Source organism: Ochotona curzoniae, unplaced genomic scaffold (assembly GCF_017591425.1).
Source record: "Ochotona curzoniae isolate NIBS_2020 unplaced genomic scaffold, NIBS_Ocur_1.0 contig_3037, whole genome shotgun sequence".
In the NCBI taxonomy this organism is placed as follows: domain Eukaryota; kingdom Metazoa; phylum Chordata; class Mammalia; order Lagomorpha; family Ochotonidae; genus Ochotona; species Ochotona curzoniae.
The window spans coordinates 1-71,665 of NW_024465699.1; the positions used below are offsets into that span (position 1 = coordinate 1).

Here is a 71,665-nt window from a genome sequence, read left to right on the forward strand (position 1 = left end):
CTCCAGTTCCTGCGCTGTAGCCGTCGGTGCCGCAGTCACGCGGGTTCTCGAGGCGGCGACGTCAGTGTGAGCTCATGCCCAGGGACCCCGAGCGTGCCCGTGAATTATAGTTACCAACTGATAAGGCCTCCTAAATAGTGAAGCTAACTTTCCAAATAGGAAAAACTGCTACCTTCCCGCCCCAGAAGTTTCTCCGAGAACTCCTGCTCATCTCAGACTTGTATCCAAAGAACAGACACCTTGGGATTCTGTAAAGTTGACTTTTGAAGCAACAGGTGAGTCGTGCGCCGGTCCTCTCCCCTTCTGCCGCGTGCCCGTCATGCCACGTCGCCCTCAGGAGCTCTGTGCTTCAGAGCGCAAGGAGGAAGCTTATTCTGACTTCGTAAAGCAAATGTCTTAGATGATGTTCTTCAGAGCACTTGGGAACAAGCTGACCGCGTGGCCTGGCGGAGGCTCACTTCACTGCCTTCTCTGCTGCCGAGCGCCAGCTGCCCTGGCCGTTGCTCCCCGTCTCCCTGCTCACGCTTGGGCTGTCACTGGCTCGTTTCCTTAGTTCACTAAAGCAGAAGTAAGGCAGTGAAGGCAAAGGAACAGTTACTGATTTTAGATTATCTTTTCTAATATATTCATTCAGCACTAACCAGTTTCACTCTTAAGAATCGCTTACACTCCAGCTCACAAATTTAAGTTGTATCTTCATTTTAAATTTGGTAAGACTGAAAATTTCTCTGTTTTCTGGACCCCTTTCTTAAATTTAGAAATGTTTTCTTGCGACCTGCCTGGTGGCTTGCATATTAATTCTCTGCCCGCATGGCCGGCATCCCAAATGGGTGCTGGTTCCTGTTCTGACAACTCCACTTCCTGTCCAGTTTCCTGCTGATGGCCTGGGAAAGCAGGGGAAGATGTCCACTGATTGATTCCTCAGATGCCCACTTACAGTGGCTGGGGCTAGACTGTGCCAAAGCCAGGAACCTGGGAAATGAGTCCAAGTTGCCATGAGTGACAGGGCTCCCAGCACTTGACCATGCCCGCTGCCTCCAGGGGCTGCGGTGGCCGGGCCCCAGAGCCTGGCGCTGCACCCAGGCGTTCAGGAGGGGGCATGGGCATCGTGATGGTGAGCTAACTACACGCCTAGAGCTTGTTCTGGTCTTTAATATTTCACTGTGACGTGAACCTACGCTCACTGTAAGCTTACCCAGAGTGTGCGTGCTGCTGAGCAGTGCACGTGACTGCGGGTCCTTGTCGCTTTCCTGTCACTGCTGGTGGGCTGTTGGAGCCAACTGTGAGGTGTCCCGGCCTCCTGGGTGCTCTGGCGGGAGGCGTTCACACACAGAGGAAGTGTTACTGTCGTCAGCAGTGTCACCGTATCATCAAACCAATCCGCTCTTTGTCCCTGGTCCTCTCTTTCCCCTGAAGTCTTGCTCGTACAGTTCTCACCTTTTCCTTGGCTGACTTGCCTTTCCCCGTCCACCCGTTTACTCCGTGCAGCACAGTAAGCCTCGTCATGCCTGCAGCCCAGCTGGGCGCCCGCTGCTCGCGGCCACTTCACTCCTGCCCCAGCCCGGCACCACGTGGCGGCTCGCGGAGGCCTCTGCACCCCCAGCGCCGAGACGGACGCTCTGCAGCCTTTGTGGCCGGTGAGGGAGTGAACCAGGAGATGGAAGATCTGTCCCCCGCCCTCTCTGTAACTGTCCTGAAGCCTTTTAAAACCCATAAAAATCTGGGCCCTGTCTTATGTCGCAGCCTGACAGCTGATCTTAAGACAGGGTGGCCTCTCACCTGCTAGGTCATTCCACACCCAGGAGCCTGAGCCCTCCCCGCGGCCCCCCCGCGCACTCCCCAGGCCTGCTAGCAGCCCAGCAGCCGGGCTGCCCTCTGCCCTAGGGACCGGGCACGTGGCCACCCGGGTGGGGTCCCAGCCCGCAGTGCCTGGTCCCACTGTCGGTTGCTGGCTGTTGATGTGCAGGGCGTCCTGACACAGCTCAGCACCTGCCACGTTTGTGGCCGCTTTGTTGGTTGCCTCTGTTCCTCTGTTTTTGTCTTGCATTTGTAGACTCATTTTAAATTTAAAAAATTTATATAAGGTGAAGTTCCATATATTTCATTTATAGGTTTAAGTGCACTATAGCTCTTACCCCAGCCTCCCTCCCAGTTCCCTAGTGTTAGGATGTCTTTGAAAGGCAGAGTTAGATGGTCGGCCCTTCCCGCCTGCCTTCCTCCCAGATGGCCGGGACAGCCGCCCCAGGGCAGTCCGAGCACGGTACGGATCGGAGAAGGAGCAAGCAGGATTCCGGCCACGCTCCGTGTGGGGTGTCGGCACTGCAGACGGAGGCTGTGTCCACTACTCCACAGTGCCGGTCCCTCTTGTTTTTTTTTTTTTTACAGTGGCATACTTGCGGTTTATTTTATAATAACAAGCTTACCCATTCCTCAAAGAATTCAAGTAATAAGTAGAAAACAAACAAAAATCCCCACTGTTCCTCAGGAATATACGCGAAAATAAAGATGTCAGCTGTGCTCATCTGCATTTTTTTATATTCAAGTTACTGCAAACCAGGGAAAACTGTCTTTTGGTGACTGGCTTATTCACTAAGCCTAATGGTTTTCTGTTGCATCCATTTTGTTGCAAAAGATAGCATTTCATTCTTTTTTATGGCTGAGTAGTAATCCAGCGTGCCACAGTTTAAGATTTATTTTATTTTTACTGCAAAGGCAGATATACAGAGAGGGGGAGAGAGGAAGATCTTCCGTCCGATGATTCACTCCCCAAGTGAGTGCAACGGCCGGTACTGCGCCGATCCGAAGCCAGGAGCCAGTAATCTCTTCCATTTCTCCCATGCAGGTGCAGGGTCCCAAGGCTTTGGACTGTCCCCCACTGCCCCCCCACCCCCTCCAGGCCACAAGCAGGGAGCTGGATGGGAAGTGGTGCTGCCGGGATTAGAACCGGCGCCCATATGGGATCCCAGCAAGTTCAAGGCGAGGACTGTAGCTGCTAGGCTACTGCACCGGGCCCAGCATGCCATATTTTCTTTATCTACTTACCCATTGATGGGCATCTGGATTGATGACACATCCCGGCTCTTATGGACGGAGGTGCTATGAACACAGGGATACAGGTAGCTCTCCTATTGCGAATTTCATTTTCTACTCTCATATTTTTAGCTGAGAACTCTCCGTGCTGTCCTCCCCAATGGTTGTACAGATTCACGTTCCCCCCAAACTTCCATGCTGGCCCTTGCTGTGTTTCTGACTTTGATATGACAACATCCTTCTATCTGGACTGAGAGAAAACCTGTTACTTCATCTCCTGGGTGGAATCTTTTCCATGTGTCTGTTGGTCATTTGAATTTCATCCTTTGAAAAATGCCTGTTCATGCCCAGTGTCCATTTCTCATTTATTTATATTGGAAAGGAAGATTTCACAGAGAGACAAGAAGATCTGTTCACCCCACAAGTGGCTGCAAGGGCTGGAGCTGAGCCGATCCAAAGCAGGAGCCTCTTCCGGGTCTCCCACGCGGGTGCAGGGTCCCAAGGCTTTGGCCCGTCCTCCACTGCTTGCCCAGGCCACAGGCAGGGAGCTGGATGGGAAGTGGAGCAGCAGGGACATGAACTGGCTCCCATATGGGATGCTGGCACGTACAGAGGATGAGCCAGTTGAGTCATCGCACCATCTGTTTGCCCATTTCTTAACTGGATTTGTTGCTGCTGTGTTTCTTGACCTCTTTGTAGATGCTGGAGGTTAATCCTGTGTCAGTTGCACAGTAGGCAAATACTGGATGCCATCCTGCTGGCCGCCTGTCTCCTGTGCTTCCTCGCAGTGTGCGAGTTTCCTGGTTTGACTTAATCCCGTTTGTATGCCACTCTGTGCTGCCTGTGTTTCTGGGCCTTTTTGCCAGGAAGGCTTTGCCAGTGTCCTTCAGAGCTTTCCTCTGGTAATTTGGTGGTTTCGGGGTGCCCACTGCAGTCCTCCAAGCATTCTGAGTTGACTTGTGCGTGAGGGGGAGGCGAGGGCTCTGTGGACTTGCGCACCCTGGCGCAGCGCTTCCTGGACCGTTTGTTGAAGACACGGTCCCTTCTCTGGGCACCGATTGTTTGTTAGCTCATTTATTGAAGAGCTGGTTGTAGATGTGTAAACTAATTAATTTTTTGGTTTCTATTTAGTTTTGTCTACATATCTGTTTTGATTCCAGCTGTCCTGTGGCAGGTCTTACAGTCGGCCTGATGCTGCCTCGGGCTTTGTTTTAGTTAAGCTTACTGCAGCTGTCCATGGGCTCCTCTGTGGCCATCTGTCTCTGTCCGTTGTTTTGCGAGTATTCCTTCTTCTAGTCCACAACCACGGATTCGCCTCTCATAATTTTCACCGTAAAGATCTGTAACCTGCTTGGTTATATTGGTGGACTCTGCGCTACACGGGGCCGCTGTTGAGGCACAGTGGGTAAGGCTCAGGAGGCCTGCAGTGTTGGCTGCCAGTTCATGTCCTGGCTGCTCCACTTGTGCTCCAGCTTCCTGTTACTGCACCCGGGAAAGCAGTGGAGGAGGGCACAGGTATCTGGTCCCCTGCCACCCACGTGGGAGACCTGGAAGAAGCTCTGGTTTGCCCTACCCTGTGCCCGGGCGCAGTGACCCGGGGGATGGGCCAGCAGATGGAAGGTTTCTGTCCTCTCTCTCTCTCTGCCTCCCACGTACATTAGCAGGGGCCTTTACTGAAAGCAGCATGATGCTGGCTTTCCAAATGGCAGCTTAGCCCGCTGTACCACACTGCCTGCCCATGTGTGTTTAGCTGGATATTTAAAAATATTTTGTCTTAAACTGCTTTTTGTGGTTGCCTTAGACTTGAGCTTACAACTACTTTAAGCTCATTTTTAGATCCACTTAAAATAACAATGCTAATTCCCTTTCCGCTTCCCTTGTATCCTCAGTCATTGGTTTCACTCGTGTGCGTGCGTGCATGCGTGTGTGTGTGTGTGTGTGCGTGTGTTTGAGTTTGGACACAGCACACACACTTGCTGTAATTCGCGGCTGGCTATGTTTGGGTCACCTAATCAAAAACAAAACCCCCTGAAAGTTACTCTCCACTTGTCTTGCAGAACTGCTTATCCTGTCTTGGCTTACTGGAAGTATCGTGGCTTTTCCTCCCCCCCGGCTTTAGTGTATCACAGCTTATTTTTACAAGGTTAAGTTTCCTGCTTTCCAGATGGAGCTGCTCAGCTCTGTTAGCTTGGTGCAGTGGTTAAGCCGCCGTGTGGGGTGCTGCACCCCACACCGGAGAGCCCGTTCTCACGTCCCGAGCCTCCCGCACCCATGGGAGGCAGTGACGGCCTCAGATTCCAGGCTCCCGCCACTGGGGCCCAGCTCTGTCTGCTGTGGACCGCAGGGGAAGGAAGACCTCTGCTTCTCAGATAAAGTTTCAAATTTCATTTTGAGTTGTTGTTTCTGATATTTACAGTTGCAGGTAACTGTGCTACTTTCTGACCTTGGTAATGTAAGTACTTCATGCTGGGAAGTATGTTCTGTGCTGTGAACACACGGAGTGTGAGGTTCACGTGAGGGCACTTGAGAAAAGTCGTGTAAAGCGGAAGTCAAGGATGCTTAGAATTCTGTAAGCCACGATGCCATTTCCCCAATGCGCATTAGTGTTCTAACCTCATTCCATTCGCCTGCTCGTGTGATTCATTCATCTTGTTCACATCCCCTGTGTCATTGTTGTTGATTTTTTTTACTGAGAGTAGAATACCAGTATGTTTTATTGGGGTGTTGGAATGTCACCCATCTTGTCTAGTTCTGTTTCATAAAACACGTTACATGGTGCAAAGATAGTTTTTAACCGACTAATTTTAAAATGCCCATTTGAATATGTTTTTCTTGAAAAAAAATTTCTTTGGCTTATCAGGCTTTTACCAAAACTATTTCAACGTTGTTGAAACACTTAATACCTTTAATTCAATAAAAAGATTGTCAGATTGGTAAGCTATTTTAAAAACTAAATAAACCTAACTCACTCACTTCTGAGTGGGTTTAGATTTATCTAGTTTTTCATGACTGATACTTGGACTAGTCTTATTTGAAAGACATCTTCCATTGTCTGGTTCGCTACCTGGATGGCCGAGCTGGCCAGCTTCTGCTCCTCTCCCAGGTGTGTTAGCTGGAAACTGGGTCAGGAGGGAAGTGTCTGGGACCTGAACCAGGATTCTGGTGCCACAGGCGGCAGCTTTGTCCACCTGCTATGCCCCCACACCGAATGCTGTGAGCAGCCGAGCACCGGGGCGGTGACCTAATTAGGCTTTCTCATTTGGCGTCCCATCCTTCCCCGTTGCGGCTCTCATCACTTTGGGCGTTGAGCCTGTACCACAGGAATGCAGAAGGTATGGAGAGACTTCAGAAAACTTTGTGGGAAGTATAATTAAAACATTTATTTTTAAACAATTTTCAAGTAAAACAAGAGGGAAAGACAGGAAGTAGTAAGGTTATTTTCATGGAAAACGTGTATGAGAAATTATGCATTTTCTTAAAAAATCTGAATTGTATCGCTTTCCTGCAAGCTTTCTGAAGTGCTCAGGCATAACGTGCTACAACAGTCTGAGCCTTGGGTGGCTTGGTTGCTTTTTCAGATAATTCTTACAAGACTAACTCTTCTTCCTTCCTGCTGTCTTTCAGGACCCAGCCACATGTCATTCTACGTGCGCGCTCACAAGGGGTCCACCCTCTCGCAGTGGTCTCTGGGCAATGGCACCCCGGTCACAAGTAAAGGGGGGGACTACTTTGTCTTCTACTCCCACGGACTCCAGGCTTCCGCGTGGCAGTTCTGGATAGAAGTGCAGGTGGGAATTTTCTTGGCCAGGCTCCCAGGTGGCCCTAACGAGCATCCACGGGTTTTGCTGTTGGCGTGCTAAGAGAGCTGCCCGTTTCTCTCCTGGCAGGGCTCGGCGGACCAGCCTGAAGGCATGGTCACTGTGGCCATCGCCGCCCACTATCTCTCCGGGGAGGACAAGAGATCGCCAGCACTGGACGCCCTGAAGGAGAAGTTTCCAGACTGGGCGTTCCCCTCCGCCTGGGTGTGCACCTACAGTGTCTATGTGTTTTGATCTTGTGACAGCGTGGAGCATGTGGCCAGTGGATAATTCCTGTGACACAGTCTCTCCCTGGGTCACGTGGATGTTTGTAACTCAAGTCACTGAATTTTAATGGAGAAATGTTGGAAGAACTTCGGTTAGCACTTTTCAGGGCCCAACACTGCAATGGTTAAGCTGTGGGACATACATGGCCTGCTGACACTTGACACTGCCAGTCCTCTGGCACTTAAGCACACGCGGGCATTGCCACTGTCATTCTGTGACCTTCAGGACAGAAGCCCATGACCACTGCAGTAGCCACTCCTCCAGGATCAAGGACATAAACTGAGGCCATCCTTAAGGAGACAGAAGTCCTAGCCAGCCCGCGTGCTGCCTCAGGGGAAGCAGCTCTCGAGGTCTAACTGGGGCGCCCTGGGAAGGGACAGTCCTGCAGATGGGACACTGGGCCACGCAGTGGACTTTAGGCCCCAGCCTGTGCTGAGCCACCTGGCCCCGAGGGGAGCAGGCTGGGGTCACCACAAGTTGACAAGGGGTCCCCGAAACGGACTCTTTCCCTCTGAAATGTGCTCCACTTCCCTAGGGATTCTTGCAGACTTTTTAGGTTCCAAATTATTTTCTGTGCAAGTCCTTAACTTCCTCAGCACTGACCTGCCGCTCTGGTTACCATGGAGTAGAGCAGAGTGGAAGGGGAAAGGTGGGGATTTTATAAATATTATTTTTTTTCTCGTGGGAGTCTTCTATTTTACAAGGTTAATCCTTTAGGACGTGATGCCCTGGCTGAATTGGGGCCTTTTGTTCTCAACCGTGCCCAGTGCTTGCGTCGTCACTGACGGGGAAGATGGGCATGCGACACACGCTGATCTGGGCTCTAGCTCTGACGTCAGTGGTAAACTGCTGAGCTTTCTGGATAAATTCTATGAAACGACAGGCCAGGAGATAGGTGAGAAAAAAGGCACAGCCAAAAGGGGGAAAACAAAGTTGGCATCTCCTGGGAGTCCAGGCGTTGCAGCGCGCCCTCAGGGCGCCAGGGGCAAGGGCGCAGGGCCGGGATGTGCCCGCTGGAGCCTGGGCTGCGGCAGTCACTGTCTGGTAGACGGGCTGTGCTGTTTCAGGTGTTTCAGGTGTCTGGCTTGTGCTCCTCTCCTGCCGGGTCTTGTTTGTAACCGTTAGCACAGTTGAGGGCTTAGACTCACACTTGTAAGGGAAAGGAAAGAGACCAATGAATTTGCAGACAGGCACACTGCCCCGTGGCTAACATAATCACTAGAAATTAGTACGTAGGAAAGCCACCCCCATCTCACCTTGAGGACCTTCTGTGAGAGCTGCTGCCTGCGTGGCCTCCTTGGGAAAGGATGCTGGGACTCCTCAGCAGGGGTCACGGCTGTCCTGGGGGGGGGGGTACTTTCCTCCTCAGCATTATGGTAGTTTTGATGCTGTATAGTCAGTAACAAGCTGCTAAGCAGTCTCAGGGCTTGTTAATACACTGGCCAGTTGTCTTTAGCGCCCGAAACAGTCAGGTCGTCATAATCAGCATAGCGTTACTGCACCGTTAGGAAGCACTCCATCGGAACATCGGAACACCTTCCCCGAGGGTCTTGCCCAGCTCTAACTAATGCATTATTTTCTACAGAGTTAAATACAAGTAGCACAGTACACTTTCAGGGAAAATATGAAGAATTATGATTTAAGTGCCTTTTCCTTCTGTTGAGCTAAGAATGACTGTCGCATGGAGTGCTTCCACAGTTAGCCAGGGTGCCTCCAGCCGTCCCCGCCTCGGGAAGGTGGAGGGAAGCAGACTGTCTGATCCTGGTTTGCTGCCTTGTTGAAGATTTATTGTTGCCTTACAATGTTACTGAAATAAACTTTTTACCATAAATGATTGCTCTCTCTAATGAATTAAGCAGTTAACTTGTAATGCAGAAACATGCCATACCATTTCCTGTCCACAGGGTGGCTAGCATCCCAAACCAGCCAGAGTGACACATGTTCTCTGCCTCCATCACTTTCACTACAAACTGAAGTGGTGGTACCCTTCCAGAGAAGTTTACCATATTTATACATCTTAAAGAACTTCCTTTTCAACAGTGACCACCCCCCACAGAGCGTGCCTTGGAGGTGAAGCAGCTCTTCGTGGCGGACTGTAACCACAAGTATTCAAAGTATTCTCTTTGAAACTACCGCCTTCACATTTGATTTTCAAAAATGTAACCTGTAATTTCTGCTCAGTTGCACTCTGCAGTGACGCAGTGGGGCTTACCCCAGAGGTCGTTGATTTAATGCAAAACAGTAAGGTAGTACACTCAGTAATACAGAGTAGAAGCAGGGGAGCGTCTTAACAGACGAGTAAACGCTCTCCAAAAATCCTATGAGAAACCTCAAGCTAATACGGTACTCAGCAAGCCGGCAGCTCCCCTAAAGAGCAAGAAGACACGAGGCGCGGCTGCGTCTCAACTAGTGGCTCCATCTAGCTGGGGAATTTGCCAAGTTCAAAGGGACAGGATGGATCTTGGTTGAAATAAAACGCAGCCTCAAATGTATGGCATTTTCCACCAACTCCTGCAAAGCTACAGCCATTAAGCCCGCCTGGTACTGATCTAAGGACAGCCTATGGAACGTTACACAACAAAGTACAATTAAGCAAATCCAGCGCCCGGCGCCATGGCGCAGTGGTTAAGGTCCTCGCCTTGCACGCCCGGGATCCCAGATGGGCACTGGTTCTAATCCCGGCAGCTCCTGCTTCCCATCCAGCTTCCTGCCTGTGGCCCAGGAAAGCAGTCAAGGACGGCCCAAAGCTTTGGGACCCTGCACCCTGTGGGAGACCCGGAAGAGGCTCCTGGCTTCCGTGCTCACTTCGGGAGTGAGAAGATCTTCCTCGCTGTCTCTCCACCTTTCCAAAAAAAATAAAGCTTAAAAAAAAAGAAGTCAAGCCAGCGCCTGGCGTGATGGCGCAGTGGTTAAGGCCCTTGCCCGGGATCCCAGATGGGCGCCGGTTCTAATCCCGGCAGCTCCTGCTTCCCATCCAGTTCCCTGCCTGTGTCCGGGAAAGCAGTTGAGCACGGCCCAGGGCTTTGGGACCCTGCACCCGCGTGGGAGACCTGGAAGAGGCTTCTGGCTTTGACCCTTGTGCTCACTTGGGGGGGTGGGGGGTGGGGGAACATACATCTTAAACCTGAGACACCGGCCCCACCAACCTTGGGTGGCCATAGACCCTGGAGGGATTTTGTCCTGGGTCAGTGTCTCTGGAAGAGGAAGAGGCTCCTAGGTTTCGGTGCCCACTTGGGGGAGTCTCTCCTTCTTTCTGTCTTTCTCTGTCTCTCCACATTTTCCAATCAAAATAAAGCTTGGCATGATGGCGCAGTGGTTAAGGTCCTCGCCTTGCACGCCCGGGATGGCCGGTTCTAATCCCGGCAGCTCCAGCTCCCTGCTTGTGGCCCGGGAAAGCAGTTCACATTTAACATTGCCAACTCTGATTCTCCCATTACATATCTACATAGAATAAGAATTTTAAATCTCTGAATTTCGAGTTGCAACATAAGGAAAATTTAAAAAGGTAAAATTACAAAAAGTGGCTTTCAATACATATTTTTGCTGTTGCCTGATAACAAATAAACAGAAGTTTGTGCAATAATTTTTATTGCCCTTATTAAAAAAAATACAAATTACAGAAGTAGCAACAAATTTAATTACAAGCAAATGTTGACTCTCCCCTTAGATGATTTCTTTGGGTATCAACAAATAATTTACATGAATGCACTAAAATTCAAATAGTTATATTTAAGTTCCTTGGTTAAAATGATGGCTTAAAACAATTGATGTCAACCAAACAACATGGTAAAAATGAGTTCTTCAAAGAATTAAAAGTATCTAATAAATAGAACATGTAAACGTACCAATTTTCTTCCCTTGTGGCCTATTTATTAGTTGAAAGCCAACATTTCACAGAGGAAGGGACTCGCTCACGGCCTCCACCGCAGGAGTCACCCTGTGGGTGCTGCTCGCAGGGTGACCTCGGCGGCAGCATGGTGTGAGCTAGCCAGCTGTGTGCAGCTGTTACTAAATGAATATCTGCAGCAAACGACAGTGATGCTGGTTCCCTCTGACGGACCGGGGCAGGAGAAGAGAGGTCAGTTTATTTTCTGGCTGGGCTGCCTGGACTCATTCAGGAAACACTGACCTTCCAGCCATTCAGGGAAAGGTGGTTTGAAGCTGACTTAAGTAACAGTAGCACCAGAAGGACCAGGTACCAATAAGACCATATTTGATCCATTAGGAGTTTTATTGTGTGAAATGATTGCACTTCTAATGTAAAAAGTAAATGACAGTCAATTCCCCCAAATCAGTAATTTTGAAGAGTTTGATGAATTATGAACCAAACAATTCAAGATAGTTTCAATTCCCTTCAAAGGAAACGGGCTAAGAACTGAATCCGGGTATTTCCTTTCCAGGGCAGCGAGAGGACCAGGCCTTGTTTCTGAACTGGAATTGCACTGTGAGAAGAGGCTTTTTTTTTTTAAACATAGTGGTACGAATGTGGTCCATATCAAATATGTTGTTACAAAAATAAGTTTTTGTAAAAAATAACATTGCATTCCTTGTTCAAATTGCACAGTACAGACAAGCTATCTAAATTAATACTGTTATAAGGTAATTAGATACAGTGGAGGATATGTGACTAGTATGAACCAATGATGAAATATGCAGTTTTCACAACATGAAAACAAATTTGTCATCTACAAATACATAAAATACTTTAAAGTTTACAATGAAGGATGCATTCTTTACAGACTAATTTTTAGTAGCCGTGATAAGGTTCAGCAGTCTATTTACATAAAAGTCCATTTTATTCAATTGACAAAATCAATAAATAGTAAACTATGTTAATTTGCACAAAAATCTGTTCCATTTCATGATCAGTGTGAGCATTTTGTTATGACCAGCTGAGCCAATAAGGAGTCTGTCTTTATGAAGACCGCTCTTTTTGGGAAAGAAAAACAAGCCCTGTTGCTATAATTCTCTAAGTATTTATAGGGAGGCGGAATCCAGCATAAAACCTTACAAATTATAATACAAGTGCTAAAAATATGAGTAGTGTCTTTGGATTTATTTACACCGAGAGTATTCACAAAAAGGTACAATTTTTTGATACAAAACAGTTTAGTGGTATCTACCAGCAGAATTGGTGAGAATTCCTCAGCCTGTGCCCACACTGATCTAGGAGGAACAAAGCTCGCTCCAGCGGGCACCCTCGCTCCGTGTGGACAGCCTGCACGGATAGGACTGGGGTCTGACGGGCTGCCAACGGCAAAGGAGAACGGCTCACGCTGACACGGGCAGGGGAGCTGCCAAGCCGGGCATGGAGAACAGAACCGGAGAAGGTTTGTTTTGGTGCAGACACCCTTGGCGTTCACGTGTTATGACACTCAGTTTCCACGGCTTTTGGAGGCCCCCGCGGCACCAAAACCAACATCCCGGAACTCCGCTTTCCACGGCCCTCGTGCGCGTCCCCGTGCTGTGCCAAGGCAGGCATCTGTTCGGGAGGGCCAAGCAGGGAGTGTAGTGAGCTCGGACCCGGTCAAGCACCTTAGCACACACAGTCAACCAGGGAAAAGCGCGAGAAGCTCTAAGCAGTCAAAAGCTCACCGGGGCCAAGCACTCCCTTAAGAGCTACCAGCCTGTGAATAAAGCCCAAATCTGCTAATGTACGTATGTACAGCATGTTGTATTTCTCCTGCAGCTTAAGAAATTTTTTATGAAAGATGCTTTATTTGATATCACATTTTTATGGAGTCGGAGATTTCTTACTTAAAATCGAATAATACTTTACGAAAGAGACTCTGAGCCCCTGCGTTCTCTTCCCCTTTAAGTCATCCGTCAGCAACTAGGACACAGTGGACTCAGCTGCTGCTAATACTGCTTGTCACACGTCGCCTCACGGTCAGGACACAGAGCAGTCGTAAGTCCCATCCTGAAAGGGCTCCTCCTGCTCTGCCCGAGCCGTGTCGTCCTCCTGGCGGCTGGCTGCACTGGTCCCCGCCGCCTCGCCCTGCGGGACGGCTCCGTGGCTGCAGGATCCCCTGCGCTCCTCGGCCCGGGGACTGGCCTGCTCCGCGGTCTTGCCTGTGGTTACTGGCTGGAAGGCGTCAGGCTCAACTTGCTCTTCCGTCATCTCACTGAGCTTCTGCAGTTGAGGCTTAATCATGTTTAAAAATGGCTTATATCCAGGGCTAAGCAGAGGGGGAGAGAAAAGCAGCTCTCATCTTCCAAATTCACAAGCCTTGGTACAGTGTTAGATCAACATCTAAGCGCGGACAGTAAAGGCGGCAGTAGGCTGTGGGAGAAGGCAGGCTGCCGAGTGGCCTGCTCAGTGCCCTGGGACTGCCACACATGGGGCCACGACTCCAGGATCTGAGCATTAGAAGCAAACACTGACATTTTAACATCAAACACATGTGGCAACTGAAGAGAATGAGGTCCATGTAAGGGAAATCCTGACGCAGAAACCCACAGCCCGCTGACAGCAGCGGGGCTGGGCTGGACCACGAGGCTTCTCCAGTCCCGTCAAGCACTCAAAATGTGAGCTTGCTAGCAGCCACCATGAAATGCTAACTTCAGACAGATTTTTCATCTTTTCAAGCCGACCTTTTCTTCAATTCCATAGAACTATAAGCCTTAAGTTCGAGACTAATTCTAAGATGATCTGCTGTGCGGCAGCCCCACCCTAGTGATGTCTTTTCATATTGCAACGTATAAACTCAACTTCACTAAAGAGACATTAATCATTCAAGTAGCTGGGTCAGGAATGACTAAAGTCAAAATTAATATATGGAAGTATTTTTATTTCTAGTTAACTTAAAACTATCAAACTTGAACAACAGAACTAAACCAGCTGAACCACAACTAAGCTGTGAGGAGAAGGGACAGATCCACCGAGGGCTAAGGGGCCCGGGGAGACCACACTTACCAATCCGTAGAGGCCCACTGGTCCACAGCACGGAGCCCCGTCTTAATGTTCTGTAACATCTCTCCATCCACCTCTGAAGACTGTATAATAGCCAGAATCTGGTTGATTACTGAGGATTCTCTCAGAATCAGGCCAATGACAATGCACCAGTCCAAACATCCGGCCTCCATGAAAATAGGCAGTAAGTACCTAGAGCGGAAACACCAGGGTTGGGACTGGGAAGAGGCGAAGCTTGCATGGGGCGGCAGTGATCAGAAGGCAGCGGTCCCTCTAAGCCATCTCTACGAACTCCCCGAGTCGAGACTGAGCTTGAAGATCTGAGGGACTCACCGAAGCTGGACCTGGGATTTATGAGGGCCTTTGCTTGCCAGCTCCATGGAGATGTGCTCCAGCTCGGACGGAGTCAGACTGAGCGTGGAGAAATTCTCCTCGACCACCGTCCAGTCCCCATCCACCATGGAGCTGCTCTCAGTCAAATCCGTGGCTGAACCAATACTGCATTCGTCACCTGATGAAGAATCAGCAAATCACAAACCAGGTTCATGTGGAACACACTATGTATGAATTTTGCCTAAATATTTACTTATTTATTTCAAAGAGTTACAGAGGACAGACAGATCTTCCATCGGCTGGTTCGCTCTCTAAGATGGCCACAATGACAAGCGCTGGGCTAGCACAAAGTCAGGAACTTGAGCCAAGTCTTCCTGGTGGGTGGCAGGTGCACAAACGCCTCGCCATGTCCCGCTGCTTTCCCAGCCACTGGCAGGGAGTTCAACACAGGTGGAACAGCCAGCACCAACTGGGGCCCACAGGTGATATACAGAGTAGCTTTATCTTCTATGCCACAATGCTTACCCCTCCTTTAATTTTAACTTTGAGCTGTTTTTGCAGATGTTAGCTTTACAATTTTGAACCAAAAAACACCGGATTCACTGCTGAGCTTGTGCCATTCACAGCAGTAGATGCTTGAGAAGAAGGTCGCTGGAGTCGACCAGACAGTACGTGCCTTCAGTGTCACAGTGACCATGAGCGGGCAGTGTTCTGTCTCCCACAAACGAGCTTTGATCAAGTCCTTAGATTCAGCTAAATTACAGCAAATACAGAGGAAACTGCTTTAAAACTAAGCACTTAGAAGCAATCAATAAAACTACCATGAGAAAAGATCCCCAGACACAAGTTTCTTCAATGAATGTGCTATTAAGGGGGGGGGGGAGGAAGAGAAGGGTACACTCAAGAACAGATTTAAAAATGTGAATGCAATGTGTGAGCCTGATTCGGGTCTTGACTCATACTATTACAAAACCGTGACATTTGGGTGTTGGTTCAGTTGGCTAATCTCCCCTTTCAAGTGCCAGGATCCCATGTGGGCACTGGTTCACGGTCCCGATGCTCCAGGGCCCGAGATGTACATCAGCGTGGGAGGCTAGAAGACTCCTGCCTGGGGATCAGCTCAGCTCCAGTGACACGGCCGTCTGGGGAGTGAACGCTGGATGGAAGACCTTTCTCTCCTCTCTGGAAATCTACCTCCCCAACAAAAAGAAATCTTTTTTTTTTTTAAGATTTATTTATTTATTGGAAAGTCAGATATATAGAGAGGAGGAGAGACAGAGAGGAAGATCTTCTGTCCCATGATCCACTCCCCAAGTGAGCGCAATGGCTGATGCTATGCCGATCCGAAGCCAGGATCCAGAGACTTCTTCCGGGTCTCCCACACGTGTGCAGGGTCCCAAGGCTCTCGGCCGTCCTCGACTGCTTTCCCAGGCCACAAGCAGGGAGCTGGATGGGAAGTGGAGCTGCCAGGATTAGAACCAGTGCCCGAATGGGATCCCAAAGTGTTCGAAGCAAGGACTTTAGCCACTAGGCCACGCCGCCAGGCCCCAACAAAAAGAAATCTTAAGAGAAAATCAGGACCTTTGAGAAACAAGTGGATGGAAGACTGACCTGTCTCCTCTCTGTAAGTGTCAAATAAAAATAAAATAAATCTTAATAAAAAAGTGTTCTTGTAGGCTAGCTATTTACAGATAAATTATGTGTACTGAATCAGGACAAATTTGTCACAAGTTGTAACAACAGAAGCTGGGCAACGGGGGAATGGCTCGCTGTTTTTCTAAATGTCTGACTCTTTCACAAAGTGTCCTAAAAGTAGCTGGCCACTTCACACCCCTTAGCAGGGCTAGTCCAAAAAACAACAAACCCATACACTGGCAGGAATGTAAAAGTGGTAACGCTGCAGGGAAGGGTACGGGGATTCCTCACAAAATGACAAGAACTGCCGCTGGACTCTGACGCCTGCTCCGCAGTTACTGAAAGCCGACTTCTGAGAGAGCGTCGTGCCTCAGTGTTTGTACCGGCATCCCCCAGAGACAGCCCAGATGCCCCTTGCCAGCCGCGTGGGCAAACGGGCGCAGTGTCCACGCAGTGGCTGGAGTGGCATTCCGCCTCAGAGGAAGCAAATGACGACATCATCCGAAGAAGAACAAGCCGTCCCAAAGACAACTTCTAGAAGGTTCCTAGTCAGGTACTTCATCAAACCAGGGAGGTCGGGCAAGAACGTGGATGTAAATAAAGCTAATAAACTGTTTAAAATGGTTAAGACAATGTTTTTATTCTAATGAGAAAAAAAATTTCTACAAATTTTTAATGGGTAACTGATAATGGAGTCGAACTATTTTCATCCTGGTCTGCGGTAAGAATTCTCCATGTATGAATAGCATTTTATCTACTTGGGCTCAAATTGATGGCAGAGTCATCTATTGGTGTTGACCTATAATGACATTTAAACTATTTCATTTCTCTAAGATAAACAGATCCAGTGTAGGCAGAGCCAACATGCCCGTCCTCTAGTACGCTAACTTGGCCTTGCCTCATCTTTGGACCTGCAGGCAGAGTGGAGTTCTACTCAGCAGAGCTACAGCACATGCCTTACTTTGAAAGGAACTAAAGAGGAGCTTGAAGTGATGGTTACCTTTATTGGATAAGGGTGACAGGAAGGCATCTTGCCTTTGCGGCCCGTGGGATGAGGCCGTGTCCAGCTCAGGATGGCTGGGGCCGACACTGCCCAGCCAGCTCTGACTTCGCTGCATGGCAGAGATGCCAGCCTCCACGTCCAGGTTTGGAAACGGTTCAGCCGACTGAGACTTGAACAGCTGCTCTCCCACTGCAGTGAAGTTGCAAAAACAAGACAAAACACAAATGGAAAAGAAATTCAAGATGTACCTGTGGAAATTTCCAGTTTAGCTGTTGAGTCTCTCCCATTTGGCCAGCCAATGCTAATACTCAGATAATTATCCTCCTTCACCCTGAAGCCAGGAACTTAGGCTTCTACCAAAATGAACCTCACTGTAAAATCTCATCTAACAGTATCCTCATCATCTCTGAACTGGAAAGAAACAAAACTTTTATTCTGTCAGTCTTCTAAGTGGTTAGCCTTGGGCTCTAGGATGCTATCAAGTTTCCAGGTGGCTTATTAAAATTTTTTGTTTAAATTTTTCATAGAAAGTAGAACAGTTTTTTTAAGATTCAAAAGGAAAAAGCAATTTTTTCTTTTGCCTGAATATACAGCTTCATTTCTCTCCTCTCCTACCAGACGCTGAGGTTGTCAGAGATGCATTTTTGTTATTTTTAACGACCAGTAAAAATCACAATTTAGCTCATCGCAAGGTCACAATCGCCTAGCTCCAAAGCTCCTCTCCACAATTACGGCAGATTTTTTAAGTTCAGTCAGTCCCCAACTTGCTTATGATGTAGAATAACAAAGGTTAGGATTATGAATTAGATTTCAAAGAGTTGGGGGCATAAGCTCTTCGCAGAATGTTGCAAATAACGCACAAAGAGTTGGCTTTGAGTTTGACCGAAGTATCGAGTAAGACTTCCCTGACTCTAACAGCAACATGTCAAGATGGGTGGAGTACAACGCAGATTTCCTCATGCTATTACCTGTTCGGAATTTCCCATTTTTGGAAAGAGAACTGATGGAAGAGGCTGGGATGATGGGGAACGGCCACAGGAAGTCTTTGTGCAGTCTCTTCAGGGCCACCACAAAGTTATCGACCTGAGCAGCTCGCGTACGCTCCTTGCACAGCCAAGCGATGAGCTCAAAGCCCAGCTGCGCGGTGAAGCAGCCCAGGTCCTTGAGCCGCACGTCCTCTAAGAGGCGCCGGGCGTGTCTCCAGAGCATCATGTCGATGTACATGTTCTCAGCACAGTCGCTGTCTTTACTCCATCTGTAAGTATGAACACAGAGACGCTCCAGAACGGTTCCAACCGGCGGGCTGCGCCTAGCTTCCTGCAGTAACACTGGTACGTCTGAGAGAGACGGCCTCAAAAAGCTGGCCCTGCACAACTTCATGAGCACGGAACACTGGGGGCTCTACAGAGTGACTACACAGAAGAGGGGGAAATTGCGACAAAAGAAGCTGGGCCAGGAAGACAGAGATGAATAGCTGAAGAAAGAAAGAGTATGAAGGAATGGGTATCTCAAAGGATGAATGAAAGGAGGGAAGGAAATCAGATTCAAGAAACCAAGCATACAGGCCCTGGTGTGAGTGAACCAGCAGGTGCCAGATCTGCTTCTCCTTTCTTCTGTAAATCTGCCTTTGCAACAAATAAGTCCTGAAATAAAAGGAAGGGAGGAAGGAAGCAGAATGGAATCCCTCAACATGGGTTATATACATGTGGGAAAAGAAAACTGATTCTTTCAAATGGCTGGACTGCCTCGAGCCCAGCATCCCTCATGTGCATGGCCCGAGATGGCAGCACTGCCTCACTGGGGCCCGTGAGGCAGAGGAGCTCAGGAGAAGAGCCTTGTCTCTGGATAGATCTGTCTGCACTGGGAAACCGACGGCCGCTCGCCACTTGCATGGATGTTCCCGTTGCCTCTTATTTCTTCACCCGGGAAATGTGCAGCATCGGGGGGCATCTGAATCAGCTCGGCCCCGATGCCTGGGCCCCTAGCCCCAGTCACTGCTCCCAAGTGGTGTGTGAATTCAGGGCTTGCTGGTGGCCACAGCGCCAACCGGTGCCAGGCTTCGCCCGCTGGCTGCCCCGCAGCAAGCTCTGGGCCCTTGAAGGGGCGAAATGACTGCCCAGGGATCTCACTGGATAAGGCCACTGTACTGCAGGTAAGCAAAGGGACTGAGACCTCGTGGTGTGGAGGGGAGAGACCGGAAGGTGTTCATGGGTCAGCCTCAGTGTAAGTTGCTGTTCAGCTAGGGAACCTCCCCTTATCCTCCTGTCAGCTCTGCCTCCTCCTTTCCTGGTTCTCACGTGTGTTGGTTGGGTGCTGCGGCTGCATCCGGCTCAGGCTACCTCACCTTGGCATTCCAACTTGTGTGTTGCTTTTGTCACGACTGGACCTGGTTCAACCCACACTCTGTTCTGGCGATCATATTTACCAGTGGATGACATGAACAGATTCAGCCTGGTCTGCCCCCGACCCATGCCAAATGCATGCCAGTGGGACACTTTCGATGACCTCTTCCATGTTCCTTGCGCTGACCTGCAGGGTCTGTGTCCTGCTAGAGGAGTTGCCTGAGCTCCTCCATCAGAACCCCTCCATGTGCCAGGTTTCGCGCATATCAGTGGGTCCATGTGCCAGTTCGCCTCTTGTCCTAGCAGGAACAGTGGCCTTTCCTAACTGGCCATCATCCCGTTCTGGTTCTTGCTGTAGAGTGTTTCAGCCCAGCCACGGTCGTCCATGCCCCCATATAGCTCGTATATGGCTCAGTTGAGTTTGGGACCTAGCCTAGTCCATCCCACATCCACCCTGGTACTCCAAAGCACCAGAAGGTGTTACTGTCTGGCCCGGCCCGGGACATCTTTTTCCAATCCACATTTGTGCCAAGGGAGACAACAACTGTATCCAGACCCTGCCGCAGCCCCATCCACCTGTCATGACCCCTGCCTTAGACACCGTGGCTCAACTCTGTGCTTAATGTGGACCAGTTGGAGCCAAAACCAAGCTGGGCATGTCCTGTGTTGCACCCTGTGTTCCAGTCATGCTAGTGGACTAAGGTTTGCTTAGTCCGAACATTCAGCTCTCAGTCCCACACTTACATTAAGGTTTCATGTCCCGGTTCCTGGGAATCACCAGAAATTAGTGTCTCACCTACGCTAACGCTGGTCTTACTTTTGGGTGTCCCAAAGCAGCTATTTCATATCATCAAAAACCCCAGAGCTCGCCACTGGGCGGCCAGCAGGCAGAGCCTGACACCACTTGGTGCACTGGCCACCCAAGGCCTGGGCCTCTGCCCCCGTCTTGCGACGGGGGTTGTGGCTGAGACCCCGGCAGGGTTCCGTCCGGCAGAGGCGCCCCCACCAAGTGCCCTTCCTTGTAATTTTAAAATAATACCCCTTTGTACCTTTCTACTTACATTCGAATGACTGAGATCTGCTGCTGTTTTTGCACAAAGCCTACTTTGTTCTTCCCCAGTGAAGACTCAGCACCACACTCAGCTCACTGGACCCCTGGTTTTTCCTGTCCTGGCAATTCTTCACTGGCTTATTAGCTCCCAGAGTATTCAAGAGCTTTGAAAAATGTATTTTCTCCAGGTCTCGTGCTCCTCGGCAGCAGATGTTATCTTAATTACACAGTTTCAGTTAATTCCAAACAGAGGATAGTATTATCTAATATTTTAACACACCTGTTAAATACTTTAGTGCATTTCTGAATCATCAGTTAACATGAGGGAATTAAAATGTTTGTGGAAAATTGAATACAAAATCAGTTTATTTTGCTCTCTCTCTATAAATTTATCTTTTCCATTCATGACTTATTAATATCCACCTGCTTTTCGCTGCTTTAAAAAAACTCTTTATTACTACCTAGTAATAAAAGCTGAGAACACCTCCTGCATGTTAAGATACTTGATGTGTTTGGTATACAAAAATTAATACATGTGTACATTTATGAATGTGTGTACATGAATTACTAATCGTTGTACAGAACAACTCCCAGTGGGAGGAAAAGATTGAGGAAAGGAAAAAGAACTGTAACCTACTATATGATCCAGTTATTGATAACAGGGTTTATGTATTAATAAAGATAACAATCGGCAGTAATCTAAAACCACGAAGTTATGGGAATGTGAGATTTTAAGAAGTGTGGTGTGAACAGGTTAAGGGAGGTAAAGGGTCATTTTCTATAGAAAGAAGTTAAATAGAGTCTAAAAACAAAAAAAGATGGCAGTTAATACAAATAGCAAAATAAAAAAAAAAAAGGAATTGTCTCTAAGAATGGAAACTGAACATGAGGAAAGTAGGAAGGAGGCAGGAACCATGATCTTTCTCAACAGGCCTGATGTAATATTTGACTTGTACTATTTTTAAATATATCTCGAGCAAAACGACTGTAAGAAAACTAAGAAAAGCAAATATTCAAAATGAGCCATACCTCTGCAGTGAATCTACTTGACACTGGTGTAATAAATCCAACTTTGCCATCATTAAACACAACAGCAAACCCATCCAGCGTGGCGCAATATTCCATGTCTCTGATGTATACATCTGCAAAGCCCAGATATGAACCTACTGATGAAAAAATAAGCACATGAAACGGGATTATAGGTGAAGTATTTTCTCACTTAGCAAGTATCTTTACTGAAAGGCAAAAGGACAGAGCCTATGCACTGGTTACTCCCCAGCTGGCTACTATGGCTGGTATTGTACTAAGTTTTAAGTCAGGAAGTCAGCTCGAGTCTCCCAGGTACGTGGCGGGAACCCAATTACTTGAGCCACCCGAGTCTGCATCAACAGGAAGCTGGAAGCAGAAGTGTAAGTGGGAACTGAGCCCACGTCGTCCAAGGTGGGATGTGGACACTTAACCACCGAGGCTGGTGCCTCTCCCACTTCTACTTACAAACACTGTAAAGAGAGATTGAAAGGCAGAAGCAACTATCTGGTAAGCCTAAACAATTAAAACACTCTTTCTTACTAAATCTTTGTATCTGTCTCCATGTAACTGAATCTACAGGAAAAAAAAAAAAAAATCATCCACAGAAAACCTTTTTTAGACCAATAAGCATTTCTACTTATGCATTTAAAAATTACTGGTTAACAAATAATTTATACATTGATGATGCACAGCTTGACCTCAACAAACCCACATAGCATGTACTAATGAAATTGGTGTAGTTCGTAATTATTAGGCCCCCAAACGCTGTCTGTCCATAAACTATAGCAGCTACATGGTGAACCACACTCCTCTCACTGTGCTGTGGGACACTGCATCTTTTTAATTTCACCTATTATTCCATTTTTTATGCCCATTATTCCAGCTCCCTTCACCTCTCTTACTTGTCCCATTTTCTAGTATTTTATATTAAGACAGCTTATTTTTTTCATTGATTTCTACAGGAGAACATGTGGTATCTTCATTTCTCTGACTTACTTTACTCATCAAAATGTCCTCCAGTTCCACTTTACAGCAAATGATATCATATTACCCATGTGGATGGTTGAATAGTATTTCGTTGTGTTATATAACACTCTATCCATAATCTAAAAGGATGATATAAAATATTAAATAACTGGTTCTAACTCGTGTTCAAAGTGTAACTACCTCTAGATGACTGCAGATCTACTGAAAATGGCACTGCGCAAAGATTGATGGCTTTCCTCCCGTTCGTCATTCCTTCCCAATGAATAAGATGAAGAAGTCCATCAGAAGTTGCAACTAGGAGATCTTCTAGTACGGACTGCAAACTGTAGGAAAGAAAGCAACCTACGATCAATGACCTGGCAAGGTTGTAGACTCAAAACGAGTGTGATTTATAACTATTTTAGAGACTACTTACACAAGAAACATTATGAAACCATTTACAAAACAACTGCTTTTATCTGCAACTTAATATGAAACTTTATAGACATATCAACTATATATATATATACACACACCTAATTCTCTTTTGCATAAAAGTATCTAGAAGACTGAGTCACAAACTTGCTGAATTTGATTTAAAAAGTTAGAAATACAGAGGTAGCGAATCAAAAGACAGATATTCAAGTCAGACAATAGGAAAGAAAGAGGCAGTGAGAAGCCACAAGGAAAACAGACGCAGCCAGTGACAGGTCGATGTCTGGAGCCAGAGCGCAGTGCCAATCCTCTGGCAGTGTCCAACGGACCTCCCGCTAACCACACGTGTTACTTACACACTGCAAACAAGACTAGAGTAGTTTAACAACTGAATTTAAGAAGTTTAGTTTTGATTCAAGACCTTCATGTGGCTACTGTGTTGTAAAGTACTGTTCTAGACTAAAGCATAACTCAAGTATCAATGAGTCTTACATTGCTAGTTCATTCAACAATTCTGAGACACAGAAGCAAAGTGCTGCCTTCACAGTCCCCTTCAGTCCTGAAATGGCTGCAGGAGAATGGGCCAAGGAGCCGGGGGCAGACCAGCTCTCCCAAGTCGGTGGTCAGGACGCAATTACCTGACCCAGCACCACTGCCCATCGACAGGAAGCTGGATTACCTAATGGTTTGCTTTGCTCACCTATCTGCTCCGCTCTAAGGGCAGTACTAGTTATATGTCTGTGGAAAGGAGAAAAGAACAGAGAAAGGGCAAAGGAAAACGGAACTCACAAATGAGACTGGAAACAGACTGACAGAAACAAGAAAAAGAATCCGTAGAAACTGACGCAGAAATCCAAAGAAATGAGATAGGCTCAAGAAAGGATGGTTGAGAAAAGCACACACTACACAGAAGTCCAGCACAAGGATGGAAAACGCATACGCGTGTGTCCTATTACATCTTTCATGTGTATGAAAATACGATATTTTACAAATATCTTAATCCACAATGTTGAAAATACTTTGAGTATTTAATTCTTACAGTAAATTACAATTCTTTGAAGAGCTGGCTTCAATGACTCACTCCCTAAAGATGCTGGCTCCGAAGCATTTGACCTGTTTTCTTCCCAACTATGAAGTACCAACCAATATTAAACTCGGGTGTTAAATTACTCAGGTCTCATTCTTGAATTTCACAGAAACCTTACTCAATTAGAATGCCCGTTTCACATAGTTTGCTTTCAAATTATACACTTTCATTCCAAAATCATATTCACATTTCAGTGATAAAATTTATGCGCAGCATATGATGAGTAGAGTGTAAAATCCTTATTTCTATAAAGAACTTCTAGCACATGTCAAGGGAAGCAATTAAGCAGGTAGTCATTGGCTTACTGGTAATTTTTATTCATAGGAGTCAACCTAGATTTTCTCAAATTACATCCTCCCTGACCCCTTTTCCCTAACTATATGAAAATTAGCACAAAGATGACCAAGGTCTCTAGGTAAAACACTGATTTCCTTAAAAATGAATTGATAATATTTACATTACAACCAACAAAGCCATAATAGAAAAATAGCCAATCATGAAAATAAGCAGGAAAATGTGTCCCATAGACAATTATAAAAATTCATCAACATTAATAGACAAACAGGCAATTCTGATGTTGAGTAAACAACTTCAATGTAACTGTGATAAACATGATAAAGAAACTATAGGAAGAGATGTAAGGATACTGCACCTCAAATATTTTGTGAAGAAACAGAATTAAAAAATAATATAAGAAAAAAAAATGATAATGACAAGGCCATAGTGTAGAAGGTAAGAAGCCACTGCTTGCAGTGCCAGCAGCCCACGGGTGCCAGTTCAAGCCCTGGTTACTTCCCCTCTGACCCAGCTCCCTGCCAGCGTGCCTGGCACATCAGTGGAGCAGGATCCTAGTGCCTGGCAAGGGTACCCATGCAGGACAGCCACAAGACGCAGCTAGTTTCAGACAAGCCCAGTTCTGGCCATTAAGATCATCTGTAAACTAGTGGGTGCTTTACTCCTTTCTCTGAAACTCTGCCTTTAAAATAAAATTAAATAGAGCCTTACAAAGAAAACATATTCTTTCTGTACATTTCCTGGAGACTCCTCATTAAACTGGAACCAAGCAAACTGACATGGTTGATGTCAGTTATTAAAAATACTGACTATTTCCATCAACGCTGGCATATAAGACTTGATATAAGCCATCCAAGTGCTTGCCCATCACAAAAAATGTAGCAAATATATATTAATTTTTAGTTTTGCTGGGGGATGTCAGACTGTATTAATAAGTCATCTACACTTTTTCAATCTGTACTAGCTCCTAAATATTTTATCACACTTCATTATAAAATACACAAAACCACACAAAAGTTATAACCCCAGAAAGCCTCTTCAACTACTAACTTGATGAACTTTATACCAACTATCTAGTATTCCAGATAAATGGTCCTTAAAATTGAGAAATTTGACTGAATTCTAAAGGATTTAATCAGGTTATAAAGCACTTGCTGGACATATCACATGCTGCCAGATAAAAAAGTTCAAAGCAAAGACTTTTTCCCAAATCTGTATTCCACTCAGGTCTTACCATCAGTTTTTCCAGAACAATACATATCCTAGTATCACCATCTTCCTTTTAAAAACAAACAGTAGAATTATTTTATATGTGTTGGTATTTTTTACCCAAAAATACACTTGGAAGATCTTTAAGTTAAAAAAAAAGTCCTGTTTTCACAGTTGCATAATGTTTAAATTTTCCCTCAACACAATGGTAACAATATATAGCTAAACTGAAAACCAAAACGTCAACTGTGAAGATATTAAGAAAAAACAAAAACAAACAAAAAAACAAACTAAATCTAAGGCCACTTAATCTTTTTCTATGAACACATCTAAAACACATTTTTCACATTTTGGTGCTTCTGGCTACCTGGTCACAAAACCTACATTCACAGTTGGATGAGAAAGCTCAACAGTCTTTCGAGTATATTCTAGAAAGTCCGAAGGCTTTAAAAACAAAGATCTTTTCTCTTTTCCTCAGCTGTCATAATTTGTCAGTATCTTCTTGAGGAAGGAATCAGGATTATTTTATATCAAAACAACTCTAGAACCGTCTCAAAACACAAATTTCAAATTATGGTTGGCATATCAAATGTGCTTTATGATAACTTAAATAGAATGATATATATATCCATAGAATTTCGAACGTCTTATAAGATTTCATCGAGCATTTCTAAAGCCCAAAAGTTATCTTCAATGAACGAAATAAAATCAACTTTCCTTTTTATGTTGTCGTTAACCAACTACACTGTCTACTGTCATCACAAAGTGCCAAACTTGATGAAAGCCCTGTACCTCATAATGGGCGCTTGCAAGTCCAGTATCTTCCTCATGTCCAAGTTCAATGCAGGAGCACACTGTTCTTCCTTGAAATGGGGTGTCCCCTTCATTTGCGGACTTCCTCTAAAACAAACAGCAAAATATTAAAGACTTGATTCACCTCCACCTTAGCAAATGTAATCAAACTTATCAGATGTCCATTCTTTATAGTCACACATGAAAAAGAACCTTCTAAAATGTGTATGGAGTCACACACGAAAAAGAGACACACCTACGATCAAGTGCAGCAGCTGTTCTTATCAGTTGAAAATGTCTGGGCTCTTTCTGAACTTGGAAAATATGAAAGAGCCTTTATACACAGTGCATGCCCCAAACAGTCCAAATGGTCATTTCATTTTTTCTAGACGCCTTGTCTTTGATTTCCATTCTTTGGTACATATCAGAGTCAGGGTGGAATTCAGAGATGTTTCACTAATTAGTTGGCTACAAGTAGGAAAGTGGCTAATTGAAAAAAATCTCTGGCTGTAGCACCTTGGCTAGGTCAATGCCAAAATAACTGAGCTATGACACACTCCTGCAAAGGTCCAGAGAGCTAGTCTGGATTCTTTATCTGTACATAAGAAACAGACCACTACTCCTCAAAGCCTACGCTGGAATCTGCATTTCTCTTCTTTATAGATCATCTCTCAGTGCTGCCAACAATCAGCCTGTTGACAACACACTTCTCCCTCTTCCCTTGTACTCACCTGTGATACTGGAAATCAATTTGTCAAAACTGTTACAATTCTGTGCAAATTCTAAGCCTCACAACTTTAGAGGTTTCTAGCTGCAGAAAACGATCTCGACACGGAGAAATCTTCTGTTAACCATTTTTCATAGAGAACATTGGTGGCACTTTATTGCCACCCTGACCTGCTACTAATGTGACATCAATGTTTAACTCTTTCTATAGCTAAAGAGCCAACCTAGCTGAAACTGTATGATCCAGGCTGGCATTCCATCAGTAAGCTTACCTGATAAGACAGTCTCTACAATGATTAGGAGTAATTAATTTTTAAGTCACAGTTAAACTTCTAATCACAGACATCTTGTCATGCATTTCCTAATAATTTTTTAAGGACTTACTTGTTTTTATTAGAAAGGCAGATTTACAGAGAGAAGGAGAGATAAAGATCCCCCATCTACTACTTCACTCCCCAAGAGGTGTTGAAACAATCCAAACCCAGGAGCTTCTTCTCAAGCTCCCATGTGGGTGCAGGGTCCCAAGATCTTGAGACATTCTCTACTGCTTTCCCAGACCACAGGAAGGGAGCTGGATGGGAAGTGGGGCAGCTGGGGAAAAAACTAGCACCCATAAGGGATCCCGGTGCGTGTGAGGATTTAGCCACTGAGCCACCATTTCAAGGCCAAGATGTTCTGATTTTAAAGTTGATTTTCCGGGTGACTGTGGCCTGGCCATACAGCTGCCTTGGAGAGGGGTGCTCATGGCAGGCATTCAGGACTCCTGCTGGAAGATTCTTCTAACCTGCTTAGGTAAATAGAGCTGAGCACAATGGCTCCCCGGTGGGGAGGGACTCTCAGTGGGCTTCTAGCACGACTCCGTCCATCCGGGAAGGTTTTTTTTTTTCTGCCTTCCTGGTGCTGGGTACCTGTAGCCAGGCCACCTAGCTTCCCCAAGAAGGGCCAGGTACCGCAGGCAGCCCGGTAGCACACTCGCGGTTTGAAGGGTCTTGATTTACAGGGAAATGATGGGATCTCAGAGGAGGTGGTGAGAGATGACCTGTGGTTTTTATGCCCAGGTTAGGAATTACAGCTGAGGGACTTCCATGGACAAGTCCATGACATGGGTAGGTAAGTAGGGGACTGACAGCTAATTGGCTTGGAGGGGAGAACAAGAGTGAGAGAAGTGGGTCTGATGGCAGAATCTGTGGGGGCAATGTGGGCTCACCCCTGTGGAACTGCAATCTGCTGGCTCGCCCAAGAGCTGAGGATGGGGTCAGGCCTTGCTGGGGAGCCAAGGGGGCACCCCAGCTGGGTTGGGTTCCCACTGGTGAGAATGACACAGGACTGAGGGCAGCAGGTGTGGCTGTACACGGCTACAGCCTGCTCCAGTGCAGGTGGAGCGTCAGATTGGGCTAGACTCCAGCCCCCACTGGTACTCGTGAGGGCTAGGTTGGGTGCAGAACAGGCCAGGCTAGGTCTTGACTCCTGCTGAACTATGTGAAAGCTGTGTCTGGGCAGTAATCAGGCTGGGCTGCGATAGGCTGCAGCACCCAGCAGCAGGAGCTAGACTAGGCCAGGCTGTGCAGTTAAGACTGTGGATGCTGATGTAAGGCAAGTTATGCCAGCCTGGGCCCAGTGGGGGCCGGGTTCACGAGTCCCAGGCACAGGGGATCTCAGGGCTCGGGTAGCTTGGTTCAGGTTCTAGGGCCCACCTGAATAGCGGGAGCTCAGTTCCTGAGCCCTGGGGATGGAGGAACCAGTGGGGCTTGAGTTGCTTGGCTCCGATTCTGGGGCCTGCCTTTTGGGTGGGTGTCGGGTTCATGAGCCCCAGGGATGGGGGATCTGGCAGGACTGGGATTACCAAGCCCAGGTCCTGGGGCTTGCCTGCAAGGTGGGTTTTGGGTTCATGAGCCCCAGGGGTGGGGGATCCCGCGATGCTTAAGACACCTGGCCTGGGTCCTTGGGACTCGCCTGGCAAGAACATGTCCTACCTTAATGGAAAAGGTGAAGCAGCGCATACAGGCCCTGTTGTAAAAGGAGAATATGGCAGCATGTTTGGTGCTGCAGCAGAACAGAACTAACTGGACAACTATCCCAAATCAACAAAGACAGCAAAAAATCTTGGTGAATTAGCCAATGGACATTGGGAGGGTGACCTCATCCTTGGATCAGTGAAATCGGCAGCATTTCAGAACTATCCAAACCACCTGGACAGAACCCTGGGAATATATACACATGAGACTCTGGGCTGATATGAGGTGGTGGTTCCTCATCCCTGGGGACTGGGACGAGTGGAAAGTCATGAGTGGTTTCCCTCCCTACCCCCAGGAACAACAAGAAGAAACAGCCAATTTGGAAGGAATGAATTCACCCAATTTTCTCTAAACCTTGATCCTTCCCACTCTGATCAATCCTGTAATCATTATAAAAAATAACAAAGTTGATTTTCATTAATCAAAGTGACAGATACATAGAAGTAAAAATTCAAATAGTGCTAGAAGATTTAGGACAAAGAGAAGCACAGAATTCTCATTTCAGTGTAAACTTAAGACATAGCTAGAAAGCACTGCAGATCCTAATGAACAAACCGCCCTCAACAAAGACACTTTCAAGCCAAAATAGAGATGATGGAACAGAAATGAAATATTTGATATTATTCTTACTGATTATGCTCAATGTTGTGGTTCCCACCCCGTAAAATGTCTACCTATTACAGATAACACTTAGCTATCCGGAGTTTATTTTATAACTCATTAAGGACATGCTGCATGGGGGTATGTGACACTAACTTCTCAATCTGGGAGATGAACACGTGGGTACATATACTCCTTGTCATGGACGTATGAGAGATTCTACAATATGCAAACCAACAGACTTTCCTCGACAGTTTGAAGGTTCTTCTGCAATGTCTTTCAAGTTTTTAGGTGTGGCTGAAGCAGTTACCTGAACACTTGCTGCACCTGTATAAGTTAGTGACAATTTCACTTTTGGTCTTAGAAATTTACACATTTTTCACCTTAATCAATTAATAAGGTTCTCTTTTATCATTAACACATAATTTTCTTTTCACCATAATTCTATTTCGTACAACTAGGAAGAATTTCTAAACTGTTGCAATGCTTTTACTGAACAAGGCTTGAGACAGAGGACAAAGGTAGCTTCCATGCACTGGTTCGCTCGTCCAAATTGCAATGGCCAGTTCCAGGCCAGGCTAAGGGCAGGAGTCGGGAAGTCCATCTGGGTCTCTCAGACAGGTGGCAAGGATACAAGCACGTATGCCATCAACTGCTGTCTCCCACGATGCGAACTAGCAAAATACTGGATTGGAAGCAGAGTAGCCAGACATGAAGCTGGGATATGATGTGGGCTATGAATGTTCCTAACAGCCACTAACTAAACTGTTGCATCACAATACCACATCCCAACACTTTTCTATACCTTAAAACAGAAAAAAAAAAAAAGAATAAAAAATGAAAGAGTTTCAAAGAGAGAGAGAGAGACTGATTTCCTATCTGCTGGTTCTTTCCCCAAATGGCCGCAATGCTTGGAGCTGGGCTGGTCCAGTCAGGAGCCAGGAGCTTCATCCATGTCTCTCATGGGGGGTGGCAGGTCCAAGGACTTGGGCCATCTGCTGCTGTTTTCCCAAAGATATCAGCAGATTGCTGGGTCAAGAGTGTAGCAACCGGGACTTAACACAGCATCCACATGAGATGCTGGCACTGCAGACAAAGCTTTTCTGCACAACATCACAGTGTCAGATCCAACTTTGTCTTAACATACCCTGTTTTATTTCATTAGGCAATATCTGCCTGCAGTTGTCAATTCTCATGTCACTTAGGTGTTTATCTCCTTCCTTGTAAGTCTCCTTTTCTCTGCTTCATGTCTTTCACATTGGAAGCTTTCCTAAGATGGCTACAAGCACCTGGCAACTGGTTCATATTTAGAAAGTTAACAATAAAGCTGACGACAAAGCTCAGCCTGTCTGACTCGGGCTTGTCAACTGGTGGATACGTGGTAACTCTGGGTGTGTGTGTGTGTTTCAAATACTAGGCTCTGTTAAGCAGGCTTTCTGGAATGGTTCAATTTCTCTAGAAAGGACGCCGCAAGCATCCCTAGGAAATCTAAAGCATGGAAAACAGTCTCGAATCAAATAGGAAAAAGCAATTTGATAAACTACTATTTAGTGCAGCAATTTTTACTTAATCCTCGTTTTCAGTATAATGTCTCACCTCTGCCCTGCTCTGTGTGCTGCGAATTTCTCAGGTTTAATCAAACAATACAGTTCCATTTCCTGTGAGGTGGAAACACAAATCTTTATTCAGATTTTTTTCCTAAAAATTTATTTTTATTGGAAAGGTAGATTTACAGAGAGAAAGAGACATAAAGACCTTGTGTCTGCTGGTTCATTTCCCAAGTGGCTGCCAGCTGGAGCGGAGCTGAGCCAATCTGAAGCCATAAGCCAGGAGCTTTTTCTGGGTCACCCACGTGGGTGCAGGGTCCCAAAGCTTTGGGCCATCCTCCACCGCTTTTCCAGACCACAGGCAGGGAGCTGGGTGGGAAGTGGAGCAGCTGGGATGTGAACCAGTGCCCACATGGGATCCTGGTATTGCAAGGGAAGGATTCAGCCACTAAGCCCTTGTACCATGACCTTTATTATGCAGATTTTCAAGTAAGACTGCTAACTGTGGCTCATCTAATTCCTAGGCCTGTCTGGGTACCTCCTGTGACCTATTCAGTCACACAAGTTTAATAGTTCTCCAAAGTCACTTTTCTCTTTCAACTTTTAGCTTAAGGATTAGAGAAATCTTTAACTTCTTTTTAAGATATTAATACTACTTCAACTTTTTGTTCTGTTAATTAAAATAATGGAAACCTCATCATTATGCTAAAACTGAATTTTTTTTTTAAATATATGCTTTATTGGTGCTAATGTACAGAGATACACATTTTAAAGCCAGAGACCAGTACTGTGCTGTTGCAAGTGAAGCTGCTGTCTGTATGTGGTATCGCACGTGGGTGCTGGTTTGAGTCCTGGCTGCTCTACTTGGATCAAGTCCCTGCTACTCGCCAAGGAAAAGAAGTGGAAGATGGCCCAAGTACCTGGTCCCCTGCCTCCCACAGGGCAGCTCTGGTTGGAGCTCCTCCATTGGTCTGTCCCAGCGCTGGCCACTGCAGCCCTCTGGGGAAAGAACCAGTGTATGCAAAATAATGCTTCCTCCTTCAGCAACTCTGACTTACAAATAAATAAATCTCCCAAAAGAATTTAGAAAAAAAGAATTTTAAAGCACATTTATGTAAATCCCCATTTCTCAATGACTTAACACTGCAAAATTAGAAATAGATTTCATAGGAACATTTCCATTCTGTTTCAAATATGCTACAGTACTGTAACCAACGCAATAACAAATCCTAAAAACACAGCTGACCTGACGCTGCAGTCAATGGCTTCAATCTAGCTTCCACACAACTGAGATGCAATTACACTTAAGGAAACTGACACGGTAACTTCTGCACAAAGAAATGATGATATGAATGCTAACTAACAGACAGAGGATAAAATGACGAGGGAATAGACACTACAGGTTAGATGCTGTTAATATGATGGTCTTCACCCCTGGGCTACCCCAAGAACCCGGGGTGAACTGGCCATGACCACATGACTTACTTCAGCTCATCAAACGCGAGGGCGAGGTGCTGCACATGGAGAACTATGTAGGAACTGATCCTGGGCTCCAGACTATGCTTGTTATGGTGCATACAATAATTTCCAGTTAAGAACTTTGTTCAGTTAAAAAAAAAAAAGGCAGTTCTCCACATAAGTGATTTTATTAACTATGACACTCGCGAACTGAAGAGAACAATGAAGAAAGATTAAAGCTTAAGAAGCTTCCAGGAACAGCATGAGGCACAGCAGCACACGTAGAACGGAGTCCCGCGGCCGGGAGAGAGGAGTGTGCTAGCAGCATTTGAAGAATGGCGGACACTGTTCCAGATTGGACAGACAAAAATCCTAACACCCAAGCAGCTCAGCAAATTCCAAAGATAATTTAAAGAGATCTACGCTGAAATAGATCATGAATCTTGAATGTGACAAAGTGCCTCACTCTTCGCTTGCAAGGAATCTCAATAAGGTCAACAGCAAATTGTTCATCAAACCACGGATGCAACAAGACACTGGGGCGACAGTTTCAAATACTGCAAGTAATAATGTAAATCAGGCATTGCACACACACACACACACACACACACACACACAGCCTTCAAAAAATATGGCTTTCCAGGTAAACAGAAAGATAAGGGAATTTGTCACAGGTAGACTTCATCTTGAGGAAAATACAGTAAGTTCTTCAGGCTGAATGAAGGGACAAGAGCTAATAATTCAAAACTACGTGAACAAATAAGGAACACCGGCAAAGTACAAAAATAAATACAAAAATGAGAAACATTTTAATTTTCATTTAGAAATCAGTTTTCATACATGATTTTTTAAAGGTTTATTTTTTGATCGGACAGGCAGATTTACAGAGAGGAGAGATGAGAAAGATCTCCCATCCACTAGTTCGCTTCCAACGGCTCCAGCTGAACCAATCAAAAGCCAGGAGCCAGGAGCTTCCTCTAGGTGTCTCACAAGAGTACAAGGTCCCAAGGACCCGAGTCATCCTCGACTGCTTTCCCAGGACACAAGCAGGGCGCTGGATGGGAAGTGGAGCAGCCGAGATGATCCAAGGTCCGCCCCCAGCCCCATCAGATCCTGGTGCTTGCAAGAGGAGGATTAGCTAATTGAGTCATCGCTTTGGGCTCCCTTTCATACGTGATTCAACACATAAAAGCATAAAGCGATATTTAACAATGTGTATTAATAGTTAAACAATTTAGAAGGACATAATTTGTGCCTAACAACATCAAAGCAGAGGCATGAAGATGCAGTATATATTTGGGATTCCAAAATTGGAGTCTCAGAATACGTGGAAGAAACACTGGCAGAACTGGAGCAAACAGTTCTACAATAATACTATGTAACTACTATATTAAAATTTATATTACAGATAACAGTTGCAGAAACCTCAGTATCCGACTTTGAATAACGGATAGGACAAGAAAGAAATCTAGTGAAGAAACAGAATTTGAACCACAAAATGAGCCTCCGGGAACTGAGACACATGTTGAATACTGCAGCCCACTGCAGCAGGGCATTCTTCTCAGGAGGGAACAATGTCATGATAGATCCCACAACGTCTCACTACATTTTCAAATCTGAAACTATATAGCATCATCCACCCACAATAGAGAGAAACTAGAAATCAGAACGGAACAGAAAGCATCACCAACAGGTTAAGGAAGAAATCCAAACGAAAGCTAATAAAAACAAAACAGAACTTTATAGACAAAATGAACACCATATTTAGAAGCAAATTCAGTGTGGCTGACGTGCCACACTGAACTGCAGGATCGCAAATCAATAACCTAATGAAACCAGAGAAAAAAGCAAACTAAACTCAGTAGGTAAAGTATACACAATTTTCTGGAAGAAGTCACTTTTCCTACTATCACACAGTCAGTACGCCTGCTTTGTTGATCAGAGCGATGTGAGACTGAAGGCAGCTGACGCTGCAGCTCTCTGTGCACAGTGGCACAGGGGTAGGAGCCACACGGGGCAGAAGCTGTGGAAACCCGAATTCCTGATTCTACAGAGCACGAAGATATGCTAATTCTCATGCTGACACTCCACTACACTAGGCAAAAAATAAGGTTTTGGCACCAAATCATACAGGGTGGGGTGAAATTACTGTTCTGACTGGACTGAGTAGATAAACCTCATTAAAGTCTCGGGACAATGCCTGGAGTACTCAGAGGGATTATGCTAGCCCACAAAAAGGTTAACTTTACCCTTAAAAAAAAATTCAAACAAGCCTTAAATGTCCAAAAAAATACCAAATAACCCAATTGCCATCCAAACAACCTTCAACATGCTTTAAAGGAAAAAACAAAAACCCGGCAATTAATAATGTAATACAATATCCAGCATCCAATCTAAAATTACTAGACACATGATATGATCCTGCAATTCTACTCCAAGGTATTTATTTACCCAAGAGATATAGGATGATGGGATAATGGAATGAAATCAGAATCTAAATATCCAGACGAGTTTCACATGTTCACTTTTTATCTTTTATATTCCCTTGTTGGTTTTATTTAAAAGAAAATGGCATTCACAGATTAATGGTGTAAAAAGTTTTAAATGATACAGGAGTACATGTGAGGATGAGCTATTTCTCGAGTATAAAGGGAAGGTAAGAGGTGAGAGCAGAAATGTTACAGAGCAGAAAAGATGCTTGACCTGAACCTGAGAACCAACTCAGGTACGTCCTTTGCAGTTTTTATAAAGAGACAGCAGGAAAAGCATGCTAAGCAAAGCAAATGCAAAGAAACAAAAGCATTAAATTATACAAGAATTGTGGGTTTAGTGTATCTAAAATATAGCTTCTACATTACCAAACTAGAGAGCTTAGACTTCATTTTGTTGGGACTGGAGAGCAGCAAATCCTTCCGGGGACAGACAGGGTTATTAGAACAGTTCTGGTATTCGATACAAAGGATAGATTTCAGTGCACAGAACAGGGACCAGAAGAGACGAATTAGCAAATCGGCTTTTTCAGCAAGCCAGGGAGAGGCCTTGAAAGTATCCAAAACAATGAGTAAGACAGATTAATCCTAGAGACTAGGAAAAGCCGTGATCAGTCCATAAAAGTCAATTATTGAATAAATATGAAAACTGAGCAAAGAATGCAAGTTTTCTAACACAACTGTACAAAAGACTGGGGTGAGGACGATGAAGTTTAAAGTAGTGGCATATTTAGTTTGGTAGGAACGCAAATGAGCAACACTTAGACACAGTATATTTAAGATTGCCTTTTAAAGATGGATTTATCCCTGAAACAGAGGCCTGAAGCTCAATACAATGAGTCTAAAGAATCAGATCTTGGGGCTGGCATGTGATTAAGCCTCCACTTGGGACTATGGCAACCACTGTCACTGGTTTAAGTTCAGGTTGCTTCACTTCCGATCCAGCTGCCTGCCAACGTGCCTAGGAAAAGCAGTGGAAGACGGCCACTGCTTAGGCCCTTGCACCTATGTGGGAGACCTGGAAAAGGCTCTGGTGCCTTTGTTTCAGGCTGGCCCAACCTTGACTGTTGCAGCCATTTGGGGAATAAACCAATAGATGAAAAGTCTCCTCCCAACCATGCCTTTCAAATAAACTTTAAAAAAGCTTCGATTTGGATCTGACATATACTGTAAAGTTACAACCAGAACAAAACAGCAGGAAACACTAAAGCAACGTCCTCATGTACTAAATTTGTATGGTAACTTAGGATGCTCAAGTCACAACTTCACATTAACTCCATTTAAGCAGATGAGTAAAATGAAATTCAGAAAAACAAAATGACAAACACTGAAAATTGAATACTGAAAGCTATGAAATGCTTCGGGGAAATGCTACGTAGGAATGCAACAAGCAAATTTTGTTGTGCAAAAAATCATTTGGGACAGACTACAAAAGAAAGACTAAAAGATGACAATTCAGGATAAAATAAAGCCCAAACTAAAGCAGCATTATTGAGATAAACAAGACAATGACATGCAGTGTATATAGAAAAGGCAGAATATAGTGGACTTCTCCCACATTTACTACAGTATTATTCACAATAAGTAAGAAATGGAAATCATATGATCATTAACAAACGAAAGAAGAAAATGTGGTACTTATTTCGCTCCGTCATGGACAAAATCTTGTCATCATGAACATGTGTGGAATGGGAGGTTATTATGTTAACTGAAATAAGCACATAGAGAAACAACCACTTGCTCTCACTCGTACATGAACTCTCCAAAGAAAAAAAAAAAAGGTTATTTCACCAAGGTTGACAGGATAATAATGAATACCAAAGGATCAAAAGGAAAAACGTAGTGAAGACAGGGTTGTCAAAGACTAGCTAATGCTTCTTACATCACGGCTGAGCAGGAGTAAAGTTGGGGGATTCTACTACATGGCATAAGTACGAATATGTTAAGGTGCTATACTGCAGCCACGAGGGAGACTGGAAGAAGCTTCTGATTGGCCCAAGCCAGGCTGCTGTGGTCATTTAGTTGGGGAGTTGGGGTGGTATGTAAACCATGGGATGCAAGATTTTGCTATCTCCTCTTTTCTCTCTGTAATCCTGTTTCTCAAATAAATCTTAGAAGAGTTTAGTTCCAGGAGTCAGTTATTGTAAAAATATCAAATCTGCCCACATAAGAATGTATAGGCAAGCAAACTTTTCTTTTTCTTTTTCTGTTTAAGTCCACAACTACTCGCCGGATTACCTACGGTATTTAAAAGGCTGTACAGCTTTGGAGACTGCAGTACATGGGATGCTGGCATCTTAGAACACCTGACTCCTGCTCCATTTCTGATTCCAGCTTCCTGCCAACTAGCACCCTGAGAGGCAGGGGCTGCACAGGGCTTGGATCTCAGCCACCCTATGTGAGGATCAGACTGAATTTCCTGTTGATTTAAGCCTGGCCCTGACAGGGGTACTGTAGGCATTTGGGAAATAAACCAATGCATGTAAGGAGTCTGTATAATCTAGAGTTAGGGTTAATTCATCAACTGGTAAAAAAATTTCTTAATTTGATGAAATAGGTAACTGGATGGGAGTAGCACAGGGAGGTTTCAATTCCAATGAAGAATATATATTTAATACCTAATAATCATGCATTTTGAATTTGACTACAGAATTGTTTTGGGAATCTTAAATCTCAATAAAGTCGGTCTCTAACAACAACAACAAAGATGAAGTGGTGAAGTTAACAGTAGTGATAAAAAGGGTTTGTAAAAGCTTGCTCTCAACAATACATTATATTTATTGATATGAGATGTACTGGACACATTAAAACAAAAGCACATAAACACACTTGAAAGCTAAACACGGAAGCCAATGCATTGGCACAAGCTAATCCTCCACCTTCAGGTGCCAGCATCTCATGTGGATGTCGGTTCTTGTCCCTGGTTGCTCCACTTCCGATCCAGCTTCCTGTTTACTGTCTAGGAAAGCAGTGGAGGACGGCTCGATGCCTTGGAATCCGACAACTCTTGTGGCAGACCTGGAAGGAGCTCCTGGCTCCTGGTTTTGGTTTGGCTTGGCTCTGTACATTTTGGGAGTGAATCAGTGGATGGAAGATCTTTCTGTCGCTCCTCCTCCCTGTAAATCTGCCTTCCCAATAAAAATAAATCTTCAAAAAACACATAAATTATGTTTCACTTATCCCTGACAATTTCATATTTCATCTTACTGAAAGATTCAAAAGAGAAAATAAAAGGTCAAGATGTGATCTTCAGCAATTCTGTTCACTGGTATGTGTAATTAATATGAAAAGGTACATTACTACCATATGTACATAATACTGACTCAGAATACTATCTGTAAGCATACAGAAATGAGAAATGAATTTATCAAGGAATAGCTTTTGAGATAAGGAGTCAATAAGATGTCCACCCTTGCTGAATACTGATGCCCCGCATCCATTAGCATGCCAGAACCAACACCAAATGAAAACTATGGAAGTTTATCAAGGTTTCTGATCTGTGTTCTCAGCCACACCAGTGTTTGGAGGTTAAGATTCTGTCACACTGTAGATGGAAGATGAAACACTTTACAAAAACTTGGTGATTAAACTCATAAGATTTAGAAAAGAGGAGAGAAAATACTATTTTCGTCATAGAAGAAAGGACAGTTTACTGGTCTCAATTTATGCTGCCTCCATTCTTCAGGATTATTGTACATTCCAAATCATTTCTCTTTTTCCCCATTTACCAATCCACAAATAAATCCTAAAGCAGTAGGTGGCTGGCTGGGACACAATCACAACAGAGGCAAAAATTGCCTGATATTAGGGGTGAAGGGCACAGAGTTTGGTGCCAACCTTGATGTTGAATCCTGTGCTGCCACTCACCAATGTTTAAGTATGAATTCGCGACCTCACTGCGGCAGTCTGATAAGAATCAGACCTAACTGCACGGTAGGGTTGCTGTGGGGATTAACTGAACACCAAAAACACTTAGAATAGTGTCTTGAACTACTTAAGTATTTACAAGGTACACACCGCAAAATACCCGAATGCAAAGAGAAGACTGTTCTTTCTTCAGGTCCCCAGCCTAACGTACAGAGTGAAGCAGAACAAAGTTTATGTACTGTCAGGTGCATCCCTTGTAATATTAAAATCCAGCAAAATCTTCTTTGAAATGCACAAGAATGGATCATCACACTCAGTTTTTTGTTTTTGTTTTTTTTTTTTTTTTTTAATTTTAAACCACGAAAGGAAGCTTTGTGTGGTTCATTAGGACAAATATAGTCAGATGTTAATAGGGAAAGTGGGGTTAGGAGTACATGGGAACCTCACCACTTCCCAATTTTTGTTCTGGAAATTTAGAAAGAAAAATGCTATTCTGAAACACTGTAAATACACAAATTATATTAGTGAACTCAAACAAAGAAAATAGTATTTTCGCTATCAAGAGAAAACATTTTCCCTACTCCACCCACAATAACTGAAACAAGTACATTCAATTGATTCTGCATATTTAAAGCAAGCAATGAAAGGAGTTGAAATAATTCAAAACACATAAAGAAAATTTCAGATAGTACAACAGCTCTTCAAAAGATTCAAACACGATCACTTGGAGATTCCTATCACAAAGCTGATGTTAATTTCTAAGTGTATCATGAAGTCCTTAAAAGTTTAAGTAACTTAAGTATAAACATATACATAAACATGTGGCTGTTCAGAAATGTTACTGAAAAAGATTCTCATTAAAATATATATACTGAAAGATTTCCAAAACAATTAATCCTTCAGCTAATATTATATTCTTACAAACACTATGTCTAGGCCCTGAAGCTTTGCGAAACCGGTGCAAGGATTTGATCTACACGAAGGCACTTTACAAAAAGCCCACGGAAGCGGGATTCATACCGCAGACATAGCGTTCAAATGCAGACCTACTGTTTCCTTGATATTGATTTTCTACAAAGGTAGACAGTCATTTTCCGTAAAGGTAGCCCTATGCTTGTCAGCGCTCCGCATGGCCTTCGTTTCCCAAACCGTGCAGAAGATTTTCACTGAAACACTCTTTTGAAAGGGCTGCCTTAGCTTTATTTTTAATCATGTCAGACAAGCCAAAACTGTAATGTTTTCTGAATATAGAGAATGCAGCCAAATAAAAGAATGAAAGCCAACAAACTTACTTGGGAAACACTGGTTCATAAAGGTACTTGTCCCCTCTTGCAGATGTCATATGAAAAAACAAGATGTAGCCATTTGCCGTCTGAAAGAGAAAATGTCATTAACCATGAATGAAAAAATATGGCTAGGATTATAATCCTGAGTTTTCTCACTTACTATAAAATAATCCCTCTTAAGACCTTTCCTTCAGAAAATTAGTCTAATAAGTTCATTAAAATCAACTTTAAAAGATGTGTAAAGATCTGAAAATATTTCAACAGTTCACAAAATATTAGATATTCTGATAATTGGATTATTCAGTGGCAGATAAAAGACTATTTTGCAAGACAGATCTTTTTTTAACTCTGCAAAGGTTATTCTAAGCTAATTATTCCAAACTTTTAGAGCAACAATACCACTATATAGTAATAGTAAGACAAAATGCTTGGTTACTCAAAGTTTACACAGCAGTAACTTCAGAATAGCATTTATTAAAAAACAAATCAAGCAATATATATATCTAGTGCAAAATAAAAGACTGAGTGAGAGTGTTACATATATCTTGACATCAGGATGTCATGATACACTTAAATAGAAAAAGATGGACTCGTGACTGTTGCTGGAGGATTGCACTATTATAATATGCGGGAAACACTTGCAGGAATGGGGCTGGTGAGAGGAGAACGTTTTTCTCCAACTGTTCTATTCTGCTACTGAGTTCTTCCCATTGTTCAGGCCAGTGGGCATTTACCCATCGTAGAACCAAAGAAAAGGTCAAAGGTCACCAATTCCTTCCTAGCACAACTTCAAGTTTTTCAAAGGAATGACACAGTCACCACTCCAGTTTCTTCAGTAAAGCCAGGCTGTTATTAATTTTTTTCCTAACTGTAACCGTTACTATTTTTCAACATACTCAAAAACGAAAGCTCAGGGCCAGTGCAGGTTAGCTACCACCTGCCACACCAGCATCCTAGATGAGCTACTCCATTTCTGCTCCAGCTGCCAGCCTGGGAGAGGGAGAACAGGATGGCCCAAGGCTCCGGGCAGAATGTGGCTGACACAGTGGGTCACCACAGCCAAGGCAGGCATGGGAAGTTGATGCCTCATGTTTCTGCCCATGCTCTCGTTGGACCAGCTCTGTTTTTGGGGAGAGGCAGAGCCCTGAAAATAGGTCTCATCAAGCTACGTGATTTTGCCCTAGTCCAACAGGGAGGCCTGTAAATTAGCCTCCCCTAATCCAGGTCAGGGATTAGGGACAATGGGCCTCTGGCCACAATGGGCTGCTGCCTCCAGGGGGGCTGCGGGGTGCTGGGCCTGTGACCACAGGTGGGCAGCTACCTCCAGCAAGGCTGCTGGATGCTCAGCCTGTATGCGGCCACATCCAGCAAGGCTGTGGGGATGGGGACCAGGGGCTGCTAGGCCTATGACTATGGCTGGGTAGCCTCCTCCAGAGAGCCTGCGCAGCTGCTGGGCCTGTGGCCACAGCTCAGTGGTTGACTCCAGAGAGCCGGTGTTGCAGGGCTGCTGGGCCTGTGGCCAGGGCTGGGCGGCCACCTCCAGTAATGTTGGAGGGGTGGGGGTGCAGTTCGCACCAGAAATACATCTTTCAGGAGCCCAGCCACCTCCCTGCTGGCCTGCACTGAGGCTGGGCAGTCCAGGAGCTCACTGTCTGGGAATCCAGGAGTTGGATCCTAGGCTGGGGCTGCAGTTACGGCGGGTTCCCAAGATGCTGAAGTGGTCTGCAGGGTGCCCTCACCCAGGGAACGGGACTCGGATACTCAGCGGAGCTCTGATCTGCACACACAGGGGACACTGCCTCCACCTTACCTCCATGCGGGTCAGGGAGCCCAGGAATGGGATTGGGAGAGCAGCCAAGAGGCACAGGGTCAGTTGCTGCTTGGTGCACCCACCTGGGAGATCCGGAAGAAGTTCCTGGCTCTGGACTGGCTCTGCTCTGGCCTTTGCGGCCACTTGGGGAGTGAACCAGATGAAGGAAGATCTTTCTGTATCTCCTTTCTGGAAATCTGCCTTTGCAATAAAACAAAGTACTTTTTTAAAAGTCCTGAGAATTCATTAATTCCCTTATTTGTATGTTAGAGAAACCAAAAGAAGTCAATATTAGCAGATATACTTGGAATGAATAGTGCCATCTACTGTTTCTTCATTGACAGACAGCGTATTATCATTTTCGCACCCTGATAGTTCACCCTCAACAGACTGCTCACCAGTGGGCTCTGCAGGGCCGGGTCTGTTCTGATGGCCACCTGCGGCTCCAGCCCACACAAACTGAATCCCCCACCCCCCAGAGCATGCGCACATAGCGTCTTGCCTGCACTTCCAGGCCAAAACAGTAGTTATGGGGCCTCCAGCACTCTCAACCCTGCTCCCTCAGCAACCTGCTGGCCCACAAGGCGCTGTAATCCTGGTGCTTTCTTAGGCAAACCTGCAGCACCAGCCCACAGGACCTGAATCCCCTGCCTCACAACATGCCCATGCTGCCATCCCGCCTGGCAATAAAGGGCCAAAGGGGCTCTGGCAGGGCCTTCCACACTCCCAGGTTGTCTACCAGCCTCTCCAGAGCCGCTAGAGCTCAGCTGGCATTCCACAAGCCTGAGGCCACTGCCTCCCATATCCACTGCAGTAGGGCAAGGTGGGCTTCTCAAGCAACCCACACCCATCCCGCTCCCACAGCCACCTGCTGCCTCCTCCAGGGCCATTCCGGCTTGCCAGTGCCCCTGCACATTGTGCAAGCCCACCACATGCCCCCTTGCTGCCACAGGGCCACACCTCCTTTGGCAGCAGCCATCACATCCCCAGCCTTTCTGTCTTTCACTGCCGTGCCAGGCCAGTTTGGCCAACAGGCCCTAGACACAAAGCGCGCCTGCCTGCCATCTGGCTTGGTGCTCTAGGCTTGGTGAGCTGTTGCCAGAAACACCTCTAGCTTGGCGTGGATGCTACCCTGCTGCTGCTCCAGGGCAATTGGTCTTGGCCTGTCACCCCAATCCCTCAGCTGACTGCTTGCTGTATGCCTAACTAGGGCCAGGCCAGTTCTTCTGGTGGCACTACAGCCCCAGCTGGCATGCCCGACCACACTGTACTCCAGACCCAGGCTCACTTGCCGTGGGCCAACCACATCTCCAGCACTCCCACTGTGGCCAGTTCAAGAGGCACAGGCCAGCTCTGCCTATGAGCTCTGTCTGACTCTCCAGGCCATCTGCCTAGATGCTCGCAGGCTGCTCCATGGCCAGGGAGGCTCACCAGACACTCCACACCACAGCATGGCACCCTGCTCCCCGACCTGCTTCACAGCCACACAGGCTCCTGCAGCACCTCCTACACACAAGGCCACATGCCAGCTGATCTAGAACCAGTAAAGCTCAGCTGCCTGGCACCAGGGATCCCAGGTGCACCCATTCCATCGGCCTTTACACTGACCCAGGGCCAGTTGGCTCAGCAAGGGACCTCTCCCTCACATGGCTCATTGCAGACCAGCCTCTCTGGGGACAGTGCCATTCTCCTGGGTCTCTGGGGCCCCAGACAGTATACACTGAGGTCCTGCTTGCCACTTACTCCAGGGTCAACCTTGATTGGCAAGTGCCAGACATGCCTCTAGCCTGCCAGGTCCACCACCCTGCTGCTGCTCAAGGGACAGCTGAGTTTGGCTATCTACCCAGTTTCCTCAGCAAACCACATGCTGTATATGCCACTCTAGGGCGGGGCCCATTCTGCTGCCAGCACTGAGGAACCAGCCAGCACGAACCTCCAATTCCCCAGCATCTCAGGGCCAGGATAATGGGGCCCTGGGTCCTCAGTGCCACCAGCACTCATGGTGTGGTCACTGCAACAGGCACAGCTCCCTCAGCAGGTGACCCCTATACCTCTAGCTCACCCACCCAGCTGCCTCATCAGCAGCTCAAGGTCCACATGGCCTCAGCCAGTGCCTCCCATGCTCATGGGCCAGGCCCCTCCCAGGAGGGTTCAGCCGACCCCACATACATCCAGTCAGGACACACCAACACTCTGATTGCTGTTCCAGGACCACGTAGGCTCAGCTCATGCAGTGCTCCAGAGCAAGTGGAGATCAGCCAGCAATCCTACTCCCTCAGCAGACCACTCAGCTGCCTGCTATTCAGAGCCAGCCCATTCTGCCAGGGACCCTGTGGCCCCGGTGGGCACTCCCTGTCACTCAGCTTGGCACTCTAGGGCCAGGCTGACACTGGACCTTCTGTGCTGTAACACACTCCCACAGACTGCTGGCCATGACAACTGGGCCTCTAGGGCACCACACTGCTCCATACCAACTACTATAGGACCAGATCCCTGCACTTCTAACCCACAGGCTGCTCCAAGGCCAGGCAGACACAGGTGGCGTGTCTAATGTTCCTAGATCCTGCCTGCCTGGCTGCCCTGCAGGGTGTTCCAGGACAACGCAGGCTCAGGAGGTTCTACCCTCCCCCCAGTACCCCAAGCCTGTCCACCATCCACTCCGGAGCCAGGCCAGCTGGCTGACACCCCTCCAGTTCCCAGCCTGCCACCTGGACTTCTAGCCAACCCCACCAACATCACTACCCCACCAACTGTTCCAGGCACATGTACACTCAGCCATCCACCTGCTCCCTCAGCAGGGCTGCCCACTGATCTAGGCCTGGGCCCATCTGACAGCAATCTATAGCACCAGCCCATAGGATCTGAATCCCCGGGCCCAGAGCATGCCCACATCTGAGGGGAGCAGGGTGCCAAAGCACGTCCCAGGAATAGGAAAGGCCCTCTCAGGATGGCAGCTTCCCCAAGGCCAGGAGGCGAGGTTGGTCTCACCAGCAGGCAAACCGGAAGTCACAAGGACAGCCAGATGCCCTCGCTGCAATTATGTCATTGCAACTGGCCTATCAGGTAGCACCAAGTGGACCCACAGGGAGAAGTGATTGGTGCAGAGCGGTATAAAAGCAGCCGCTAAAAGCTATAAGATGGACCAGTAAAAGAACCACGGATGGAATGAGAAGAATGGGGCAGCAGAGAGGGGTAGAAAAGCTAAGCAAAAAACTAAGGCATTGGAGGGAGAAAAAGCAGCAGAGAGGGGTACAAAAGCAATAAGGCCTACGAGGAGAAGAACAGGGAAAAAAGCAGCAGAGAGACCGCTAGAAAAGCAGCAGAGAAGATCTACAGGGAAAAAAGCAGTGGAGAAAAAGTATAAAAGCAGCCGCTTTTGGCAATAAGGGGTGCGGTTGTGGTTCCGGCTTTTCCCAGACCCTCAAGAGTGTGCCTCGTAGGTAGTGTCACTGAAGGTCAGCAACACATGTCCACCTCACTGCCCTGCTTACCTGTTTCAGTGAAAAAATGGCTCATGTGTGGCCTCCCACATTCCCAGCCCACCTGTCAACCCCTCTACTGTCAGTGGAACTTGGCCAATGCCTCATGCACAACAAGCCGCTGGCCCCTGCTGCTCTTGGGGAAGGCAAGCTTCTCCATCAGCAACCCTTCCCACCCCACCCCTTGCCTACAGATACTTGTCACCCACTCCAGGGACATACCAGCTGGCTAGCACCCAGCCACAGCCAGCATGCCCGCCCTGCCACCACGTCCACCCTGCCACCCCACTTGTTGCTGCAGAGCCAAGCCGGCTTGGGCAGCAGCCATCGCATCCCCAGCCCACCTGTTCACTGCAACACCTCAAGGCCAGCTCTGCTGAAGGCTGTCCACACAAAGCAGGTTTGCATACTGTCCCATTTGCTGCTTTAGGGCCAGGTTCTGCTGGTGTCACTAGGCCCAAACCCTAGCCTGCCAGCCCCATTGACTGCTCCAGGGCAGGATGGGATTGCCCAGTGACCATGCTCCCTCAGTAGGCAGCATGGCCACCTGCTGCTCTAGGACCTGGCCCATTTTGTCAGAGACTCTGGGTCCCGGCCTGGCATGCTCTGTCATTCCTCTTGGCACTTCAGGACAAGGGTCACTCCTCCAGGCACTGCCATACTTCTAATATTCTAGGCAGCCAGGCACAGGGCAACTGGACTGGAAACCCCTATGCCTTTAGCCTACCCACCCAGTTGTGCCATGAGTTGCTCCAAGACCAGGTGGGCTCTGCCAATGCTGGCCAAGCTCCTAATGTCCACCTGTCTCATCACCATCCCCTGCTGCTCAAGGACCACTCCACAATGGCCGGTGCACCTGCCACCCTCCATCCACCCAGGGCCAGGCTGGCCCACAGAACACCCCTCTCTTCCCCAGCTTGCCTCTAGGCTGCTACAGGGCCAGGCAGGCTCAGCTGTTGCCCCACATGACTCTAGCCTGCCTATGCCACTCTCCCACCCACTGCTCTAGTGGCCTGCAGGAAGTTCCCCTAGCACCATAGGCATGCCTAGCAAGCATGGGGTATGCTCCAGGGCCAGGGGGTGCTCAACGAGACAGCCCAGTCCCCATGCCATTTGCTGGCTGCTCCAGAGCCAAGTCTGATAGGTCAGATCACCTTGTGTCCCTAGCCACCCACTGCCTGCTTCATTGCCAAGCTGGCTCCGCTGGTATCCCTGCACCCACAGGACTATCATCATCCATTCCATGGCCAGCCTGACTCTCCCAGGACCCCTCCCCACTGCACTCCTATCCTGCCCACCCTGCCAGCTGCTTCAGGATCTGCAGGACTAGCCCAGTGACCCAGCATCCCCAGCACACCACTCACTGGCCTGCTCCTCCAACACCAGGTCCACTTGTCCTATGTCCACTGCACACCTTGCACATCCATTCCACAGCAGCTTTCCCACTCGGGACAGGCCAGTTCAGTCGGTGACCCTCCTGCCCACAGTGCAATATCCCTTGTCCCCCAGGACCAGGCTCCCAAGCCCAGGTCCCCAGCTCATCTAGCTTGCTTGCCCTGCCACCACACACCACAGCCAAGCCAGGGTTAGGCTGGCTTTGGTAGCGCCTCCTAAGTCCCCAGCTTGCTGTTGACCATTAGTGCCAGGCAGGCTCAGCCAGTGCCCACAGCCACCCTCTGGCAGCTGGCTGCTCCAGGGTCACGTCGACTGCGCTGGCGCCTCCAGCTCGCAGGCATTCCACAGTCCGCCTGGCTCTGGCTATGCCTCCTGTGCCCACAGCCTTATTACCATCCTCTCCAGAGCCAGCTTGCCAACCTCCCCATACCCAAACTATCTTGCCTGCCACTTCACAGCCAGAAGGGCTTGGCCAGTTCCCCCAGCACCCATAGAGGCTGGCTGCTCATGGCTCCATCTTACAAGAGTTGCTCTTGTTCCCCTCCCCACAGTGCAGCACTCAAGTGTTCCAGAGTTGCTTCCTGCTTCTTCTGCTGTGGGCTGCAGTCTTCATACGGCAAAACTAGGACTTGAGATAATAAGATTGTTCTTCAAACAATCATCAAAAGATGCTATTACTTGCAAGCGTAACTGTGTCAGAGCTTCGTCCGTTCACATTCCATCCTTCTGACTCCGGCAACTCTGGCTTCACAATCCTACGTTTTTTCTACACGTCTGTGCTGCATCTCTTGCAAGACTATGAGTTTCTCTTCAGCCTGGGCTCTAAGGGGGCATGAAGGAGACTGGTATGTGACATACTGCCACTTCAGGTCCCATGTGCAGACAGGCATCCCTGGAAAGGAGTTATTTGACAAGTGAGCAGATAGCATTACATCGGTGGGCAAAGTGTGGCTTCCAATTTAGTGAACCTACACAAGCTGCTGACTTAGGACATTATCCTTAACAAAGAGTGAAAAACAAAATTCTCTACAAGTATGTGACAAAAGTTTCTTCCAAGAAATAGTTCAGTTTAGCTAAGTATTTCAAATGGGAAAATAACGAGTAGATAATTCACAATGAAAGAGGCCAGATGCACTGCAAAATCTGTTACAAATCCTTATGACAGAATTACCTAGTTAAGAAAGTAAGAAAATAAAGTAGTTTTAAAATGTTAACACTAAGGGCCCGGCGGCATGGCCTAGCGGCTAAAGTCCTCGCCTTGGACGTGCTGGGATCCCATATGGGTGCGGGTTCTAGTCCCGACAGCTCCACTTCCCATCCAGCTCCCTGCTTGTGGCCTGGGAAAGCAGTCGAGGACGGCCCAAAGCTTTGGGACTCTGCACCCGTGTGGGAGACCCAGAAGAACTTCCTGGCTCCTGGCTTTGGATCGGCATAGCATCGGCCGTTGCAGTCACTTGTAGAGTGAATCATCAGATGGAAGATCTTTCTCACTGTCTCGCCTCCTCTCTGTATATCTGACTTTCCAATAAATAAATACATCTTTAAAAAAAATGTTAACACTAAGATACTCACTTTTGTCCATCACAAGTGTTTTCTTTCTTTAGGCCTTCGAGGTTTCTTTCCATGATATAAGCTGCCCACTTGAAGTAATGGGAAAAAAAATTAAAAGAAATGTAAGAAAGGAGGAAAAATATGAGAAGGAAAAGGGTGAGCATACCATCTTCTTAAAACCACGTGTTTGAAATATATTCACCACATGGAAGTTAATAGTTTTAAAAACGTTTTAGGCACGCCAGGGGATGGCATCATCCTGTTGCCATGCTCCCAGGGCACCAGGTGAGGGGGTAAAGGGGCTGAAGCTGCAGCCTTGGGTTGGGGGAAGGCTAAGGGCGTAACACGGGTGGGCATTGGGGAACCAGGAGCTCATCACTAGGCAGGTGGAGAGAACCTGGGGATTTCCTTATGTGTCTGGTCCTGGGTGAGGTGAGGAGAGCACAGGGGAGAACCCCAGGTCAGCACACTGCTCTGGTGAACTGGTGGACCAGGCCTGGAACCCGCAATTGGCCTGGATCTTGGGCGTGTAGAGGGGTAAGACACCAGGTCAGCACATATGACAGGAGCTTGGGACCCTGGTGGACGGCAAAATACAGGACCACCACACCACCCACTGGGCTTCCCAAGACTGGGCTAGGCACAAGGCTTGTGGATTGATTAGAGAAAGGAGCAAGGAGATATGGGGTAGGAAGGACCATCCTGGGAGTATTGTATGGATGAGGAATGGATCCTGAGGGACTCCCAATGACAAGACCACTGTACTGCAGATAAGGGGAATGAGACTCAGTGGATCAGAGGGGAGAGACCTAAAGATCTTTAAGGGTCTGACTGATGCACCAGCCCACATGGGAAACTTGGGCTGGGCTTGTTAGCATGGAACACTGCTGGCCACCACACACCAGCACACATGAAATCTATGGCTGGGGACCTGTCTGACAGGGCTAGATCTCAGTATCTGACAGTGCGTGTTGGATAAGGGAATGGGTCACATTATGCTAAACCATGACACCAACCAGCATGCAAGAGAACCAGGGCAGGGGGTGAACCTAACCCTACGGAATTACATTTTTTAAAAAAAAGCAATAGTTTGGAATTTAACATTAATATGTCCATATAAAATGTTGACCTGAGGGGCAGGCAATTGGCACACAGCTTCAGTTGCTGCTTGGGGGTGCCCATTTTTCCTTCAGACTCCCCAGGTTTGACATTCATTCTGATTCTGCTTTCTGCTGACATGTAATTCTGGGAATCACACGCTCAGTAACGTAGGCTAGACTGCTGCACCTGCTGGAAAATGTCAAGACTGCAAGCAGACTCTCTCAAACTGGTCACAGCATCCATTGGCCCATGCAAGACCTGCGACTGGGAACAGGCCTGGTAGGGGACAACTGGAGAGAATTAGAGTTCGGACTGGAGGTGGGCCAGACTGAGCAGGATGCCTCACTCTGGTGCATTCTCAACCCTGACCTTGGGCCAGTCCCGAGGAGGGCCACTGGGAGCCCCGACCCGCAAGGGAGCATTTCGAGACCCGATTCCGAAGGTACAAGCGCAGCCTGTTCCCCCGGGGCTCCCCCAGCGCGAGGAAGCCCGCACGCCCCCGGCCAGCCCCCGACGGCCGGAACAAAGGGCAGGCGCCCCGCTCCCTCCCCGACCAGGCCTCGCCGCCCCGAAAAGCCCTGAGTCACGCCCGCCGCCGCCCGCCGGCCCCGCGCGACCCCCGCGCCCACACGGCCCCTTTGTGTGCCCCGCACGCCGGGCATTGTTCCCCGCCCGCACCCGGGCCGCGGGCCACGACGCCGACGCGGGACGACGCCTCGGCCTTGGTGCTTCCCGAGGGGGCCCGCCGCCCTCACTGCCCGCCCCGACCCCCGCACGGCTCACCTGGCCGGGCCGCCGCCAGCCGGGGGTCCCCGGGACTCCGAGTGCACAAGCCTGGCCGGGCTCGCTCCCGCGCGCGCGCGCGCGCGCACGCACCACCGACTCCGGCACCGTGCGGCCGGGCCGAGCGAGGCCTCTGGGCGAGAGCCGAGCCTTCCGGGTGTTCTAGAAGCCGCCGCCGCCACGGGCCGGGAGCGGGTCGCCGCCGCCGCGGGGGCCGCCTTTGTTCCTGCCGCAGCGCCGAGCGTGGCCGGGACGCCCCGCAGCTCGGGCCGGAGGCGAGGGGGGCAGGGCGGGGAACGAAGCCCGGCCGCGGGCGGACCGGAGCGGGCTGCTCGAGGGGCGCCTCCCCGGGACGAGGCCCGCCGACGGCGCGCGGGGTGCGCGGGGTGGCTCCCGGCCTCCGCCGGCGACAGCGAGCCGAGCGGACGAGCGATCGAGGCCCGCGGGCGACGCGCTCTCCGCCGCGCCGACAGGCCGACTGACGGGCTCTCTCCGCCGGCCGCCCGGGCTGTACGGGACGAGGGGCGGGGCCTGTGCGACCGCGCACGCCCGGGCGGCGGCGCGCTGACGTCACGGCGCCGCGGCCTCCAGGCTGTCGCCGCCCCGGCGGCCGCCCCAGGGTGGAGCCGGGCGGACGCGGCCACCGCAGGCCGCGCTGCTATTTTTACCCGGTTGTCCTCCTCGCTCAGCCTCCCCCCTTCCGATTTTCTCACTCGAGCCCCGCTTTTGCAATCTCAGTTCTCACGCTTTGTCTTGGTTCCCCTCCGGGCCTGGCAGCTCTTCCCCTCCCCGCCCCTGAGGCGTTCGTTTCCAGAAAAGGAACTGCCTCATGGCTCCCGGGGCTTCTGCCTGCGGAGCCGCCCTCGGCCGGCTGCGCGGTTCCCAAGTCCAGGCCAGGTGGCGCTCGCCCAAGGTCACGGGCGGCCTCCCGTCGGAAAGCCCTGGGGCCGGCGGAGCGCCGCGTGTTGTGTGCGGGCGGTGCTCGGGCGCCCACGCGGCCCACGCGGCCCGAGGCAGGCCGGGCCGGGCAGCAGCGCGGGGCCCGACGGGGAGGAGAGGGCGAGTGAGCCCGAGGCCGGACGCCGAGCTGGCGCTCACCTCCCCAGGGCGCTTCACCTCCACCGACGCCGAGGCAGAAGTGTCTGCAGGGAGTCAGGTTTCTTGCAGCCCCCGTTGGAATGCAGCCAGGCAGCCCCGTGCCTCCCCCAGGGTGCTTATCAGAAAAAAAAAATCACCTCAGGTGATTGCTCAAAGCCACACAACAGTTTTGGATGGTTTGGCAGTGGAACGCCTAAAGTTGTGCCTCAGGTAAAGTTTTATTTATAGTATGGTAGATTGGTGCCCTGTGGCAATGTTGCCAAATCTTGGCTACTGTAAGCCTGGACCAGAACACCGTTTGAGGGATACTGTATATTGCTACTAGAGATGGCGGATAATTTGGTTTATTGGCCCCAGGACTGTTGGTATTTAGCTCTTTAAATTAGTAGAAACACTGGCCACTTAAGTGCTAAGTGCCCCCGCGGGGCAGCACCCCGCCCTGAGCAGCTTACCTGCAGCAGTGGCAGGGCTGGGACCCAGGGAGAGACTGAAACCAAGAATGGTGCTGTTTTTTAAGGGTTCTTTCTGTTGGAGAGGCAGATTTGCAGAGAGAAGGGGAGACAAAGATCTGTTGCGGGGTGCGAGCGAGATCACGCCAGACAAGTCTAAGGTTCATTCAGGAGTCATTATTAACCAAGCTTGGTGATAAGAGGCCCACAAGTCCGTATGGCAATTCAGTCAACCCCAAGAGGAACAAACGGTCATTACCCCGAGTCCATCTGTTAACCTATGTTCCAGCGTGCCCAGGATGTAAGTCATCCTAAGAGACATGCAGCGACTAACCTGGACACCCCACAGAGCTGCAGACATTCACCTTTCCCTGGCTTCTCTGCCCACATTCCACCACCGCTAGGCCTCACCCCTCCTGGAACTCTCCAGAAGTACTCCCGTGAGAAACACAAAGCATCTTAGCATCAGCATCTGCCCAAGCAGTGAACAGAGGGTGAGGAGTACAGACACACAGGGGACATGTTCGGGGCCTACCTGTCCTGAGTCTGTGCCAGGAGAGTGGCGGAGCGGCAGGAGCACACGACCCCGAGAGTGAGGCCCTCCCTGTCATGGCCTTTAGAGAGGCTTGTGAGGGGCGTGGTCACACTCCGGTTCCAGGCAATGATAGGTAAGCTTAACAGGTGGGCAGGAGGGAATGCCTCGTCAGTAGTGGGGGGAGTGGCTTCCAAGCTCATGACCTTGAATTAGCTGCCTACCCTACCACACTTCCATCCACTGGCCCACTCTGTAGGTGGCCACAATGGCAAGAGCTGAACTGACCTGAAGCCAGGAGTTAGGCCTCTTCTGGGTCTCCCATGTGAGAGTAGGGTCCCAGGACATTGGGTCATCCCCCACTACTTCCCAGGCCACAAGGGGGGAGCTAGATGGGAAGTGGAGCAGCCAAGACAACCGTGTGGGATCCTGGTGCATGCAGGGTGAGGATTTAACCACTGGGCTACTGTGCCAGGCCAGTGGTGCTAATTTTGAACCTGTACATAGCAAGATTCCCTTCCAACAATTATTTCGTAGTGGTTCTCAAAGTGGTGCAATTGTGATGTTTAAGAAGTGTGCCTGGGCCGGTGCTGTGCCTAGCGCCTAAATTTCTCACCTTGAACACGCCAGGATCCCATTTGGGCGTTGGTTCTAATCCCAGCAACCCTGTTTCCCATCCAGCTCCCTGCTTGTGGCCTGGGAAGGTAGTTGAAGACGGCCCAAAACCTTGGGACCCTGTACCCACGTAGGGGATCTGGAGGGAATTCCTGGCTCCTGGCTTCGGATCGGCTCAGCACCGGCCATTGCCATCTCTTGGGGAGTGAACCATCGGACAGAAGATCTCTCCTCCTCTCTGTATATCTGACTTTGCAGTAAAAATAAATATATTTTTTAAAAAGTGTGCCTGCTGGGCAGCTCCTTGGCACACAGGGGCGTGCCTTTGGAAGGTCTACAAACTCTCAGGCCCCCGCACTCGGTGCAGTTGGCTTGGACATGTGGTTTATGGAAGAATCCTCCAGGTGTTCGGGATTCCAGGCCACATTTGGAAGCTACTGACCTTCCTTTATCTGCTAAGTAGAGACCACTCGTTCATTCCCAGTGTTCTCACCCTGTGAGGTGAAGTGGGTGAATGTCGTAGCGCTGTGGGTTCGCCCTCTGCTTGGGACACATGCATCCCTGGAGAATGCCTAGGATCAACTTCCTGCTAACGTGCATCCGGGCAGGGGCGGGCAGCAGCTCACCTACCCTCGTGGGAGATACAGGTGGAGATGCTGCTGGTGGCATGGCCCAGTGTGAGCTGTGGCAGACATCTCAAGAGTGGACCCACAGATCTCTGCCACACCCCCCGCCCACCGCATCACTCTGCCTTTCAAGTATATGTCCTGTTTAAAGATTTCTTTACTTACTTGAAAGACAGAGTGGCAGAGGGAGAAACAAACAGTAAACCTTCCAACTGCTGGTTCACTCTCAAGAGGGCTGCAGCAGCCGACACTGGGCCCTGCTGAAACCAGGAGCCAGGAGCTTCATCCGGGCCTCCTACATGGGTGGCAGGGGGTCTGAGAACCGGGCAGGGCAGGCAGCTGGATTCTAAGCGGAGCAGTTCTGACACCAAATTTAAGAATAAGTCTCGGGCCCGGCGCGGTGGCGCAAGTGGTTAAAGGTCCTCGCCTTGCACGCCCGGGATCCCATATGGGCGCCAGTTCTAATCCCGGCAGCCCCGCTTCCCTTCCAGCTCCCTGCCTGTGGCCCGGGAAAGCAGTGGAGGACGGCCCAAAGCTTTGGGAACCTGCACCCACGTGGGAGACCCGGAAGAGGCTCCTGGCTTCGGATCGGCATAGTATCGGCCCGTTGCGCTCACGTGGGGAGTGAATCATCGGACGGAAGATCTTCCTCTCTGTCTCTCCTCTCTGTATATCTGCCTTTCCAATGAAAAAATAATAAAAATAAATCTTAAAAAAAAAAAAGTCTCGAAGAACGCTTTTGCTTTGTCTTTATTTTCTGCTCTTGTAGATTTTCAGTTGCTCTTTAAACAGACAGAGCACAAAATTCATAGTAGGATGTTACTAATATAAGCTGCAAAGGGAGACCCAGCACGGTGGCCTAGTGCCTAAAGTCCTCACCTTGCATGTCCTGGGATCCCATATGGGTGCTGCTTCTAATCCCAGCAGCCCTACTTCCCAACCAGCTCCCTGCGTGTGGCCTGGGAAAGCAGTTGAGGACGACACAAAGCCTTGGGACCCTGCACCCACATGGGAGATCTGACGGAGGCTCCTGGCTTCAGATTGGTGCAGCACCGGCAGTTGCGGCCAATTGGGGAGTGAATCATTGGATGCAAAATCTTCCTCTCTGTCTCTCTTCTCCTCTCTGTATGTCTGACTTTGCAATAAAAATAAATAAATCTTTTTAAAAATGCAGAAGGGCTTCACTGTGTAGTCACCAGGAAAGATCAGCTTTGTCCTGAAACCAACCTCTGACAGAAGTCATGGGAAAGTTTGCTGACATAGCGCGCTTTGCCGTTGTTCAGAAATACCTTCTGTAGAGTTTTCTTTCCTGGGACACAGCGAGTGACTGGGACCAGTGCTCTCTGATAAAACAGTGCTAACTGTTCGCTGTCCTGCAGCGATGGACTTGGTGCAGGGAGCCGATAAGTATACATGTGGGCTACTGACTGAAGGTCCATAGCCGAAATTTATGAACAGCATGCGAGCTTTTAAAGACAAGCGGAACTGTAGGCATCAGGGAGGGGGGTTCGCCAGCAAGAGTCAGTCTCCTAGAACACAATTTGTTCTGCCTAGCAGGTTCCTTTCCTTAGTCTGTCCATTCCTGTTCCCCTGCTTGGGGGGAGGAAGCCCTCTCTTTGATCTGTTGTCTAAACCTGAGAACTAGGGAGTTTCTTGCCTGTTCATTTTCCTGTTAACTGCTCCTGGGGCCTTCTAGGTGGAATTGGAACCAGCTCTGGGCTCCACACTGGCAAGGATTCTCAATGCCCTCTTTTTAATCAAAAACATTTTTTTTCTTAAAGATCTGATTAATTGACCTTTAGTATTTTCTATTCCTGACTTTTGGCTTTGGATCGGCTCCGCTCCAGCCACTGCATCCATTTGGGGAGTGAACCAGCAGATGGAAACTCTCCCTCTGTGTCCACAAAGGCCGGAGCCAGGATCTTCTGGGTCTCCCACGTGGGTACAGGGTCCCAAGGCTTTGGGCTGTCCTATACTCCTTTCCCAGGCCGCAAGTAGGAAGCTAGATCGAAAGTGAAGCAGCCAGGACATGAATTGGTGCTGTTATTTGTTGCTGGCACTGACAGTTGGAGCCTGTTGAGCTACTGCACTAGCCCTTAATGGATTTTCTTTTTAAATTTGTTTGTTTGAAAGACAGAATTCTGGTTCACTCCCCAAATGGCCACAATGCTCATGACTGGACCAGGCCAGGTCTTCCATGTGAGTGGCAGGGGCCTGAACGTCTGGGCCATCTTCCACTGCTTTCCCAGGCACAACAGCAGGGAGCCACAAGTGGAACACATGGGACTTGAACCAGCAGCCATGTGGGCTGTTGGCATTGGAAGTGACACCTTCACTTGCTGTGGCACAACACCAACCCCAGGATTAATAATTTATTTTTTTAAGAAAAGTACTGAACACTATTATGGGGGCATATAACGAATCGTAATAAAGCCTGAAGCTCTCACCCTGCTCCCAGTTCCAGTACCCCACTGGCAGTGGGGGTGGGGAGGGTTAGTTCCTCAAAGTCGATATTGCCGGTAAACTGGCATATCATTTGAGAAAGTCCCAGCAGTTTGTATTCTGCCTAAGGATTCAGATAAAAGCAGTGCGGTTTCACGTTTTTCTGTGTAACTAGGAAAGAGTCATAAAGGAAATGGATGATTGGAAAAGAACAAATGTAGTTGGAATGAGAAACTAGATAGTGACATCCCTTCAAAATGGCCATATAAATTATCAGTCCATGTGAAATAGAAAACACCCAGAGTTATTCTATCTTGACATGTAACTTTCCATTACGGAGACAAGAATTGTTTCTACGGCATTATTATAACACCCTGTCAGGCATAACCGTCCATTTTCTCTGTAGCTGAGAAGAGCTTGATAGAGCATAAAACCTTTGCTGAAGTTTTAGAAACTTCTGGTTGTCATTTGATATTCACCTAGTGTCTTTCCTCCCTTTTGCTTCACTTGCACCTTCTCTGATTGCAAAGACTAAGGTCAAGAGACTCATCAGAAAAATATTTTACATGAAATGCAAGTAGAAAGAGAAACAGATAGAGATCTTTCTTCAGCTGGTTTCCTCCTCAGATAAGTGCAATAGCCCAGGCTGGTGCAGGCCTGGGGTGGGAGCCTGGAGCTCCACCTGGGTCTGCTCCGTGTGCCCAGGCTGGGGCAGGCCTGGGGCGGGGGCCAGGAGCTCCACCTGGGTCTGCTCCGTGTGCCCAGGCTGGGGCAGGCCTGGGGCGGGGGCCAGGAGCTCCACCTGGGTCTGCCATGTGGCACACATCCCATTCTCGAGTCATTGCCTGCTGCCTCCCAGGGATTGCATGAGCAGGAAACTGGGATTGGGAGCAGAGGTAAGACTTGTGCCCTGGCACTTTAACATGGCAAATAGGCACCCCAATCGGCACCTGAATCACGATGCCAAACATCTGCTCCAAGATAATCAATTTTTAAAAAGACTTATTTATTTTTATTGGAAGGGCAGGTCAGATTTTACAGAGAGGAGAGACAGAAAGATCCTACATCCACTGACTGGTTCACTCCGCAAGTGGCTATAACAGCTGGAGATGAACCGATCTGAACCCAGGAGCCAGGAGCCTCCTCCAGGTCTCCCACGCGGGTAAGGGGTCCCAAGGCTTTGGGTCGTCCTCTGCTGCTTTCCCAGGCCATAAGCAAGGAACTGGATGGGAAGTGGACATTAACTGGCATGCCAGGACATTAACTGGCACGCGTGTGGGAGACCATTAACTCCCAGCACTTAAAAACAGAGGATTAGCCAATTGAGCCTTTGTGCTGAGCCCGAGAGAATAATTTTTAAAAATTACTTTCAAAAGTAATCAACTCATTGAAAAATTAAACATGTTATTTCATTAAAATGTTTTCCTTATTAACAATTCAAAGTAATTAAATAGTAGTAAATCTAGTAATGGAATGGGCAAGACTCAAGAAGTGATTAACTTTATTTTTTACCCTAAGAAATTAAAAAAGCAAGTAGTAATTTCATACTGTGTAGACCCTTTGGTAATTTCAAATACATATTTATTTTCAATGGGAACAGCTTGATCAAACAATATTCAAATAAATGCTGTGGAGGTCTTACTAGATGAAAAAAGACTTTCTGCTATTGTCCAGACACTGCTAACATACACAGTTTTTGAGAGTATTTAAAAGAACAAGCCTTTATATCAATCAAGAACTTAAAATGAAGACAACTGGTGATTTAATAGACATGCATGTTATCTGCTGCTGAGATTACCTATTAAGAAACCAGGTTTTCTGATCTGAAGAGCTCTAGAAATGTGTGAGACTAAACAATAAAATACAGGTGGGAGTAAGTACAAATTCTGCAGCTCCACAGTGGTTCTGAGATTGCCTTAGACACCACCGTGGGGCATACCCTAGTTAGGCTCAAGGAGGGTGGTGGAGCAGCGACGAAGTCAAGAACAGGGTCAGCGGTCCAGCCAGAGCCCAGTAACTAGGATGGCAACAGTTTAGGGGATGGCAGTTGGCTCTGAGGCTTCAGTTATTGGGCCATGGGAAAAAGTCATATGAAAATTGAAAAAGAGGCAGATTGAGAGATCTTTTCCTCTTCAAATTTTAATTTTTTGAAATTTTATTTCTTTGAAAGGTAGTGATGGGCCTGGCACGGTGGCCTAGTGCCTAAAGTCCTTACCTTGCATGTCCCGGGATCCCATATGGGCGCTGGTTCTAATCCCAGCAGCTCCACTTCCCAACCAGCTCCCTGCGTGTGGCCTGGGAAAGCAGTCGAGGACGACCCAAAGCCTTGGGACCCTGTACCTGCATGGGAGACCTGGAGGAAGTTCCTGGCTCCTGGCTTTAGATTGGCTCAGCTCCAGCTAATGCGCTCACTTGTGGAGTGAATCATTGGATGGAAGCTCTTCCTCTGTTTCTCGTCCTCTCTGTATATCTGACTTTCCAATAAAAATAAAATAAATCTAAAAAAAAAAAAAGAAGAAGAAGAGGAAGAAGAAAGGCAGCGTTAGGCCTTGCTAGGGACCCTTGGTAGCATTTGAGCAGTGAACCAGCAGTGGGCGTTTTGTCTCATTCTTTCTGTGTCTCTCTGTTTCTCTCTCTTCCCCTCTCTTTCTCCTTCTTCCTCTCAAACACTAGACTAGGAGTATGGTCCAGTGGATGTCACAGAAGGTTTCAGAGACTGAGAAGAATAAAATCTTAGGGTGGGAGCTAGACGAATTCACAGAGGAACTCCGAGGAACTTGCCTATGCAGCAGCAGCATTGTCTTTAAGGAGGTGTGTCTTCTGGGGAACTGAATGCCCTGAACCTTTTCTGTGATGTGTCACCAGATGTGGAAGGGTGGCTCAGGTCAGCTCTCTGCGATTTTTTCCAAACATGATCAGATTCGAGAAGGGGGCCTTGTGGGCCGCTGCTCATGGGTGCCATGGACATCTGAGGGTCACATAGTGTGGCAGGTCTGAGAGGAGATGTTGGCACCCAAGGAGCACTTGTAGCTTCTCTGCTCTTCCAGGTCCTTCCCAGCTGAGAGCTTAAGAACTGCGTTCATTTTTAATCAGACTTCAGGAAGAGAAATGAAATACAGGATTCTTGGAATTAGGTAGATTTAGCCAAAAAATTGTTGAGCCCCGGCTACCACGAACGTTTTCTTCGTCTACTTCAGGTACTCTACCTGAATATACGCTGTGTAATTCACAAAAAATAAAGGCTTGTGTAGCTAGTTCATAGTTCTAGAAGCTGGGAGATCTGAAAGGCTAGTGAGGGGGAGTGTTCTTGTTATTGGGGTGCTTTGCAAAATCCCAAGAGACCAAGTCAAACTGGAATTTATGATAGACTTACTGCTGAGACTTCTCCATTCATTCGGCTTAATCCATCTTGAAGGCAGTCTGTTGATCTAATCATACTTCTGAGCGTATGTTCCTCCTACCCGCCAGTGCTACTTAATACCTCATGAGGATTTCTTTTCCTTTTTCCTTTTCTTTCCTATTTTCTCTTTTGTTTAAAGTTTTATTTATATTTATTTGAAAGGCAGAGTGACAGAGAGGAGAGGGCGAAAAATCTTCTGTCCACTGGTTCACTCCCCAAATGGCGACAAGGACTGGAGCAGCCTTGAGTTGAGTACTAACACTGACAGGATCCACATGAGGTGGACCACCACGGGCTCACTGGGCTTGGGATAAGAGAATGAGCCTCAATGATGACCACTTCAGTCATGCCCCTCTGTGTCTGGTCACCCGTAGATGACTGTGTTATCTGCATATGAGATTTTACTGGAGAAAAAAATGCCTGTTGCCTAGTGATAGCATAGCCATCGTCATGTCACAGTGCGATGCGTGACTCACCTGTTTGGGGTGAGGCTGGCACATGCAAACCTGCACTGACACATACAATTATGTACAGTCCAAAAAGCTTGAGGAGGTTAATCAATGGCTGTGCAACTGTTTTGACATTGACTATTCCATGATACCTTTTATCATTACTACAGAATGTACTTGTAAAAACAGTATTTGCAGAGAAGCAGCAAGAATTCCATGTTACACTGGCAGTGGCCTCCAAGATCTCATGTTTGCTGCGTCTCTTGTTTGAGTTGTTTTCATCTGTGCTTGATTTAATCTCATGTTTTGTGTGGGATGGCTCTCAGGTTCATGCACGCATGTGTGTATTATACGTCTTAGGCTTGTAGTACATTGTGGTGTTCAAAGGATGCAATTGCCTAATGAGGAGTTTCTGACTATAGCCCTGTTAAATGGAACCCTTTGTGTTCCATTCACATTGGCTAGCTACAGCTGAATTGTGTCACATTTTAATACACAGTTAAGACACCATTTGGGATACTGGCCACTTGTTTCAGGATGCAGGAGTTCAGGTTCTGACTGGGCCTGAGAGTCCGGCTTCCTGCTAGTGCACACTCTGGGAGGCAGCGGGTGGCAACTCCCGGGCTGGGCTCCCTGACACTCATGGGGGACCCAGGCTGGGATGCGGGCTGGGCTCCCTGACACTCACGGGGGACCCAGGCTGGGAGGCAGGCTGAGCTCCCTGACACTCATGTGGGACCCAGGCTGGGAGGCAGGATGCAGGCCTCGCTGTGACTGTTGCAGGCATTTGGGCTATACACTAGCAAGTGCAATATCTCTGTCTTTCCAATAAAATGACAGTATAAATGCGCGCTAGCACATTTTATAACAGTGAGGCTGTGCCTTGCTTCCTTTGGGTATGACTTGTGAACACTACTATGGTCAACTCCCATTACCAGGCAGTGACTTATATGCGGTGTGCCACGTCCGGTGTTTTGGAGACATTTTGGTACTCATGATGAACTTGTTTTCTTTTTTTGGAAGGATCTTGGAGGATGAGGAAAAAGAAAGATGAACAAAAAGGAACAACACTAACTGTTGTCAGGAATTCATTGCCATCGTTCTTTTATTATGGTATATTTTTAAATTACAAGGTGTCAATGGCATATGAATATACCCTTTGTGTGAAAATTTCAAGGAACGTATGATGTTCACATGAAATTAATGCTGTTTAAGCTACTTCCAACCTATTCTCTTTTCCTAGAGATAATGCTTAGGTGTTCGTTCTATGATTTGTTTGTTTGAATCCCTGGGTTTTTGCTACATGTGTGGTTGTACAGTGGCTTGTCGTGGGGATCGTCACGTGTCGGTCACTATAAATCTCCCTTACTCAAGTTAACAAACTGCAGAGTGTGGCACAATGTCAATATTTAAGTCATGACAGTGCTGATGGGTGTTTGCATTTCTTAGCTGTGAAGCAGAAATGTTGATAATGCAGTTACTTATCCTGAAATACCAAGTACATTAACATTAATTATTTGCATTTTAAAAACATTTTTCACTTGAGTTTATTTGTAATCCAATATCACTCCTGCTGCATATAATTAATTTTTAACAAGGAAAAAAATCTTATTTGCTTAACTGAACATAATTTTTGATTTTTCTTTTTTTATTTTAAGATTTATTTTATTATTATTGCAAAGTCTGATATACAGAGAGGAGGAGAGACAGAGAGAAAGATCTTCCGTCTGATGATTCACTCCCCACGTGAGCGTAACGGCTGGTGCCGCGCTGATCCAAAGCCAGGAGTCAGGAGTCTCTTCCGGGTCTCCCACGTGGGTGCAGGGTCCCAAGGCTTTGGGCTGTCCTTGACTGCTTTCCCAGGCCACAAGCAGGATTAGAACTGGCACCCATATGGGATCCAGGCACGCATTCAAGGCAAGGACTTTAGCCGCTAGGCCACACCACCGGGCCCTTATTTTTTTTAAGGTTTATTTTATTTTTATTGGAAAGTCAGATGTACAGAGAAGAGGAGAGACAGAGAGGAAGAAGATTTTTCTTTTTCTGTCTGTTTGTAAGCTTCTTTCTTCTCTCCCTTCTCCCTTCTTCCTTCCACTCTCTCCCCTTTTCCCAAGATGATCCCTGCAGGATGTTCCAAGCTTTATGCTTCTAAGGGATCAACCACAAAGTGGAGAAATGCTGTGTCGTTTCTCTCGTTTCTCTCTCTGTGTCGACCCTAACCTAAACGTCATAGCAGCAGTAGGACACGTTTATTAAACACAGGTTATGCACCAGGTTTCTTTGTCAACACTTTCTATGTTAATTTAGCTTTCATAGGAGAGTTAGAAAATAGATGTAGGAGCTGGCACATTGGCTCAGCTGGCTAATCCTTCACCTCCCAGCACCAGGATCCCATCTGGGCACCGCTCCGTGTCGCTGTGTCCCTTTGTCCCTGTCCTGCAGCAATGGACTTGGTGCACGGGGCCTGTAATAACACACATGGACTATGAACTGGTGATCAATAGCCCCAACTTATTGGTGGCATCAGACTCTTATAGACCGAGGGGCGTATGGGATAAAGGAGGAGGCATTGAGCTCATCTATGGAACCCATCAGCTCTTTACTTGTTTCTGTACCCTTGTTTGGAACTTTTTGTTTTCTAAGTCCCATCAAGTGTTCTCATTCACATGCTTTACAATCAGCTCTCATATAAACGTTATCCTATCATTTGTAATCCTGTGCTCCTTCACCTTCTAGGGTCACAGTGTCCTTCCACATCCCTGCTGCTCCACTTCCCATCCAGCTCCCTGCTTGTGGCCTGGGAAAGCAGTGAAGGATGGCCCAAAGCCTTGGGACCCTGCATCTGTGTGGGAGACCTGGAGGAAATTCCTGGCTCCTGGCTTTGCATTGTTTCAGCTCGGGCCGTTGCAAGCATTTAGGGAGTGAACCAGCAGATCTCCTTCTGTCTCTTCTTTCTGTAAATCTGCCATTCCAAAGAAATTATGCAAATTTTCAAAAAACAAAAAAAGCTAAGATAGATATAATGGCTATTGCCACTTGTCAATGTGAAAGTAGTGGTTGTCGTAACAGAAAAGCAAGAGCACTTGCGTGTAGTGCAGCTCAGAGCACTGGGACACGAAGGTCTGCTGCTGTGCTGAACGGGAGCCCGGCAGCCCCGCCAAGGGCCGCTGTGGACAGTCGCGGCTGGTGGGAGGCTCAGAGCCAGTGAGCAGGCTCTGCTTAGCTTGGGACTCACCCAGCTGTAGCACTGAAAGTCCTGCGTTACAGTTGAACAAAGGAAGCCACGCAGCCCTTTGTGTTTGTCGAGAGTAATGGTGGGTGGTAGCCTTATCTCTTGGCATCAGAGAGCATTGTTAAACCTTTGTTGCAAAATCCCCCCCCACCCCCCGGAATTCTCTTCATTCAGATGCATAAAGGAAGGTCCAGGCTGCCCACTTGCCCTCCCCATGGGGTTACTAGAGTCTCTGCGGGGGGGACAGGAATAAGAGGCAAAGGAGAAACCTGTCACCTAGCTTGCATTGCAATACACGAACTCCCGGCCGATTCGGATGCTTTTTGGCTTTCAGTGGCAGACGTTTTAAATGAAATGCTGTCTTTATCTGTCACAGACCTAAAATATATCCTACTTTTCCTTGTCTCAGCTACAGTCAGTAACCCAAGCTGCTACGCTGTCAGTGTCACAGAGTTAGGGCTGTGTGTGTGTGTGTACGTGACCTGCAATTAACGCCATTCCATGACATGCGCCTTGAAGATAAAATATTAAAAGCAAGATTGCACTTTTTTCTTGAACAATCTTGACACACTGAATGATATTCAGAGTTGTAAACATAGCAATTTTTAAAAAACTAGTCATAAATTGTAAAATAGATCAGAACTCAAGAAGCAGTCATGTTTCTTAGCAGATGGTGGTTTCCAAGAGAGGAATGATGGGACCAAGTCCATCTTACCAGATACGTACATACATAAATAAAAAACCACAGGGCCTGTTTGCTAAGAGTTTATACAGTGTGTCAGGAAAACAATCTCATTTAACAATTGCTCCACCTAAGAAACAATGCTAAAAATAGTCTGCTTCCAGAAATATCAAATTTAAGAGTAACCCAGCTTTCACCTGATAGGGCCAGTTTAACTCTGAAATTGCGCTTAACAAAGCATTAAGTATCTGTGTGAAGAAGTCATCCAAAAGTACACTATAAACCCTGTAATGCTGAAGGTTGCAGCGTAAGGCCATTGATTTTGCAGTAATTTGTTTATTTTCTGATTGAAAACAGCCAGTTTTATGCCCTGGGGGATTTAATCTATTAATGGCACTCATGATTTCCCCATCCTCGTTTCCTTGGAGCCTGCCCGTACCCTGTAATCTGAGCAGTTAGAACAGCACAAACCAAGGCTGGGAATGCGATAGGGGATGTGGCCTTGAAATCACAGGGGACACTTTGTCTCCAAGGCAGAGGAGTCTGGGGAGCGAGAGGAGGAGGTGGGTGAGAGGCAGAGGTGTTCTGAACTCTAATCAGATAAATGTACAAAAGTTGCCACCTAAGACGTCCTGTGGGACTTAAAAGAGTGGCTGATTCTCCTCAGCACATTGAACACCCAGTGTTACTCCCTGCTGGTCCTTGGAGGTCCATGTTAGGGATGATCTGTGCTTGTCTAGTTAGGGCAGCACCAGTCCCATATATCTCAACAGAATCTATTCCTGATTGAATATTGGCCGCCCTGTGAAAGAACACACCTCCGGACAAGCACATAAACACGCTCCCACATACGTGGTTGCACATCCGTGTCCACAGAGGGGTCATTCCACGCTTGAGTCCTGCAGTATAAAATGGCACAATATTTGTGTGAAAGCTGCGTGTTTCTTACGAATGCTTCAGATCATTTCTATATTACTTGTTGTTAGTTATTTAAAAGAATGTAAGAGTTCTAGTGCTAGGTTATAGGATATTAAGATACTTTACGCCGCAGCTAATTCTCGCAACCTGGTTCTTTACCGTGAGCTGAAAACACCAGACGCAACGACATTATCCTAGGAAGTTTATTCCAGCGGGGCAGGAAAAGGGGAAGGGGAAGGAGGGGGAAGGGAGGTAAGAAGGAGGAGAGGGAGAGCAGGGGAGAGGAACCAAGGAGAGAGCAAGAGCAAGAGCAAGAGCAAGAGAGAGCGAGAGAGAGAGAGAGAGAGAGAGAGAGAGAGAGAGAGAGAACCAAGTGGGGCAGGAACAGGGGAAGGGGAGGGAAGGGAGGAAGAGCAGGGGAGAGGAACCAAGGGGAGGAAGAGAGAGAGCAAAAAAGGGACGAACCGCACCTGGGGGCCTTTTTTGTCTGCCAGGTGTGGGGGGGCGGGGATTGGGAGGGATTGAGGTCAAGGCCCCAGGGGATTGGTGCCTGCAGGTGAATGCCTGGGGATGATTGGCGAGTGGGCGGGTTGGGGAAGGGGCTGGGAGATTGGGGGTGGGATTCTCAGGTGGAATGCCAGGTTACATCTGATTGGTGGATGGCTGGACTGGCGCGAATTCTGTGAGCAGTGAGGAAGAAGAAATGGCGCAGGGTCCAGGGTGGGATATTGGAATAAATCCTTATATTCCTCCCTTTTGTTATATATAAAGGAAGAGGGGCATTGTTCTCTATGGCTTCTAGAAGCTGTTTTCTCTTGGCAGTGGTTGCAGCCTGGTGGGAGGAATGGGAGATGGACGAACGCTTCTAGTCCTGCAAAAGAAACTTGTTAATGGTTTGATTAGAAAAAATTTTTACATTTCAGTGGATGGGAATGGAGGGAAGGGTTATTAAGAGTCCCTTGGAAAAGCTGGCTTGAGTTCATTTTCCGTTAGCCAGGCTTTTTTATACTGGATTCTTCATTACTCCTGAACAGTCAATGCAGACAAAGTAGCTTCACCAGGAACCAGAGACCCTGACTGCCTATCATACTATCTAACTCCTCACATTTCCAAACAGGAGTGAACAGGGATAACGGGACGACGACCGCTCTAGCTTCTTCGAGCTGAAAGGGGGCGTTGAGGAAATGTAGCAGTAGGGGGTTCTAGAGGTTCCTGGTAGAAGATAGAAGTCATCAGATGTCTGAAGTACTACTGCCTGGCACTTGAAGGCTTCTCTTTCTTGGTCTAGATAACAAAACATATTAGAATTATAATCTTTCCCAACTTAGCAGGTCATGAGTTCAGTTAGAAACCCAGTTGGAATACTTGGGCTTTCAAGCTTAGATATAAAAGAATTGTCAGGTTTGAACCTTTGTCAGAGGAAACATTACATTAGAGTAAAACAATGGACTAGATTTATATTAGGTTTAACTTAACTATTTCACATCCCAAATTTTGAAACATACCCAATGAATGCAATGGAACACATGAAACCTTTTCGGTTGTATAAAATTGTTATCTGAAACAATGAAAGGATTAGTATGTGGCATCAGAACATACAGGTAAATGCAAGCCAACTTCCATTTGGAAATGCTATAGTAGTTTTGCATCTAGCTAGGGAATGGGCAAGTGTTCAATTTTTCTAAACAATTATACTTTACCAATCGTTGTAAGCCCTAAGAGTTTCAAGAAGACATCTAGCCTAGAACATAAAGCACAGCACTTAAAACATTCCGGTACAAGATCTACTGGTCACATTGTAGATGGCACAAGATGTTAACTATTTAGTATTCCAACAAGATTTTACAGAACTTTATACACTTTAAGGCAGAGGCAAGCAATCTACTAACTTGCAGGTTAACAAGCCATGTACTGGCAATTGAAGAACACAAGAATCTTAAGTAGATGGGCTGAGAAATCCGAAATAACTTGGCAAATAAGGAGGACATGAAGTCTACCTTATGACAGTTCAGGGGGCCTACCTCAGTGAAGTCTAGTAAAACTGAAGAGCGAGATGGCAAACATGTCTATCAGGAGCCTGGTCATTGATGCAGGCTGAACAGTTACAGGTGAACTAACCTTTCCCTAGAAATGGCTTCTTTTCTGAGCTTCTAGATTACTCTGTCACCTAAGCTAATTTGGGGCTCCTGAGAGACCCTGATGGTCACTGTAAGAGAGGGAAGAAGCCAAAGCTAGCTAGGACAGAGAAGGCAGTGTCCAGATGGAAACTTACAGTTTTCCCTTCCACTGTGAGAACCACCCGTGGCTCTTGGATGCTGTCCCGTGGTGTCACCGAAGTCCGTGGATGGCCTTGAGCCTGTGCAGGTTCCAGGGCTGCTTCCGTCCCATGTGGGAGATCCAATGGGAAATGACTGACCTGAAGTACTTGGCCTTCAGGGGCAGTCACATCTCCAGTGACCTCCTTGGTAGCTGGAACATGGCCCTGGGTGTCCTTTCTGATGATTCTTCGCGAAGTGTCCATTGCTTCTGCAACGAAGAGCACTTGGGAGGCCTCCGGGGGTCTCACTGGAACCAGGAGCACACACCTCTCTCATCCTGCTCTGCCATGGGATCCCCTCCTGGTCTTTAAGGTAAAAGACCATAGTGACCCCTTTAAGAGGATATCAGGGTATGTTCAGGTCCCATTTGTAAGTTTCTAAAGTTCTGTCCTAACGTCCAGGGTAGTTAATGTAAGGACTTATTCCAATATCCCACCCTGGACCCTGCGCCATTTCTTCTTCCTCACTGCTCACGGAATTCGCGCCAGTCCAGCCATCCACCAATCAGATGTAACCTGGCATTCCACCTGAGAATCCCACCCCCAATCTCCCAGCCCCTTCCCCAACCCGCCCACTCGCCAATCATCCCCAGGCATTCACCTGCAGGCACCAATCCCCTGGGGCCTTGACCTCAATCCCCCCGAATCCCCGCCCCCCACACCTGGCAGACAAAAAAGGCCCCCAGGTGCGGTTCGCCTCTTTTTGCTCTCTCTCTTCCTCTCCTTGGTCCCTCTCCCCTGCTCTTCCTCCCTTCCCTCCCCTTTCCCTGTTCCTGCCCCACTTGGTTCTCTCTCTCTCTCTCTCTTGCTCTCTCTTGCTCTTGCTCTTGCTCTTGCTCTCTCCTTGGTTCCTCTCCCCTGCTCTCCCTCTCCTCCTTCTTACCCCTCTTCCCCCTCCTTCCCCTTCCCCTTTTCCTGCCCCGCTGGAATAAACTTCCTAGGATAATGTCGTTGCGTCTGGTGTTTTCAGCTCACGGTAAAGAACCAGGTTGCGAGAATTAGCTGCGGCGTAAAGTATCTTAATATCGTATAACCTAAAACTAGAACTCTTACATTCTTTTAAATAACTAACATTTGGTGCCGTGACCGGTCGGTTTCCCCCGGCACTTGGCCACGTGGCCCTCGGGCCTTTGGCCACTACCGGGACCCGAACCGTGAAAACTGTGATCTGTGTTAACTGTCTTCATCTGCGCCACCGAGACTCGTCAGCAGCCATCAGAATCCGTCTCCATCTGCCCGCTGGTTCGTGAATTCGTCTCCAACGGCCTGTTCCTGATTTTGCCTTCTTCGGCCTGTTCCTGATTTCGCCTGCCGGTTCCAGAATTCTCTACCTCCACATGTAATGATTTTTTCCATTTTGATAATTCTCAGTTTAAGTATATATGTGTGTGATTTACACATGCTTGTGTCTGTATAATAGACATAATGCACGTATATTCTCGCACTGTTGCCTATTTTTGCCACTTCTAATGGTTCTATGTAGAAACATTTTTCTTCCACAAAGTAATGGCTTTTCCTGGAGGGTGGAGTCCCTACTTAAGTTTCACTTAATCTCTTTTCATTGTCATGGCCAGCATTGGGCATGCTGTCCCATATTTTCCACATTAGGTCAACCAGACTTCTGTCTTAGCCATTTCTTCAAAACACTTCAAAGCACAAGTTTGAAACTTAGTATTATGTGTGGTTCTCTCTTCATCACAACACTACCTCTGCTTAATAAAGCACAAATTACCCCTAGGCAATGAGGCGCTGTGCAATTGAAGTCTTTCATAGCTCCATTTGTCTGCGGTCCCCTAAATGTCAATGGATTGCTGTGTTTGTCATAATGTGTGGCAAATGCAAGTAAACTCCCATTAGGAGTATCATTAGACATGAAATAGGCCCATAGGAACTGAGAGCAGCAATAAACTGTGAGACTGACTTTAAGGAAATGCAAGATGCTGTTTGCAATTGAAAATGAGAGGAAGCAAATGCACAATTCCTCAATCCAATTTGTTTTTCAAATCTTTGCATGTTTACCTTTGTGCATCTACTTCACTTGAAGCATGATGAAATACACCACAATTTTAAAGGAATTCAGGAAAGCCACTGAAGAAATTGATGGATCGCATGCCCGTTTTGTGGAACATTGGTGGAGAAGCAGGCATTTGCCTCCCGATGGCTGAATATGGGGTTCAGTCATTGACCTACTGATAAATGGTGATGTTTTTGCATACTCAAAGCTTAGGTATGCGGTGAACTCACCTGTTCATTCAACCCACGAACAGAGGAAGTTGCTCACACAGGCCATGATAAGGTTGACATTCTCATAACTGACAGTGCCTGGCCTGGTTCATGATCACTCAGCAACACAATTCTGAAGCTCTATTGCCTGGAATTTGGCCTCTGACTTCATTTTGATCTGGTAACGGGCTTGCCCTGTGTTTCTGTCCACAGATGCCTCTGTCCTCGAAGTAGTTCGATGAAGCAGTAGTACCTCCAGCTGCCACAATACAGACTGGCCTGAAGTTAGGAGCCCCAGAGCTTCTAGATCTCCCATGTGGTTGCAGGGCCCCCAGGATGTGGGATATCTGCTTTCCCAGGTGCATTAGCAGGGAGCTGGATTAGAAATGGAATAGCTGGGACTTGAACCAACTCACTTCTGGGATGCTGGCACCACAGGTGGCAGCTTTACTCTCTATGCCACAGTGCCTGCCCCCTGGAATAGTTTTATTACCAGCTCCCACAGCTCATGAAGACATCAGGAGGAAGTTCCGGGCCCCGCTGTTTTATTATCATTATTATTAATACTGTTTATTTGTTGAGAGGGCTGCATGCCCGTGTGGGCCTCTGATTAGAGTGGAGAGGGTCAGGTATGGAGGAAGTGGGTATGACAATTTTTTTTTTGGTCTCCTGTGTCTACAAGGGAATCAGGGGAGAGGGTCACTCCTTGCTGTCAAATAACATCAGCACCTAGGGATGGTGAATGGTCCTTTGATGAGGCTCTAGAGACCCTGTGTGGGAAAGAGTGTTCTGAGATGTTACTTGAGTGGTCTCAATAGCCCTAAGATGTTCATTTTGTTGGCCCTGGGTTGAGAAAATCTTTCCAAGGTCTACTGGTTTACAAAGACCACCTAAGTGCATCTACAGACTCAAGAACACACTGCAGAGCTTGGCCAGGAGGATTGTCTAACCTGCTTTACTTTTCATTCTCTGATGAGGTGGTTCATGTCCTCTGCTGACCTAGATGAGCTATCCATTATGTCCCCCTCGTACACCTTGGCACACTGTCCACTGCACAAGTATCAGCAACTGAAGAGGCCCAGTCTTAATTCATGCACTCCAAAATAGGACTATATACACAGCCTGTGATTTTTCCTATGGCCGGAGTTTGAGTCCAATGGTCCAGTCAAGAAACTCACCTGGGGTAACCTCAAAGTTGACTTGTGTGTGCCAGGCAGTACATGATGAGGTATGGTGTGTTACCCGCAGCAGCCAGTGCACATATTGGTAAATGCAACTGCTTGGTTAGTTCCACCTCAGCCCCATTACTCACATGAAATGATGGGTGCTGTGGCCCAACCCAACCATTCCACCAAAGACTCGGTCTTTATGAATACTAGCTGTGGCTGTGGCCTAGTTGGGGCAACCCCCAATAACCTCTACCAGGCCTTCACCCTGGCTTTGGGGTGTGCCAGCCTCTATTTGGCCTAACACAGCCCAGCCCACATCCCATCTGGAGCTCATGCATGTCCACAGGTGCTGTGGCTTAGTTCAGCCTGCCCTGCTCCCAGACCTGGCCTTCACATATGCCAACAGTTGCTGCTACTTTGTCCAACCTGGCCTGCCCCTAGCCCTGGTTCTTGTGCTCACCAGTAATAGGTACAGCCTGGCAAAGGAGTGCCCACAGTTCCCCTGCCAGGCATATTCTCAGCTTCTTGTGCCTGCCAAGGGGTACTGTGGTCCAGACTGACATGATTTGCCCCCAGTCCCAGCACTTGCCAGCTGGTGCTGTAGCCTAGCCCAGCCTGGCCAACCCCTAGCCCTCAGGTGAACTGGCAGGTGTTGTAATTCAACCTGGCCTGGCCTGTCCCTGTCCTGACTCTCATTCATGCCTAGTATGATTGGCCTGCACCTGTTCTGGCTCTCATTGATGGGTGCTACAGCCTGTTTCAGCATGGCCTATTCATAGACTTGGCTCTCATGTGACCTGGCAGTGCCACAGACCAGCCTGACCTGCCCCACACTCATTCTGGCTCTCATGAGCACCAGCAGGCATTGAAGGTCATGTCAGTTTAGCCCATCCCTAGATCCAGCATACATGTATGCTAATGGCTGCTGCTGCTTTTTCCAGCCTGGTCAAACCACAGCCCTGGCTCTTGCATTCACCAGTGGAAGCTGCAACACAGCAGGACAATCCCCACAGTTTCCTGCCAGACCTGGTTGCAGCCCCAGGTTTTGCTTGTGCTGAAGGGTGCTTTAGCTCAGACTAGTATGGGCCACATGCAGTCACAGCTCTCACTGGCAGGTGTTGGAGCCCAGCCCAGGAGGTATGGTCTACATTCTGTCCTGACTCTTCTGCATACCAGTAGGTGATGTGGCCTGGCCCACCTTC

The 71,665-nt window shown here is 47.6% G+C and overlaps 2 protein-coding genes across 2 annotated transcripts; one reads left to right on the top strand and one right to left on the bottom strand.

Annotated features, from left to right (window-relative positions):
- Positions 1-218: 218 nt before the first annotated feature.
- Positions 219-7,084, top strand: LOC121155671 (endoplasmic reticulum metallopeptidase 1-like). The gene is made up of 3 exons (XM_040979103.1): positions 219-275; positions 6,655-6,818; positions 6,918-7,084. Exons 2-3 carry the CDS (start codon positions 6,666-6,668, stop codon positions 7,080-7,082), a joined length of 318 nt encoding a protein of 105 aa, XP_040835037.1. The 5' UTR covers positions 219-275; positions 6,655-6,665; the 3' UTR covers positions 7,083-7,084.
- A 5,797-nt stretch (positions 7,085-12,881) lies between these two features.
- On the bottom strand, positions 12,882-40,293 carry LOC121155694 (guanine nucleotide exchange factor subunit RIC1-like; the record flags this gene model as incomplete). The annotated part of the gene is made up of 10 exons (XM_040979156.1): positions 12,882-13,294; positions 14,032-14,220; positions 14,362-14,539; positions 16,997-17,188; positions 17,968-18,400; positions 18,869-19,145; positions 21,390-21,558; positions 22,589-22,731; positions 26,205-26,312; positions 40,199-40,293. Coding segments are annotated over 10 exons (2,073 nt in total), but the record flags the coding sequence as incomplete, so codon positions are not given.
- Positions 40,294-71,665: the final 31,372 nt, after the last annotated feature.

Excerpts from the sequence above, each read along its gene's own strand:
- LOC121155671 (XM_040979103.1), top strand. The coding sequence starts at position 6,666 with ATGTCATTCTACGTGCGCGCTCACAAGGGGTCCACCCTCTCGCAGTGG. Across the intron at positions 6,819-6,917 it reads AGTTCTGGATAGAAGTGCAG|GGCTCGGCGGACCAGCCTGA; the intron begins GTGGGAATTTTC and ends CTCTCCTGGCAG.